Source organism: Pelodiscus sinensis, chromosome 16 (genome assembly GCF_049634645.1).
Source record: "Pelodiscus sinensis isolate JC-2024 chromosome 16, ASM4963464v1, whole genome shotgun sequence".
NCBI lineage: Eukaryota > Metazoa > Chordata > Testudines > Trionychidae > Pelodiscus > Pelodiscus sinensis.
In genome coordinates, this window is record NC_134726.1 from 40,261,603 (window position 1) to 40,331,112 (window position 69,510).

At 61.9% G+C, this 69,510-nt stretch overlaps 1 protein-coding gene across 1 annotated transcript; it reads right to left on the reverse strand.

Moving 5' to 3' along the window:
- Positions 1-7,184: 7,184 nt before the first annotated feature.
- Positions 7,185-20,977, reverse strand: HS3ST2 (heparan sulfate-glucosamine 3-sulfotransferase 2). Its single transcript, XM_075899949.1, has 2 exons — positions 20,328-20,977; positions 7,185-8,514 (listed from the first exon to the last, which is right to left on the reverse strand). The coding sequence occupies exons 1-2, from the start codon at positions 20,780-20,782 to the stop codon at positions 7,896-7,898; spliced, it is 1,074 nt and encodes a 357-aa protein (XP_075756064.1). The 5' UTR covers positions 20,783-20,977; the 3' UTR covers positions 7,185-7,895.
- Between the last annotated feature and the right edge of the window lie 48,533 nt (positions 20,978-69,510).

The following is a 69,510-nucleotide window of genomic DNA, read 5'->3' on the forward strand; positions in this document are numbered from 1 at the left end:
GCGGGGATTTAAAAATGGCGGCTCCCCGCTTATGCTAATGAAGCCCGGGAAATTCAAATCCCGGGCTTCATTAGCAAGTGCGGTATGCATACATTACCCTCCTAGTTCGAACTAGGAGGGTAGTGTAGACATACCCTGGGAGACTAATCAAAGTTTGACGCTCATGGTTCCATTTATTTTGGTTAGTCGCTCAGAAAGGTGCCATGGGACTGCTCCTCTTTAAAGTTCCTGTCTTTGTTCATGCCCAGGGGAACAGTATTAGATTTGTAGCTGAACGTCAGTTCTACTCTCACGCTGGCATTGGCTGGCAGGGTTCCTCTGTTGAAGGACGGCTACTTTTACGCCCGTGCTTGAGTGTCCAGGCAGGTTAACATGCTCCGCTCCAGGTCTCTGTGTGTTCCCATTGCTGCTGTCTGATTTGTGTCCATGTCTCCTTTGGAGCACAGACTGTCCACTCTGGCCAGTGTCCATGGCGGAGGGGCATTGCTGGCACTTGATGGCAAAGATCACATTAGTGGATGTGCAGTTGTATGAGCTTCTGATGTGTGTCTGATCTGTGCTCCTCCCCCGGCCCAGGGCGCCGTGTCTGATCTGCGCCCCCCCCCCCCCCCGGCCCAGGGCGCCGTGTCTGATCTGCGCCCCCCCCGGCCCAGGGCGCTGTGTCTGATCTGCCCCCGGCCCAGAGCCCTGCCCATTTGTGCCGTGTCCGATCCCAGCACAGTATCCAGTAACGACTGTCATGTTCCAGGACGCTGTTGTGAGCGCACAACCCAGTGCTGTGCCCAGTGCTGTGTTTGCACCGAGCCTTGAGCAAAGGGGGCCGAGTGAGGTGTCTGTGGAGAGCTGCTGCTTTGCGGAGTCTGGCTGCGCTGCGTCCACAGGTGCCCTGTCTGCACTGGACGCCCTGAGCAATGGCTGCGCTTCTGTTTCAGGGACACAGCAGCAGGCGGCCAGTGACCAGCAGCTTCTCTGCCAATGGGCCTCACGTGGGGCCAGGCCAGCCGAGGCAGGTGGCTGTGACATTCAGGCCAGCACAGCAGCCAGGGCTGCTAAGGACTGAGCCCTGCCTGGCCGGGTGCCTGGCTCCGTCTGGGGAGGTACCTTCCCCCGGCGAGAGCAAAGGGACACAAGGGCCCTCGCGCCTCCTCCGTCTGTCTCCTCCGGCTCAGCACTTCAGAAGCAGCGCTGCTCGGACCCGGGCCCAGCCTGACAAAGGGCGTGTCCCCGAGGCGTCCAGACGGCAGTTTGCTCCGTCTCTGCTCTGAGCCTGCCCCGGGCGGTGACGGGGCGAGTCCTCTCGGTCCTTCAACGTTTTACTCCCAACCTTTTCCTCCCTTCTGCTAGTGATGAACCGTTCCATGGCGGATGCGGAAGGGTCGGCTCTTGGCGTGAGATCTGAGGTGTACATTGACCTGGGACTGGAGCTGCTCCCTTGGGCCTGGGACAACCTGTTGGGAGGTGGGGGATGGGTTATAACCTCTCCCCTGTGTGAGGGGGCTGGGGGGGGCACAGGGAGCACTGGGGTGTCTGAGGGGAGGTGGGGGATGGGTTATAACCTCTCCCCTGTGTGAGGGATGGCTGGGGGGGGGGGCACAGGGAGCACTGGGGTGTCAGAGGGGAGGTGGGGGGATGGGTTATAACCTCTCCCGTGTGAGCGGGGGTTGGGGGGGCACAGGGAGCACTGGGGTGTCAGAGGGGAGGTAGGGGAGGGGTTATAACCTCTCCCCTGTGTAAGGGAGGGCTGGGGGGCACAGGGAGCACTGGGGTGTGTGAGGGGAGGTGGGGGATGAGTTATAACCTCTCCCCTGTGTAAGGGGGGGCTGGGGGGCACAGGGAGCACTGGGGTGTGTGAGGGGAGGTGGGGGATGAGTTATAACCTCGCCCCTGTGTGAGCAGGGGGCTGGTGGGGCACAGGGAGCACTGGGGGGTGTGTGAGGGGAGGTGGGGGGATGGGTTATAACCTCTCTTCTGTGTAAGAGGGGGCTGGGGGGCACAGGGCGCACTGGGGTGTCTGAGGGGAGGTGGGGGGATGGGTTATAACCTCTCTTCTGTGTAAGAGGGGGCTGGGGGGCACAGGGAGCATTGGGGTGTGTGAGGGGAGGTGGGGGATGGGTTATAACCTCTCCCCTGTGTAAGGGGGGGCTGGGGGGCACAGGGAGCACTGGGGTGTCTGAGGGGAGGTGGGGGGATGGGTTATAACCTCTCTTCTGTGTAAGAGGGGGCTGGGGGGCACAGGGAGCATTGGGGTGTCTGAGGGGAGGTGGGGGATGGGTTATAACCTCTCCCCTGTGTAAGGGGGCTGGGGGGGGCACAGGGAGCGCTGGGGTGTCTGAGGGGAGGTGGGGGATGGGTTATAGCCTCTCCCCTGTGTGAGGGAGACTGGGGGGGCACAGGGAGCACTGGGGTGTGTGAGGGGAGGTGGGGGATGGGTTATAACCTCTCCCCTGTGTAAGAGGGGCTGGGGGGCACAGGGAGTACTGAGGTGTGTGAGGGGAGGTGGGGGGATGGGTTATAACCTCTCTTCTGTGTAAGGGGGGGCTGGGGTGCACAGGGAGCACTGGGGTGTGTGAGGGGAGGTGGGGGATGGGTTATAACCTCGCCCCTGTGTAAGGGGGGTCTGGGGTGCACAGGGAGCACTGGGGTGTCTGAAGGGAGGTGGGGGATGGGTTATAACCTCTCTTCTGTGTAAGGGGGGGCTGGGGTGCACAGGGAGCACTGGGGTGTCTGAGGGGAGGTGGGGGGATGGGTTATAACCTCTCTTCTGTGTAAGGGGGGGCTGGGGTGCACAGGGAGCACTGGGGTGTCTGAAGGGAGGTGGGGGATGGGTTATAACCTCTCTTCTGTGTAAGGGGGGGCTGGGGTGCACAGGGAGCACTGGGGTGTCTGAAGGGAGGTGGGGGATGGGTTATAACCTCGCCCCTGTGTAAGGGGCGCTGGGGGGCACAGGGAGCACTGGGGTGTCTGAAGGGAGGTGAGGGATGGGTTATAACCTCGCCCCTGTGTAAGGGGGGGCTGGGGGGCACAGGGAGCACTGGGGTGTGTGAGGGGAGGTGGGGGATGGGTTATAACCTCTCTTCTGTGTAAGGGGGGGCTGGGGTGCACAGAGAGCACTGGGGTGTCTGAAGGGAGGTGGGGGATGGGTTATAACCTCGCCCCTGTGTAAGGGGGGCTGGGGGGCACAGGGAAGGTGGGGGTGTCTGAGGAGGTTGCTTGTGGGAGTTCTTGCTGGGCGGGGGAACAGCAGTGCTCGGTGTGGCTGGTTTGGCACCTTAGAGCGAGGGACCCCCAGCCTTGGGCTGTAGGTAGCCCTGGTTCTGAGCAGTTCTCCCCAACGTGACGCTCTCGGGGTACCCCGGAATCCCCCTCTGTTACATGGCCCTGCGCGATCCATGTCCTCCGAGCCTGGGGCCTGGACAGCGTGTCCCCCGCACCAGCAGCAGTCGGCCCAGCGTGTGCTAGCGCCTCCCCTCCCTTGCCTGCACCCCAGGCTCCTCCTGGAGGAGGGCGGGGCCGTGGGCAGGCCCCTCCCAGCTGCTCTCCACCCCGCTGGCTGGACGACCCCCCCTCAGCAGGTGGCGTCTCCAGCTGGAAGAGTTGGTACGGGGCGTGAGGGTGGGCTGCAAGCACCGGGGCCTGCGGGAGCCAGAAGAGCTGGTGCAGCCCAGGCCGGCTCAGAGCTGCTGGCAGCGTCTCCCTGCACCGCTGCGGAACGGTCGCGCCCCATCTGCACCCGACGTAACCGCCTCGACTCTGGCGGGCAAAGGGCCCCCGGGCGCCCGGCCTGGCGCCCTCCTGGCCTAGGACTGGCTGCCCTTGGACTCGCTCGGCCCTGCCAGGCCATGCCGGTTCCTGGAGGCCAGAGCACAGGTGCATGCAGTGCGTAGGAGGCGGAGGGGGGGTGTTCAGGAGTCAGGGCTGGGGGGCGTAGGGGTGATGAGGGGCAAGGGAGCCCTTTCTGGGGGGGGGGGGGCTGCAGCCGCAAGTACCAGCTCACTGCAGCTCTTCTTCCTCTGACGTTCGGGGCGCGAGGGGAAAGTTCACAACCTGCTGCACCCACCTCTGCCCTCCCCTCAGCAGCCTCAGCCGCAGCCGGACAATGGCCCCAGCTGGGCACTGGCCCCTCGCTCCCAGAGGAAGAAGACCCTGTACACGCGGCGCCAGGGGGGGCAGCTGGGCTCAGGGCTGGGACTGCCCCAAGTGGGGGAGGCGTCCACCCCCAGCCAGCCCCTTTCACCTGCCGGGCTGCCTGCTGCTTAGCAAAGTACCTGCAGGGCGTCCCGGGAGACCCGCCTGGCCGGGAGCAGCTGCAGCCGAGCGCCCCAGCCAGTCGGACACTTGCCAGGGCACCACCCTGTCACATTACCAAATCTGAGGGAAGCAGCCAGATCCCTGCTGCACCCTTAGGTGGGGGTGTTGGCCCCAAAAATGGTATAAAAGGGGCCATGTGGGGTGTTGAATAGAAGCTCACTGTCTGCTAATCCTATGTACGCTGGTCATGTGATTGTATAATGTCTGTGTGTGGAGTTAGGAATCTGTAATCTGTGTGGCTACTGACTATTTCTCTGAATGTGGCTGAGCATTGGGCAGAGCCCGGCCTATGGACATGCTAATTAGCAAGGCCCTGTGGGACAATGGCTCTCAATGGGCCAAGGACACACCTCGGGAACGGTGACCGACACCTAAGGGCTACCAGCAGGGAACAGGGATAGGCCGCTGGCCAGGTAACCTGCTGCAGCCAAGAAGAGACCAGGAAGGAGGGATAAAGAGGCCATGTGGCTGACTCCATCTTGGTACTCAGCTCAGCACTTCATCCCAGAGGCAGCACTGCAGGGATCGAAGAGCCTGGAAGACCTGTGGACCCATCCTGATCTAGGATGCGCAACAAGGACTTTTAAACCAGCAGCTGTAACATCTCTGCTAGAGCCTGCATCGAGGACTGGGAGATTCGATGCATGTAATGAATGATACTTTAGAAACCTCACTCTCATGCTTTTCTTTCTTGTAGCAATAAACCTTTAGATGTTAGATTCTAAAGGATTGGCCCAGCGTGATTTGTGGGTAAGGTCCAGAGGGTAAATTGACCAGGGATCTGTGGCTGGTTTCTTAGGACCGGACAGAACTTGTTTGGGGTAGGTGGGATTGGGTGCTAGGACCCCCCACCTGCGTATGAGGCCCGGGGCCATCTGGGGCACGGATATTGCTGGGATGTCGGAGGGGTTTTGCTCGGGAGGCTTCAGGCAGGCAGCTGAAGCACTCTGTGGGACTGGTTTGTGGCCTGTTTGGAGAGGTCACCAGTCTGGGGGCTGTAAGGAGCCCCGAAGTTGAGCAATTCGCCCTGAGCAGACGTCCTCAGCTGTGCCCAGACACGGCCCGGTCCGTCACACACCCCCAGGTGGAGCAGCTTCCTTTCCCCCCTGCTCTGTGGGGCTGGGAGGTGTCCTGTGTGGCACCCCGAGCCCAGGCAAGGGAGCGGCCATCGCAGGCCTGGCCCCTGTAAAAGGGGACGACCGGTCCTCATGCGGCGCCGGTCACTCACCATGTGGCCATGATCAGGAGCTGGTTGTGAGCAGACCCCACCAGTGCTCCCCTGCCGAGCAGGGCAGGGGCCGCGATCCCCTTGGCACACGCTGATGCTCTGGAGTCTGGTTCCATTCCATCTGGAGCAAGCCCCATGGAGCATGGCAAAGGGCCTGCAGCCCCCCTTCCAGGGCAGCCAGCTGCCGCGGACTCAGAGCCCCTGGAGCCTTGGGGGGCCTTGGGCCGCGGCAGGCCGGTTGGCGGGTGGCAGTGGAGCCAGGCGGGGAGCTGCCAGCCAGTCTGGGTGGGAACCCTGTGGAAATCGAACGGTCTCTGAACAAGATTTGGATGTGGACACATTGGCCAGTTCCCTGGGGGGCGGGGAGGGGCCTGCTGCCTGAAGTGGCGTCTCTCGGGATGACAGAGGGGGCGTCCGAATCAGCCTGACCTGTACAGACCCCAGGGCGTTCTCATTTGAATTCCTAAGCCCCTGAGAGAACAGCGGAGGTGCCAGGTGTAAATCCGTAGTAACTGGTAGAAATTGACCAGGAACAGCGGTGTCATTTCACGCTTCAGCACCGTCTAAACGAAGGGATGGGAGCACAAACCTGCGTTTCCATCCTGGGATTGGCGCTTTAGACCCGCCAGGGAGCCTTGTGGGACTGTTGAATGGTGGGGGTGAAAGTACAGCTGTCCACGTTGGAGCTGAACGGCTGGGAGCCAGCCTGCTGGCGCGTGGGCAGTTGCCTTCGAAGGCCCTTTGCCCGTGACACAAGGGTAAATTGACCAGGGACCGTGGCTGGTTTCTTGGAACCGGACAGAACTTGTTCGGGGTAGGTGGGATTGGGTGCTAGGACCCCCCACCTGTGTATAGGCCCGGGGCCATCTGGGGCACGGATATTGCTGGGGTGTCGGAGGGGTTTTGCTCGTGAGGCTTCAGGCAGGCAGCTGAAGCGCTCTGTGAGACTGGTTTGTGGCCTGTTTGGAGAGGTCACCAGTCTGGGGGCTGTAAGGAGCCCCGGATTTGAGCAATTCGCCCTGAGCAGACGCCCTCAGCTGTGCCCAGAGCGGCTTGGTCCGTCACAGTGGGCAAGCGAAACTGAGGTCTGGGCCAAGCCCCTGGGGCCTGGAGACATGGGCTGGGAGCCTGGAGTCACCTGCCAGCCCCTGGCCACTCAGCCGCTGCCTATTCCCCCTGCAAACGCCGGCCAACATGAAGGTGGTCACGGCTCCGCTCCGCTCCGGAAGCCCAGCGCTAGTCCCCAGGAGGGAGACAGGCGCCTCCCCCCAGCCTGTCTGCTGGTGGCAGCATTGACGGTACTGCCCCGCTTCAGTACGCTTTAAGGGCGCTGTGTGTCCGTCGGCAGGGGCTTGCGGGTGGGCCAGCCAGGGCGGGGAGCAGGCCTGCGCTAGCAGCCAGGGGGCTGGCTGGGGGCCCCTGCCCGGGACGAGTTCTACGTCAGCCAAGTCCCCACGACTCCCGCCGGAGGGGCCAGGCTCCCACGTGTGCTGGGGGCGCCTACGGATGAGCCCAGCCCTCCCACTCCGAGCAGGCCAGGCCCAGAGAGGCCCCCGCCTTACGCAAGTCAGCTTTGCAAAGACCACTCCTAGGAGAGGCGCCTTACTACGGACTGTTCCGTTCCCCGGAGTCACGGGCGGGGGCAGAATGACCCGTACCAGCAAATCTGTGCTTTATTCCCAGGACAAAGGACCATCACAATGTGGTTGGAACATTCTGTTTTTCAAGCATTCACCTCCCCAGCTTCCTGGCGACACGTCGCTCCGGGGACCCATGGTAAGACGGAGAGGCCACGCCAGCCTGGGATGTGTGGCTCCCCGTGGGGCGTAGAGCCCCGGGCGTCTCACCCCGCGGGCGTGGGGCCCCCGTCCTCGTCCCGCTAAGCTGCAGGAGGGGGCGAGAGACCGACCCTCCCCTCGCCCAGGGAATGCTCCAGCGGGTTCTGTTCGGAACATGCACAACGTACGTGCCAGGCAGAGGCGCGAGCAGTTTGCGCAGCAACAGATGTGAGCACCGACCACCTGTTATTACGAAGCAGATGGCCCCAGGCCTTCTCCCCCAGCCCCTGGGGCCCTCTCACAGCTGCCCAGCGGGTACCAATCACAGCGTCAAAACCAAGCGCCTGCTGGGACCGACTCTGCCGAGGGCCTGGCCGTGTCCGTGGGCTTGGAGGACATAACGCGGCCACTCTGTGGGCCTCGGCCTGCAAGAGCCGGACCTGCCGCAGGGGGCGCAAGCCACGCTCGCCAGCCCCGCGAGGAAGGGTACGACGGCCAGCAGAGGGGGCGGCTGTCACGGTGGCCTCCAGCTTGCCACCCTCACGGCAGGCTCCCCTCACCGCCGCACTGCGCCGGGACGTTCATTCCCACCTGAAGTCCTGCCCCACGGTTTCATAGAATTTAATATTATACGGTCTATAGAAGTCCCGGAGCTGCTCTATGACCTCAGGGTCTATCTGCACGTGAGTCCTCCCTTTGGATTTGCCCAGGCAGCGCGGGAAGGTGCTGCCCTCTGGCTTCTTCAGGCACGGGAAGCCTTTGGTCTTGTTGAAGTAGAAGTGCTTGTCCGTGAGGACACGCTTGATGCCCAGGAAGTCCTGCACCTTGCCCATCTCCCCCGCCGGGTCCGTGATCATCTTCTCGCCGCTGACAAAGAGGATCTGGGAGAGGGGGAAGTACTGGAGCCAGCTCTCCAGGTGCAGCACGTACATCCCGATGCGGATGGCGCTCCAGGAGGTGTCCACCAGCCCCAGGCTGCGGTTCTGGAAGGACAGCCCTTCGAAGGTGGGGATCTCGGGCTTCTTGGAGAGTGTCTGCGTGTAGTCCGAGATGGCCCGGGTGACGGGGTTCCGCACCACCACGATCAGCTTGGTGTCTCGGGACATGTTGAAGATCCGCCGGGGGGCCTCCTTGGTGACAAAGTAGCTGGGAGTCTTCTCCATTGTGATCTGGCTGCCCAGCGTCCGGGGCATGAGGCTTCTGCAAGCAAAGACACGCCCAGGTTAGGACAGGGGAGGCGCTTGCAAACACAGCCTGGGTCCCCCCTGCTCACAGCCCAGGCGGCTGGGGATGGCCAGGCAGGGCACCAGCAGGGTTTCAGCTCCCTGACAGCTGGACTAGCCTGCCCCAGGCAAGAGACTCGTTCCCATCCAGCCGGGACCCATCACGTACGGCTGGGAGACGCCAGGCGCCCCCGACAGTCAGAGGAAGCGTGCGACGCAGGCAGGGGAACGGGACGCCAGCCCTGCACCATCGCTACCAATGGGACAACGGGCACCGTGTGGCAGGTTCACACCCCCCTGACCTAGGGAAATCGCCATTGCTGGAGCCATCTCGCTGGCAGGGCAGCCCCAGCGGGCACACCACTGGGGTTGCTTTGCTCTGGCCCCAGGGAGATGGAGTGAGGGTCAGCCTCTTGGGCTCAATGGCATCCCACCCGGGGAGAACGCTCGCCCCACGTGCACCTCTGCGGGGCCGGGTTGGACTGTGCATGCTGGGAAAGGACGCTGCCCGACCGATGCTTCCAGAGGGCTGGAGAAGGCGCCGTGGGATTGGCCAGGACTCAGGTGATCAGCCCACTCCTGGGAAAATCCTGGGCGAGCAGGCCTTCCACCGCACAGTGCCCTGCTACCCACGGGGGGCGCCAGCACCCACAGGCACTCAGAGGAGAGCGCCCCCTACTGCCCTGCTGTGATGTAGTGTCCGTACGTTGCTGGTTGCTAGGCTTGGGCTGTGGGCGACTCCTACTGGCCTGTCTGTGAGCACGGCCCAGCGGGGGGCGCCTGGAGGGCCCCCGTGACAGTGACCGAACCGGTCCTACCGGCTAAGGGAAGGGAGGGTACAAAGGAAGTGAGTGTGGGGGGAGGGGCAGTCTTTGGCTGGAACCATGAAGGAGATGGACGCCGGAGGGAGGCTGGGGGTCTAGGGGCCCAGGGACCCATCTCAAGGGGGCTGAGGCATCCTGGCCCTGACTCCTGTAGCCACGTCACATCTGTGCTGGATCCCGGAGGAGCAATAACCCCCGTTCTACCGGCTGGCAGAGTCTGTTCTGGCTGCTTCGGGGCTGCAGGATCAGGGGACCCCGACGCGCCGTCACACCTGCCCACAGCATTTCCTGCTGCACCTGCCCTCAGGGCTCCCAGCCGTGCAGACGCAGCCCCCACTCCAGAACCCCCCAGCCCTTGTGTGCGCGAAGCCGTCCGAGCCCCAAGGCAGCCCAAGGGGCGTCCACCCCGGCAGGCAGGAGCCTTACGGGCAGCCCAGCTGAAGGCGCTGGGCTGCCCCGGGCTGCACTCGGCCCGGCCACTCGCCCAGGTGGGCAGGGCCATGTGGGCCCCTCCCGGGAGGTGGCCTGGCCCCGCGGGACACAGACCAGCACGCTTGCTCGGTAGCTGGATCCCGCGCCCTGCATGTAGCCCCAACAGCAGCACCCCCTGCAGGGCTGTCCGCCCTTCCCCAGCGGAGCGCCCCGAGCCCTGGGCCGGGCCGGCTCTGTGCGCGGATTGCACAGGCTGGACTCCTGGGGACTCAGGGCTTCACCCCTCTCTGCTCTCGCCCTTTACTAACGACATTGCACTGCCGGCGCCGGCAGAATTCCCACTAGCCCAAGCGTGGCCTCAGGGCTGCAAGCGGCCTGCCGGGGCGCAGGGTTTCTGGTGCTCTGTGCAGTCTCCAAAGGGAGTCACAAATTAATAGGCCTGTTCCCCCCAGGCCCAGAGCCTAGGTCTGGCTCACCCGGCCTATTCCCCCCGGAGCGTGGGCCTGGCTGACCCCGCCTTTCCCACTGCCCAGCTTTAGCCCCACACTTGCAGAATGGGAGCCCTGTCGCGGGATGCCGGTCAGGAAACGCTGCTTCAGTGCCAGCCCCACTGCTGCGCCGGCTGACCCCAGACGCGTGTTTGCCGTACACTGGAGCCGGGCAGCACTGACCCGGACTCGCTAGTACAACCCGCTGGCACAGACTCCGGAAACGGCTGTCGCATGAATGGCTCGGGGCGGCCAGCGCGTCATTCCGTGTGCTATTCGCGCCACGTGTTTAAGAATGAGATTACACGTGCAATCAATGATGCGAGATACAGGAGAACGGCGCCGCGCGTCCCCGAAAGGAGACACTTGGCGTCTCTAACGGCGGCCCAGCGCGGGCTGCACCCAGCACGGGGGATCGCTGAGCCCACAAAATGCAGCCGACTAGCGGCAAAGATCATCTCTGAGCCAGGCCGGGAGACCCGCGTCCCACTGTCAGCACGGCCCCTCGTTACCGGCCCCTGCAAAACCAGTGTGCCGGGGGCCTGCACTGGCCGTGAACAAAGACTTCGGCTGCTGTTACACTGGCCCGTGGGCTGCTCCTCGTGGCACACGCCGCGGGGCCTGGAGCAGAGACGGGCTGTCTTTGCTGTGCGGAGGCGGGTGCTCCGTGGGACAGGGCCTGGCCTCTGCAGCCCCACAGCTACTCCCCCCCCCCCGGGCAGGAAGAGACGAGGCGGTGCTGTGCTGTCCGAGCCAGCCCCAGGCCCCTCACTGCTCCGAGTTGGCTCAGAGGCCGGGGAGCTCGAGGGAGGGTCAGGCAGGGCGGGGCGGTGCCAAGAAGCCACGAGGCTGCCAGGTCCCTGCTGCCCAGCGCCGACGGAGCACAGCAGACTGCACACCAGAGGTGCAGGGAATAACGCTGCCCGAGCCGGCTGCAGCAGCGGCAGGCCTGGCCGTGCACAGGCCCTACGCCGGCACCCGCAGCTGCTCCCCAGGCCCCTTCGTGTTTAGTGCTCAGGAGTGAGAGACACCAGCATTAGCGACTGGAAGGCCGCGTCCCCCCCCCCCCCCCCGCCCATCTTCCAGCGCAGAGAGCCACCAGCCTCCGCCCCTGGCGTGTGCAGTGGGCACGGCTCTGCCCCCTTTCCCTCCGTCGATAGCACCTCCAGCGCGTCCCCTTTCTCCCCACAGGCGCCGACATGGCCCCTCGCCGGCTGGCCGAGCACCCCACCCCCTCCCACGGAGCCGGTCCTGCCTGGGAGCGGACACCGGCTGGAGAAGCCCGGCCAAACCCCCGCCTTCTTTCTCTCAGGTGGGAGCAGGGAGATTTTATTCCCCACGGTGCTTGGCCGAAAAGGCTGTAGCAGCCCCCCCCACCGTGCAGCTCACAAAGACGCTGCCGCCTTCACGTGGGTTCCTTCACTCGTCACCCAACACTCAGACCAACGTTCACAGACACTTCACCACCATCGGACGAGGTGGCTGAGTTGTGACGTAGTGGGGGGAACCTGCTGACTCTCTGGCTGCTGTCTGTAGCACCACCGAGCAGACAAGCGATGAGTCACTGTGCAAAGAGGGTATCCCAACTGGTTTGGCCAGCTGACCCCCATGGAGAGGAACAAAGGAAGGTGGATGCTGCCCTGGCTGGGGGCAGGGCTGGAGGAGAGGGAGTTAGTTCCTGGCTGGAAAGCAGGGGAGAAGGAACTGGGGAGGGGGGCTGGGACTCCCCCATCTCAAGGGGGCACTGAGGCCTCTTAGCCCCAGTTCCTGTAACCAGATTACATCTGTGCTGTATCCTGAAGGAGCAATAAACCACCCTCAATTCCACTGGCTGGTGGAGTCTGTTTGTGCCATTTTGGGCTGCAGGAGACGGGGGACCCCCAATGCGTAGTCACATGAGTGCCCAGCACAGACACCGGCAAACGCTCCCGGTTCCAGAACCCAGCCGCCGGGGCGCAGACCTGCCATCGGACGAGTCGGCCGAGTGCCCAGCGCAGACACCGGCAAACGCTCCCGGTTCCAGAACCCAGCCGCCGGGGCGCAGACCTGCCATCGGACAAGTCGGCCGAGTGCCCAGCGCAGACACCGGCAAACGCTCCCGGTTCCAGCACCCAGCTGCCGGGGCACAGACCTGCCATCGGACGAGGCGGCCAAGCGCCCGGCGCAGACACCGGCAAACACCAACAGCCCATTGGCTCACAGTGCTCCCGCACACTCGTTACGAAGGAGCAGACAAACGAGGGAGGCACACGACCTGCCCAGGCTTGTTTGGGGCCAGAAACCAGGGCGAACAGACCAGAGCAAACTTCACCACAGAGCATCTGACCTGCTGGTTCCCCCAGACACACCCCAGAGCCAGGGCAGGGCTGCTCTCCACAGCACACGCTCCCAGGCAGGAGAGCCCCAGGGCGTGATGGGAACCTCAGCCCTTCGTTCCGGGTGGAGAAAGGCCCACGGGAGCTCTGTCCTGCCAGCACCCCTGGGTGCAGCTCGTGGGATGCAGACACGGCCCCAGCACAGGGGTCCAGTCCCCGGGGTGGGGGGGAGGGAGAGCAGCAGCTGTTGGCTCGGCGACAGGGAGGAGAGCACCAGAGATTCCCTTTGTCCTCAGACCCACCCGGAGCCCTCAGATCTGGCACCAGCCCCGCGTTGCCTGCTCAGCCACCGGAAAGGAGGGGTTACGAGGCAGATTGTTGGGGCTCCCACTCCCCCGCCTGTCCCCACCCCGCCTCCGAGAACCCAGCCCCCCCATTTCTGAGCCATTTTTTGTAGGTGAAACAAACCAGGAAAATAATAGTAATTAAAAACCACCTAACAAGCCCCAGCTGCTGTAATTATTCCCTCATTAGCAGCTCGTTTGAGAGAGTCGTTATCCACTCAGTGTCAGGTGCAGCAGATACCAATGCACATGGGGTGGGGGCGGCGCATGTGCCCATCTGTGCCTGACAGGAGAACAGGCGGCCTTGGGACTCCACACGCAGGAGGAGGGCCCCGGCCTGGCCCACACAGCAACGGGCAGCTGCAGCCCCTCTCTTCCTGCCCCCCCTCGCTAAGGATAGAAGCCCCAGGCCCCAGGTGTGGGAGCAGCCTGCCCTTTGCCAAGGTCTGTCCGTGCGGGCAGCAGCCCAGGGTGCGTCTTAGCACAGACCTGGGTTACAGGTCGAATGCGCCATGTAACAGCGGCCCCGTCCGACTCGACAGCCCGGCTCCCTGGCTGGCTGGAGAGCCGGATCCGCTGGCACCAGCGGGAAACGCAGGCGCCTCGCCCGACGGTGCCACCGCAGTCACCCGGACTCCGCTCCGACTCCCTCGCCGCCCGCAGAACAGCGGCAGAGCCCGATTGTGCAGCCAGCACCGGCACGGCAGAGTGGGCCTTCCCCAAGCAGGCTGAGCGCGCGGCCCTGCCTGCCAGGAAAGCCAGCTCTGAACACGCAGCGGCCGGAGCCTTGGCCATGTGGCGCGGCCAAGCGCAGACTGAACCCCTCGTGCTGCAATCGGAGCCCCGGCTCCAGGAAGAACGGCAAATTCCAGGGCCTGTGTTCCAGGAAGGCCGGCAGGTTAGCGCCACGGCAGGGAAGCAAATCCTGCGAACGCTCACCGGGATTGGTAACGAATCGATAGCCCCCCGTCACCGACTATTTGGTTTCTGCTGCCTCAACACAGCCCTGTCTGACACCACCTGCCTGTATTGGATTTCCAGCTAATGAGGTGGCTTAAGGAGGCTGAGGGGAATTGGGAAGGCCAGGGGGCACTGGCTATGAAGTCGTTAAATAGACAGCAGTCAGCGTGCGTGTGAGCGCAGCCTGGAGATCTGGGGCTACGGGAAGGGCGGGGGCCGTTCCCCCGACACCCCCTCATTGCCAGAGCCCGAGAAAGCTGCTATGGGGGAACGGGCTGGTGGGGGAGGCACGCTTTCTGGTGCCATCTGGGGGGAAATGCCTTGAGTCTAACCCAGCCCTTGAGTCTCTCTTAGGCTGACCTGGGCAGGGGGCCGACGGCGGATGGAAGGAAAAACAACGGCCCCAGCCCCGTTATGGATCTCAAGGAAGAGTTGGTTTGTGTCTGGTTCTCGTTTCCATTCATCCAGCTGCTCCTCCTAAGAACATGAGAACGGCCAGACTGGGTCAGACCAACGGTCCATCTAGCCCAGTAGCCTGTCTGCCCACAGTGGCCAGCACCAGGTGCCCCAGAGAGAGTGGACCGAAGACAATGATCAAGCGATTTTTCTCCTTCTACTCTTCTCCAGCCTCTGACAAACAGAGGCCAGGGACACCATTTCTATCCCCTGGCTAAAAGCCTTTTATGGACCTAACCTCCCCCCCAAAACCTGACTGCTCATTCTCTTCCAGCTGGGCAATCAGCTGGGCCTTGGTTGCTTTCCGCACAGGCAAGCCCCTCTCTCTGCACAGCCCCACCAGCTCTGCCTTCAAAAGTCGGGCGTAGGCCATCTGCCCACTGGGCCCCTCGGTGCAGACTCACCAGTCTAGTGCTGCAGCGCCCCACGATTCCCAGGAACCGCTTCGCTCTGTCTCCAGCACGCCTGGCTCCAGGGCTCTTGCTTCTACTGCGCCTTGTCGCTCACCGCTGGAAGCTCCATCCACGGGGTGCAGTGCATCCCACCCCTGACACCAGTGTGATGGCACGTTGGGGGTCCCCCGTCTCCTGCACCCCGAAATGGCACAAACAGACTGCACCAGCCGGTGGAATAAAGGAAGTTTATTGCCTCTCCAGGATACAGCACAGCACAGATGTAATCTGGTCACAGAGCTGGGCTAGGATGCCTCAGGCCCCCTTGAGATGGGGGAGACTGGGCCCCTAAACTCCAGCCCCTTTCCCTAGGCTGTCTCTTCCATGCTCCTAGCCAGCAACTAACTAACCCTCTTCCAGCCCTGCCCCCCAGCCAGGGCAGCCTCCACCTTCCTTTGTTCCTCTCCATGGGGGGTGTCTGGCCATACTGGTTTGCATAGTGACTCATCCTGTTTTGCTGGGTCGTGGTACCCACGGCAGCCAGTGGGGGTTACCCCAGAGCCAGCAGCATAGAAACCAGCCAGGTACCCCCACTACGTCACCCCCCCCCAGCCCCACCTCACGCAGGGGAGAGGTTAGAACCCACCACCACCTCCCAACAGGTTCCCCCAGTCCCTAAGAACCAGCTGCACTTCCAGGGCAATTTACACCTTGGATCTCACCCTAAGGAGCTAGCTGGGCCCATCCTTTGGCATCTGATAAGGCCAGGCGGGGAGTAGGCGGGTTACAGAGAGCCCATCACACCTGTCCAAGGGCCCTGAGCAGAGCTGGAACACGTCTCTGGGGCACGTCCTGCATCAGGCTGGGCCGGCAAATCCTTCCCGGCCCCCGGCGTGGAGACAGGATGGAGGCACCCAGACTCACTGATTGCCGGCCCACAGGGAGGGGAATCCAGCGTTCTCCTGGGGCCGGGGCCGACACGAGCTGGTCACACGATGCACTGACCTGGCCAGGTCCCCTTCGGCAAGTAGCCCTGGCCGGCCCCCGGCCGCATCCCCCAGCTGTGTGCTGGCCCCCTCGCGAGCCAGGGTCCATAGCGCAGCCCAGTCGCCACCCCCCCGTGGGCGTCCCAGTCAGAGCCCAGGGCCGGTCTCCAGAGCTTCACACGCCGCTCAGCCCAGTGCACGCGGCACATGCTGCCCGCGCACCCCCCGCCGGCGCCCCGCTCCCACCCGTGGGCGCAGCACTGAGCCGCCGGCTCCACAACACCCCAGTAAGTGGCAGCTGACAGGAGGTGGAAGATTCAGCATGAGAAGGGGAATCCTGCAGAGCTGCCAGGAACAGCATTGGGGATTCCCCCCCCTTCCAGCAGCCTGGGGATCCCCCCAGCAGCCTGGGGACCCCCTGCACCTCCCCAGCAGCTTGGGGATCCCCTGCCCCCCCAGCAGCCTGGGGATCCGCCCAGCAGCCTGGGGACCCCCTGCCCCCCCCAGCAGCTTGGGGATCCCCTGCACCCCCCCAGCAGCCTGGGGACCCCCCCCAGCAGCCTGGGGATCCCCTGCCCCCCCAGCAGCACTCCTCGCCCCTACCCAGGAGGAGGGCACATGGACTCATGGAGATCGCTAGCTGCTCCTGGCAAAGCTGTCCCAGGCAGGCCAGAGCTCCGCCACAGGGCAAGGATCCAGCCCCGGCCCAGCACTGATTGCAACCCGGCTGCCGGCCTCTCCCCTCGCCCCCCCCCCCCCGCACTCCGAAAGGGTTCTCCCGCCGCTCGGACTGCGCGAGGGGGGCCCGGCCTCCTGGGGCGCCCAGGGCAGGGTGTGAATTTCCCAGGGCTCCAGTTCTGTGTTGGCTGGCGGGAGAGGGACCCCTACACGGCGAACCCGGCCCTGGCCCCGCTGGCAGAAGGGTCCGTTTCGGCCACCACGGATGGGGCGGGGAACCTGTATCGGGTCAGGGCCGCGGACCCACAGAAAAACCAGTCGGGGCCACACAAAGTGAGACGCTGACCCAAAGGAAAAGGGTTGTCGCCTCGCTGACGGCCCCCGCCTGGGAAGGAGAAAGACCCTGGGGGCCCGGCTAGAAGATTTTGGGCGCGCCAGCCGTGCAATAGGCATGGGCTCCCCAGTACTTGGGGGGAGGGAGCCCTGAGGCTTGGGGGCTGGATCCAGGCCAGCTGGGGGCTGCATCCGGCCCCCAGCCCTGCTCTAGGTGAGACCCAGAGAGCGGGAGCACACGGCCTGGGGGGGGGGGGGGGATGCCAGGAGCTAGGGAAGGGAGCTGGACACACTAGCAAGCACAAGCGATCCCCAGGGGGCAGAGCTCCGGCCTTGCGGCTGCCCCGTTCCCCGGCCAGGCCAGCAGCAGGGCAGGAGCGACGCGAGGAGGCGCCTGGCGGGGCGGGGGCTGGCGGCCCTGTGGGAAGCGGCAGGAGACTGCTCCTGCTCTATTTATAGCGCCGGGCGGATGCTCTACTTTCCCAGCCTCGCGCAGGCTCAGCAGGTGCAGCGGGGCCCTGGCAGCTCGGGCAGGTGCTGCTCGGGGAGCCTGCTGCTTCCCCCGGCCGTGCTCACGCTGGAGCCGCAGCGTCCGACACGCTGGCCACACGTGGCCACTGGGCCGGCTCGTTCGCGGCCGTGGCGACTGCGTCAGAACGGGCTGGACCCCGCGGCTCTAACGCTGCCAGCCAGGAAGGGAGCCCTGGTCCCTCGGCCCGCGGGGACACAGCCCTCCCCCAGGGCCATCGCCGGGGACTGGAGTCGCAGACACAGGCCAAGCCGGGCTCCCAGCCGGCCAGGAACACGGGCTGCGGGGGCCTCAGGCCCATGGAGCGCAGGCCCGGGAGGGACCTGCTGGGCCCGGTTCTGGCTGCTCCACAGCACCGAGCCCTTCGGCAGCGTCCAGATACGGCAGGCAGCTGCTCCCCTCCCCCTCCCCGCCGAGCCTCCCTCCTCCCAGCAGTGTCCCTGTCCAGTTCCCATCCATGTGTCCTTGTGCCCCCACTGTCCTCGAGCACCAGCAGCTCTTCTCCCTCCCGGCGGTGTCTCAGGGGCCAGCGCCCCCCCCAAAGCCTTTTGGTGACCAAGCCCCCCCCAAAGCCTTCTGGTGACCAAGCTTGCCCCTAAGACCGGCTCTTCCTTCCTCTGGTCTTAGCAACACCCCCGCACCGGCCCTCTCGCAGCTCCAGAGCCCCGTGCGGGGCAGCAGCACGCGCCTGTCACGCCCGGAGACACCTCGCCCGGGACACCCGGGGATCCCACACGTCTGACTTGGAACAGGCCTGTCTTCTTACCAGCCGACCCCTTCGCAGCCGGGCGGCTCCCCTTTCCGGCACGCGAGCGCTGGGCAGGAAACAGGCTTTCGCACTTTGTGAAAACGGTTCTTTTAAAACGGGCCCGTTCTGCACCAGGACACCAAGAGATCACAATCCCAGACTAGCCAATAGCCACGGGGTGTGTGTGTGTGTGTGTGTGTGTGTGTGTGTGTGTGTGTGTGTGACCAGAAATGCCAGTATGTCTGTGCCCCACAAAGGGTGTCGCTTTCAACACATCCGCAGTTTCTGATGAAAGTCGTGTTCCCAGACGTCTCCTGCCCAGCCCCGCGCAGCACGACCTGGAGCCGACCTTCCAGCCTCCAAGGGGCAGCCGTGGCAGCGCCCGTCCTGCGCGCCAGACCCTCCCCTTTCCTCCTGAAAGCGCCAGCGCTGCTGCAGCCCCGAGGGCCACGGAGAAACCCTCAAGCATGGCCCACGTATGACGGCTGCAGCAGCACGGCCTGAGTGCAGAGCCTGGGTCACCAGCGCTGGGGCCCGCCCAGTCTCAGGGGCCGCATCACTGCGCCCCTGCCCAGCACCTGGACGGAAGGAAGGAGCCTCCCAGAAAGTTCTAGCTCCAGAGGATGGGGGTGATGCTCGGTTTGCCCCATACGCAACCAGGGACATAGCACCGCTTGGCCTCCCCCCACCCCCACCCCGACCCCACAGAGCCCTGGTGATCCTACCGGTCCAGCACAGCCTCCCGAGGGCACCTCACATGGTGGGACGGGAAGGGTACCAATACCGCCCTGCCCCCACTCACACCGGAGTGCCCGACAGCCCTGGGCAGGGCAGGTCTGTGGTGGGGGGGGCTGCCACTCACAGGGCCGTTCCAAAGGCTGCTCCGGCAGGCACCCGCTAGTGCAGGAAGCGCTTCCCTGCGGCGTGGCTCCTTTGCAGCTGCCAAGGCCACAGTCGCCCTCCTACACAGTCCCGCGGAGCCCCTGGCTCACAGGCACCCCACTGGCAGGAGAGCAGAGCCCTGAGCAGGGCTCATGTAACAGCCCCACCCCAGCGACCCTGCAGCACCCGCCAGCCTGCAACTGGCAGAGAGCGTCCGGGTAGCAAGTAACGGCTCAGCAGCAGCCCCCAAGCTGGGAGCACAGAACGTAGCCCTGCGTGCCACCGCGGTTCCCAGACAGCCCGGGGCTTAGTCTGCCCCGTCGTCCCGGAGCTGCCCTCACTGGCTCAGCGCGGCCCGTCCACACGCGGCCGAGGTCGGGAAGCCGACGAGCGGCAGGGCACAGGAGAATCGGCACCAGCAGCAGCTGGGCCTGCAGGCCGGGGGAGCAGGAGGTGGGCAGCCGAGGGGGCCCCGCCCAGCTGGCAAATAGGGTCGCGCCACCAGCAATGCACACCCCAGCGGCCAAGGCCAAGGGTGAGCTGGGCCAGCCTTTAGCTGCCAGGCGTGGGGGGTCCCAGGCACTGGAGCAGGGGCAGTTGGGTGTTGCTGGTGTGGGGCACCGCTGGGAAGAGGCACAAGCACAGAGGGGTGTTGTGACCCTCTCACAGGCCGCAGGCCTCACACAACAGCCCAGGGAAGTCAAGCAACAGGCTGATGAATGATTGGCACAAAACCCAAGGGGTGCTGGCCCCAGGTCCTGAGATTCTGCCATCCCACCCATGGGCTAGTCTTACAACCCCCACCCCGCTGGGCAAAGTGCCCCTCTCCGGGGTAAACCAGCCCCCTGGACAGGCCCCCTCCCAGGAAGGGGGGGAGGATGCAGACTGGAGAGGGAGCAGGGCTGGGGGGAGCTGCCAGGACCAGGCAGGGGCGGGCAGATGGCCCAGGAGGAACCCAGGGTCCCAGCCCCCCTCCCCTCTGGCTCACTCGGGCCAGTCCCCTGAGCACTCAGCCCCCCGGAGAGCCCTGCCCGGCACTAGCAGCTGTTGCCCGGGACAAGTGAGCCGGGACTGGGCTCTCCGCGCTCCCTAGCCGGGTCACCCTGGGCGGTAAGGGGGCGCCCCGGGGAAGGGACTGGACCGGACGGAGCAGGGCGCTGAGGGATCCCAGCTCCGGGGGCTGCCCAGACTCCGCTTCCCACGATCGCTGCTGACGGGCCCGAGCTCGCCCCTCCATCCCGAGCCGGGGGGGGCGGGAGGCTCCCCTAAGTGCCGCGGGTCCGGGGAGCGGCAGGACCCCCGAGCCGGGGAGCGCGGACCCGGGACCGGGCTCACAGCTCCGCCCGCGGCTCCGGCTCCAGCAGCCCGAATTGGCGAGGAGAGGAGCCCACGCGCCCCCGGGCCCCCCCGCGGCCGCGCTCACCGGTACCACTCCAGCCCCTTGTCGTAGTGCCGGTCGAAGAAGTGCGGCTCGCTGCCCACGGCGCGCACGTCGGGGTGCACGCGGATGAACTCCAGCACGGCGCGGGTGCCCCCCTTCTTCACGCCCACGATCAGGGCCTGCGGGAGCCGCTTGCTGCCCAGCCGGGCGGGCGCGGAGCTGTTGGCGCCCGGCCGCGCCTCGGGGCGGCTCCAAGCCGGCTCGGCCCGCGGCTCGCCCGGCTCCCGGGCGCAGGAGCGCGGCGCCTGCAGGAGTTTCTTGGCGGCGGCGCTGCGGGCGGGCGGGCAGCGCGGGGGGCCGGGCAGGGGCGCGCCGCAGCGGAGCAGGCTGTAGCACAGGTAGGTGCCGGACAGGGACAGCGTGAGCAGGAAGAGGAGGCGGCGCGGGAGCCGCGGGCAGGGGGGCCCGGCCCGGCCGCTCAGCGCCCCGCACGCCATGGCTCCATGGGGCCGGGGGGCGCGGCGCGGCGCTGCCCGCGGCGCATGGGGCCGGGGCCGGGCTGCGCGGGGCGCTGCGGGGCGGAGGCGGGCTCCGTGCCCGGTTGCCCCGGCATGGCCCGCTCCTAGGCGGAGGGGTGGCCCCGCACGCTGCCCCCGCCTGCCCCTAGCGCCGGCTCCGGCAGCCCGCGGCGGGCGCGACTCCGGCTCGCTCGGTCCCCGGGAAATGCCGGGGCAGCGCCAGTGCTGCTGCTATTTAAGGGGCCGCCTGACGTCAGCGCCTCCCGGAGCCCCCACGAGCCGCCCGGAGCCCGCGCCCTGAACTCGCTCCCGCGGCCTCCCTGAGACCCGGGCCTCGGCCCAGCGCCCCGTCCCGACCCCGTCCTCCACCCCAGCGCCTCACCCCAGCCTCTCTGCCAGCCCCGCTCTAGAGCCCGCGCCTCCCCACACCCCAAATCTTCTCCCTCCTCCCTCAGCCCCCCCTTTTCCCCTGCTCCCCACAGCCCCCCCCCCCAGGTTGCCCCTGCTCCCCACAGCCTCCAGCCCCCCCCAGGTTGCCCCTGCTCCCCACAGCCTCCAGCCCCCCCCCCAGGTTGCCCCTGCTCCCCACAGCCTCCAGCCCCCCCCAGGTTGCCCCTGCTCCCCACAGCCCCCCCCCCAGGTTGCCCCTGCAAGCTGGCCCTGTTCCCCACAAGCTGCCCAAACAGCCCAGGTGGGGACAGGCGCAGCCGGGGGTTGGTTGCTGTGCAGACACCCCCCCTCCACCCCAGGCAAGTGGGACGCAGCAGCTGCTTTGTGCAGGCCAGGCCCTGGGCACCAGGTGGGTGTGAGCGTGTCTCTGCCAGGGGTGGGGCGTGGGGGTGCCATGGCCTGGCCAGCTGAGACCCCGAGCCTCAGGGTCTGGCCACACTGGCGCAAGGCCAGGGTCAGGGAAACTCCAGAGATCGGGCCTGGCTTGAGGCTTCGGCATCTCCCAGCACAGAGCAGCCACCCCCAGGCCAGGCCCCCCTCCCCAGACCCGGCCCTTTCAGCCTTTGTGCTGTGCGGCCTGGGGCTCTAGACCAGTGTTTTCAGCCTTTGTTTTTATGAAGTCCCCCTTTAAAAACATTGCAAGTTCCCCCAGTGCCTACAGTTTTCAGACACGACATTTTTCCTACCATTGCAACACATTTGTGTAAACAAGTGACTCGGAGCCGGCCAGTGGTGACATTTTTGGGTGTAAAAAGTACAAAGATAATAAAGTGCTGTAACACTTAACACAAATCCCATGTTCTCCAGACGTCAGGTGTGTTGATGTATCCCCCCCGACTGCTCTCGTACCCCCAAGGGCCTCGTACCGCTGGGTGAGGAACGCTGCTCTCTGTCCCTGGGCCAAAGCCGGCTGGCCCAGGCTGGGGGACCTCTTGGCAGAGCACCCGGGGGGCTGCATTGACACTGCAGAGCAGCAGGGTGTGACTCGGAGCCCAGCTTGACAGAGGCTGGGGCTTGACACCCCTCTGGGGTCCTGGGACCACGGGGCTGAGCCGCCATTTGAATGTAGACAGAACCGGAGTGGAACCCCTGGGCTTGCCCTGCAGTGTAGACACACCCTGGTCCCTGCCCTGGTTCTGCTTGGCTCGGGCGCCCTCTTGTGGCGGCTCCTGGCGAGGCTGAGCGAGCGAGCCTGGCGAGATGCCTGCGGAATGCAGGGACGTGCCCGGGTCCCCAGCGCCGGCACAGAGCCCCCCTCCAGGAGCTCAGCCCCACTGCAGGGTCAGGGCCGGGATTGCATAAGACCTGGCTGCCCTGCTGGCATCTCTGCGGGCCGCTGCGTCGGGGTCACTTCTCAGACAGCCCAGCGAGACCCCCGCCAGCCCTGCCCTGCTGCGGAGACCGGGCTGGCGCTGTCGGGGTGGACAAGGAAGCAGGCCCCTGGCCTCCCTGGAAATGAGCATTAGCCATGTCTGGCTCGTCCTTCGCCAGCTCCCAGAGCCCGGCCCAAGCGGCCCCCTCCAGAACGGGAGGCATGGGGCAGGGCTGGAGAGCTCGCCATGCGTGGTGATCCTGAGCCTCCCTCCATCTGGCTGTCCTTGCCTCCCAGCCACCCCCCTCCCTCCCTCCCTGCGCCCGAAGTTGAGCAATTCGCCCTGAGCGGACGCCCTCAGCTGTGCCCAGACCAGCCCGGTCCGTCACAGTGGCGTAGTCGGCAGGATACTGTGACGGACCGGGCAAACTGCTCAAATCCAGGGCTCCTTACAGCCCCCAGACTGGTGACCTCTCCAAACAGGCCACAAACCAGTCTCACAGAGCGCTTCAGCGCCTGCCTGAAGCCTCACGAGCAAAACCCCTCCAACACCCCAGCAATATCCATGCCCCAGATGGCCCCAGGCCTCATACACCGGTGGGAGGGTCTTAGAACCCAATCCCACCTACCCCGAACAAGTTCTGTCCGGTCCCAAGAAACCAGCCACAGATCCCTGGTCAATTTACCCTCTGGACCTTACCCACAAATCACGCTGGGCCAATCCTTTAGCATCTAACAACTAAAGGTTTATTATCACAAGAAAGAAAAGCATGAGAGTGAGGTTGTTAAAGAATAGTACGTTACATGCACCGAATCGCCCAGTTCTCGCTGCAGGCTCTAGCAGAGATGTTGCAGCTGCTGGCTTAAGAGTCCTTGTTGCACATCCTAGATCAGGATGGGTTCACAGGTCTTTCTGGCTCTTCGATCCCTGCAGTGCTGCCTCTGGGATGAAGTGCTGAGCTGAGAACCAAGATGGCGTCCACCACATGGCCTCTTTATCCCTCCTTCCTGGCCTCTTCTTGGCTGCAGCAGGTCACCTGGCCAGCGGCCTATCCCTGTTCCCTGCTGGTAGCCCTTAGGTGTCGGTCACCGTTCCCGAGGTGTGTCCTTGGCCCATTGAGTGCCATTGTCCCACAGGGCCTCACTGATTAGCATGTCCATAGGCCGGGCTCTGCCCAATGCTCAACCACATGCAGGGAAATATTCAGTCTCCACACAGATTACAGATTCCTACCTACACACACAGACATTCTACAATCACATGACCAGCGTACACAGGATTAGCTGACAGTGAGCTTCTATTCAACACCCCGCATGGCCCTTTCTATACCATTTCTGGGGCCAACACCCCCACCTATGGGTGCAGCAGGGATCTGGCTGCTTCCCTCAAATTCAGTAACGTGACAGCTGGTCACTGCAATGAGCTGTGGTGAGTTGGGGGGGCCTCAGTCCCCTTCGCAGGGGGCAGGTCAGTACATCCTGAAGTCCGTCCCCACCGGTCCCAAGGCTGGAGCCTCGGAAGGACTCAGTTTGAATGGGGAACACATTCCCCTGGATCTGGGTGGCAGCGATTAGAGGTAACGCACACAGCACGGGGCCTGCTTGGTGCACTCACAGGCTCTTAGTCTGCAGGGGGGCAGGGAGGAGAGGAGAGGGTGAGCCGGGGGGCGGGGGAGGAGAGGGGAGGGCAAGCCGGGGGGGTGGGGAGGAGAGGGGACGGTGGGGCAGGGAGGAGAGGGAAGGGCCAGCCGGGGGGTGGGGAGCAGAGAGGAGGGCCAGCTGGGGGCGTGGGGAGGAGAGGGGAGGGCCAGCCGGGGGCGGGGAGGAGAGGGGAGGGCCAGCCGGGGGGTGGGGAGCAGAGGGGAGGGCCAGCCGGGGACGGGGAGGAGAGGGGAGGGCCAGCCGGGGGGCGGGGAGCAGAGGGGACGGCCAGCCGGGGGCGGGGAGGAGAGGGGAGGGCCAGCTGGGGGCGGGGAGCAGAGGGAAGGGCCAGCCGGGGGGCTGGGAGCAGAGGGGAGGGCCAGCCGGGGGGGGAGGAGAGGGGAGGGCCAGCTGGGGGCGGGGAGGAGAGGGGAGGGCCAGCTGGGGGCTGGGAGGAGAGGGGAGGGCCAGCTGGGGGCGGGGAGCAGAGGGGAGGGCCAGCTGGGGGCGGGGAGGAGAGGGGAGGGCGAGCCGGGGGCGGGGAGGAGAGGGGAGGGCGAGCCAGGGGCGGGGAGGAGAGGGGAGGGCCAGCTGGGGGCTGGGAGCAGAGGGGAGGGCCAGCCGGGGGGGGAGGAGAGGGGAGGGCCAGCCGGGGGCGGGGAGGAGAGGGGAGGGCCAGCTGGGGGCGGGGAGGAGAGGGAAGGGCCAGCCGGGGGGGCTGGGAGCAGAGGGGAGGGCCAGCTGGGGGGGGAGGAGAGGGGAGGGCCAGCCGGGGGCGGGGAGGAGAGGGAAGGGCCAGCCGGGGGGGCTGGGAGCAGAGGGGAGGGCCAGCCGGGGGGGCTGGGAGCAGAGGGGAGGGCCAGCCGGGGGGGGAGGAGAGGGGAGGGCCAGCTGGGAGCGGGGAGGAGAGGGAAGGGCCAGCCGGGGGGGCTGGGAGCAGAGGGGAGGGCCAGCCGGGGGGGGAGGAGAGGGGAGGGCCAGCCGGGGGCGGGGAGGAGAGGGGAGGGCCAGCTGGGGGCTGGGAGGAGAGGGGAGGGCCAGCTGGGGGCGGGGAGGAGAGGGGAGGGCGAGCCGGGGGCGGGGAGGAGAGGGGAGGGCGAGCCAGGGGCGGGGAGGAGAGGGGAGGGCCAGCTGGGGGCTGGGAGGAGAGGGGAGGGCCAGCTGGGGGCGGGGAGGAGAGGGGAGGGCGAGCCGGGGGTGGGGAGGAGAGGGACGGGCCAGCCGGGGGGGGCTGGGAGCAGAGGGGAGGGCCAGCCGGGGGGGAAGGAGAGGGGAGGGCCAGCTGGGGGCGGATGAGCTCTCGCAGTGGTTCCAGGGTGCGTGCTCCCCGCCTGTTCTCCCAGCACTTGCCGGTGATTGTCACAATGAGAGATGAATTGAGTGGAAGAGGAGCCTGCTGACAGGGAGTTCCCAGCCAAGCGGCTCCCAGGCTGCTCCCGGCACATGCTCGTCTCTGGAACTCGCTCCGATTTCCCGGCTGCACAGAGCAGCCTCCACGTGTCAGGGGTGGCTGGGCCGGGGAGGGCCCTGTGCAGCGCCCTGCCCACAGCTCTGCTGGGCAGGCTCCGAGGTGGGGCCCGGGCCTGGCCTGCTGCGTCTGCAGCCTTCTCCAGCTGCCCGTGGGGGAATGCGGGGTGACCGGGGCCAGTGTGGAGTGGGGCTGGGTCAGGAAGATGGGGGCCTGGCCCTGGGCTAGGGGTGGTCCGGGAGGAGTCCCATGGGGTGGATCTATCTTAATACAAAGCTCTAGGAGAAATGATACAGAGATTCTATAAGACACTTAAAGACAGATCTAAAAGGACAAGATCTTAATACAAAATATAATATCACAGGGATTTATCCACATGTGGACGTGGCTAATATGGGACAACCGCCATGGACACCAGCCGGGGACCTGGCCCATTGGCTGTAGGGGAACAACCACCATCGACACCAGCCGGGGACCTGGCCCATTGGCTGTAGGGGAACAACCACCATCGACACCAGCCGGGGACCTGGCCCATTGGCTGTAGGGGAACAACCACCATGGACACCAGCCAGGGACCTGGCCCATTGGCTGTAGGGGAACAACCACCATCGACACCAGCCGGGGACCTGGCCCATTGGCTGTAGGGGAACAACCACCATCGACACCAGCCGGGGACCTGGCCCATTGGCTGTAGGGGAACAACCACCATGGACACCAGCCGGGGACCTGGCCCATTGGCTGTAGGGGAACAACCACCATGGACACCAGCCGGGGACCTGGCCCATTGGCTGTAGGGGAACAACCGCCATCGACACCAGCCGGGGACCTGGCCCATTGGCTGTAGTGGAACAACCACCATGGACACCAGCCGGGGACCTGGCCCATTGGCTGTAGGGGAACAACCACCATCGACACCAGCCGGGGACCTGGCCCATTGGCTGTAGGGGAACAACCACCATCGACACCAGCCGGGGACCTGGCCCATTGGCTGTAGGGGAACAACCACCATGGACACCAGCCAGGGACCTGGCCCATTGGCTGTAGGGGAACAACCACCATCGACACCAGCCGGGGACCTGGCCCATTGGCTGTAGGGGAACAACCACCATCGACACCAGCCGGGGACCTGGCCCATTGGCTGTAGGGGAACAACCACCATGGACACCAGCCGGGGACCTGGCCCATTGGCTGTAGGGGAACAACCACCATGGACACCAGCCGGGGACCTGGCCCATTGGCTGTAGGGGAACAACCGCCATCGACACCAGCCGGGGACCTGGCCCATTGGCTGTAGTGGAACAACCACCATGGACACCAGCCGGGGACCTGGCCCATTGGCTGTAGGGGAACAACCACCATCGACACCAGCCGGGGACCTGGCCCATTGGCTGTAGGGGAACAACCACCATCGACACCAGCCGGGGACCTGGCCCATTGGCTGTAGGGGAACAACCACCATCGACACCAGCCGGGGACCTGGCCCATTGGCTGTAGGGGAACAACCGCCCTCGACACCAGCCGGGGACCTGGCCCATTGGCTGTAGGGGAACAACCACCATCGACATCAGCCGGGGACCTGGCCCATTGGCTGTAGGGGAACAACCGCCCTCGACACCAGCCGGGGACCTGGCCCATTGGCTGTAGGGGAACAACCACCATCGACACCAGCCGGGGACCTGGCCCATTGGCTGTAGTGGAACAAGCACCATGGTCACCAGCCAGGGACCTGGCCCATTGGCTGTAGGGGAACAACCACCATCGACACCAGCCAGGGACCTGGCCCATTGGCTGTAGGGGAACAACCACCATGGACACCAGCCAGGGACCTGGCCCATTGGCTGTAGGGGAACAACCACCATGGACACCAGCCAGGGACCTGGCCCATTGGCTGTAGGGGAACAACCACCATCGACACCAGCCAGGGACCTGGCCCATTGGCTGTAGGGGAACAACCACCATGGTCACCAGCCAGGGACCTGGCCCATTGGCTGTAGTGGAACAACCACCATGGACACCAGCCGGGGACCTGGCCCATTGGCTGTAGGGGAACAACCACCATGGACACCAGCCGGGGACCTGGCCCATTGGCTGTAGGGGAACAACCACCATGGACACCAGCCGGGGACCTGGCCCATTGGCTGTAGGGGAACAACTGCCCCAAGCCCCGTGACTCTGAGCTCACCTCTGCTGCTGGTGTAAGTCCATGGAGGTCACAGGCGCGACCCCGCCCCGTGCCACGGAAGGGCGCAGAGCCATCGTCTCCCTGGTCCTGCGGCCTCAGGGACAGGAGCCGCTCTCCCCGGGGGAGGCCGGGTCTTCTGGAAAAGCACCAGCTCCTGCCCCGTCAGCTCCTTCACCACCTGGCGGCCCGGGGGCTCACGCTCCATCCCAGGCAAAGGCGCTAGACCCAGGGATCTGGGGGTTTCCAGTGTAAGAGCGGCCAGGCGGGGTCGGCCCAACGGTCCATCTAGCCCAGTGTCCTGTCTGCCCACAGCGGCCAACTCTCACGGGATGGGGGGGTCACCGGGCCCTGCCCCCACCCAGCCAGACGGGACCCTCAGCCGGCAGGGAGAGCAGGGGGGTCCTTGGTTCCCAGGGACACAGCGTGGAACAGACTTGGGTGGGATTTCTCTTGTCCTGCACTGCTCTGTTGTAACTCTGCGTGTGCGCGTGTGCGCTGCCCTGATGTAACTCTGTTACACACACTCTGTGTGTGTGTGTGTGTGTGTGTGCGCTGCCCTGTTGTAACTCTGTGTTTGTGTGTGTGTGCGCACACTGCCCTGTTGTAACTGTGTGTGTGCGCTTCCCTGTTGTAACTCTGTGTGTGTTTGTGTGTGTGTGCGCACACTGCCCTGTTGTAACTGTGTGTGTGTGTGCGCTGCCCTGTTGTAACTGTGTGTGTGCGCGCGCGCTGCCCTGTTGTAACTGTGTGTGTGTGCGCACACTGCCCTGTTGTAACTGTGTGTGTGTGCGTGCGCGCTGCCCTGTTGTAACTGTGTGTGTGTGCGCGCGCTGCCCTGTTGTAACTGTGTGTGTGTGTGCGCGCGCTGCCCTGTTGTAACTGTGTGTGTGTGTGCGCGCTGCCCTGTTGTAACTGTGTGTGTGTGTGTGCGCTGCCCTGTTGTAACTGTGTGTGTGTGTGCGCGCGCTGCCCTGTTGTAACTGTGTGTGTGTGTGCGCGCGCTGCCCTGTTGTAACTGTGTGTGTGTGTGCGCGCTGCCCTGTTGTAACTGTGTGTGTGTGTGCGCGCTGCCCTGTTGTAACTGTGTGTGTGTGTGCGCGCGCTGCCCTGTTGTAACTGTGTGTGTGTGTGCGCGCTGCCCTGTTGTAACTGTGTGTGTGTGTGCGCGCGCTGCCCTGTTGTAACTGTGTGTGTGTGTGCGCACGCTGCCCTGTTGTAACTGTGTGTGTTAATTACAGCAGCAAGCAAGACTCAGAAACAAGGGGCGTAAGACTGGCCAGGTGCTCCGAGGGAGCGGTGCGCGTGTGATCCGCTGCCCTGGGGCCCTGCGCCCGGCTCCCGGCAGCTGGCGTTACTGGGTAGGTGGCGATGGCCAACAGCCGGGTCCCTGCTGAACGAGCCCCTTCCGCCCCCCATTTGTGCCAGTCTCTGTCTGGAATGGAGCCCCCCCCCCCCGTGTACTCGCTCCGCGTGTCCAGCTGCTGCGTCTGCTGAAAGGGCCAGTCGGTTCTGTCGGCGCCGCGGTCCTGGAGGAGCCAGGCAGGCACCAGTGACGCCAGGAGAGCGGCTCCAGAGAGTAGTGAGGGCAGGGCCTGGCCCGGTCTCTTCACACTGGGCTCTGACGCCAGCCCTGGCCTCTGCCAGCCGGGCCTCGGCTCCAGCCAGAGCCGGAGATTCAATGGGCGGGGAGGCGAGATGCCACCAGCGAATGCAGGCCAGGGCGCACCCCTCCTGGCACAGCCTGGCTCGCCTGTTCCCACCTGGGCACGGGCAGGGGCGCCGCAGGCCCACGGCCCCAGTGGCTCCGGAAGGCGGGAGGGTCATTCGCCCGGCTCGCTGCCACGGTGTCTGCTCCTAGCGCTCGGCCACGGGCAAGTCCCTCGAGTGCTCAGCAGAGCCCCGGCCCGGGCAGCCGAGCGCCAGGCTCTGTCCCGGAAGGAAATCCCTAGCACTCCCGGCCACGGGACACACTGAAACTCCAGCCTGAGCCACCTTGGCCTCAACTCTGCGCCGCTGGCCGGGCCACGCTGCACAGACTCCAGGCGGTGGGAACCAGGCCGTTAAGCGGGATGGGATGGTGCTTAAGAGCTAAATGGCTTCCCCAGAGTTAATCACTGCCAGTGGAGCCCTGGATGAAAGGGATAAAAGCACGGGGGGGGGGGGGGGGGGGGGGGGGGGTAATCCTGCTGAGTAGATTACGGGGATTACGTCCTTGTAGCCCGAACCTCGCTGCCACTGACGCTGCAGAGACCGGAGCGGGCGGCCCGGCAGTGCCGGGGCTGTAACCCCGGCAAGGGACTCACCCCTCCGTGCCACGGGCTCCGACCCACGGCAGCTGTGTGCCCCTGGCCGGTGACCACGGACGCAGCCCTGCGCCAGGGCTGTGCTGTAGCCTGCTCCCAAGAGACCTGGGGGGAGACTGGCCCTCAGAGCAGCCCAGCCCGGACCAGTGCTGGGAAGTGGGTTTCCCCCTCACGTGAGCGTGTTGTGCTGCTCTTTCCTGTCTGCCGTGGGCGGGGCCAGGTGGCAAAACTCGCCAGTTGCCAGGTGGCCCCGCTTGGGGCCAGGCTGCAGCGGAACACGCCGGGCGCTGCTGCCGTCACCGAGAGCCCCGCGGAGCCTGGGTGCCCGGCGGGCCGCGGGGCAGGTCGCTCGGCCGGCTGGAGGTGCCGCCTGCCCCAAGGGCCCCCGCGGGGAGCAGGGTGGGTGCCCCAGTGTGCAGGTGCGGATGCAGCCCCCCGCTTTGCTGGGCCAGTGCCCACGTCTGCCCGAGGCTGCTCGCTGCGGTGATGAGCTTCCTCCGCATCCTGCTGGCACTTTGCGCCGGCCCCACGTGTCCAGAGCAGCGGAGGGGCCTTCAGCAGCATCGCACCCGCACGCACGTGGAGACGGCATGGCACCCGGCACCCGGCACCCGGCACCGGCACCCGGCACCCGGCACCCGGCACCGGCACCGGCACCCGGCACCCGGCACCCGGCACCCGGCACCCGGCACCCGGCACCGGCACCCGGCACCCGGCACCCGGCACCGGCACCCGGCACCCGGCACCCGGCACCCGGCACCCGGCACCCGGCACCGGCACCCGGCACCCGGCACCGGCACCCGGCACCGGCACCCGGCACCCGGCACCCGGCAGCTGCTGGAGCCCGGTTGGGGCTGGACTGCAGGTAACCGCCGTGATGAGAAGATGAGACCGTCCCAGGCCTTGCTCGCCCTCAGCGGCTCCGACTGGCGGCGTCACTGCTGGGGGCTGTTACTGCCGCGCCGGGGCAGATCTCTCTGTGCGTTTCCCTGTGGAGCAGCTGGGCTGCCCTGGGGTCAGGTGGGGCACTGAACCCCAGGAGCCCCCAGGAGCCGGGCCGGTGTCTGCCCAGAACCCAGCCTGGCTGGGAGGCAGGGCAGCGCCATTCCCGGAGAGGCGGGCGCCAGGGGCTCAAGGGGGCTGGAATGTGACTCCCCCCCCCCAAGTGAGGACCTGGGAAAAGGCCAACTGAAAAGTGGGGATGGGGGGGGGGCGGGACTGTGCTGGGGCAGGAGAAGGGGGGGGGTCAAGTCTTGCAGCAGCCGGCAGACCTGGGGCTGCTGGGAAAACGTGCTCCCCCAGCAGTAACCGCTGCCTGGCCCTGGCCCTGCACCGCTGCTCCTGAGGCCTCTGCCAGCCAGAGCCTGCAGCAGGGCCTGGCTGGGTGTCCGTGCCGGGATCCTGCCTGCAGTTTGCTCCCTCCAGCCTGCTGCTCCTGGGGGTGAGGCCTGCGCCCCCCCGGCCCTGAGGGCTTGGCAAGGGCCGTGTGGCGGGGCTGGCACTGCGCAAAGGTCCCCGAGCACTGGGTGGGAGTCGGCCAGCGATAATGGACTTACGGCCTGGGCCATGCTCTGGGCAGGGAGCCCAGCGCTCCCGGGAGCAGCCTCTGCTCTGCCCCTAGGAGGGGGCTGGGGCTGCCAGATGGTTTCAGCAAAAGTACCGGACACACTTGCCATGACATCACAACCGCCATCCCGCCGGAGTTCGAATCCCCAACAGTTCTATTCGCTCAGTTTGTTCCCCGAACAGAAAGCTCAAATACCGGAGTGTCCAGTTTAAAACCGGACCCCTGGCACCCCTAGAGGGGGCAGCCCTGCCCCCCGCTGCTAGCCAAGAGCTCCCCTCGGGCATGGGTGCTGCAGGCACTGGGGAAGGGAGCTGTGTGCGGGCTGGGACCCCCGGCTCCGGTGCCCTTCGGAAACATGCCAGGTCGGTGCCTCTGGGGGCACCAACGGGAGCAGGGACACTGAGAGGTGGAGCCCCACACGAAGGGCAGAGTGGACCACGCTCCTCAGCCGTGGGCACAGGCATTCCCAGCCGCGTGTGCTGATCCCTGAGGCGTGGGGGTGCGCTCCGGGAAAGTGTGAACATGGGAGCCGCAGTGACAGGCTCGGGGCGCACTCTGAGCTGGGCACAGGACACAGACCCTCAGGCTCCAGCCAGGGCTGAGTCATCTCAGTTCTGCCATTGCTCATTCCAATTGTGCAGGGCAGCGCCTGGCGTGCAGGGTCGGACCCGCCCTTCTGAGGTGCTGCCTGGTATGCTGGGGCCTGACCGAGCCAGCCAGTCCCTCCCGCCTGGCTTCCCCTTACTCTGGGACAGACCCCTTCGCGCGCACACACAGCCAGGGACACGCTCAGCTGTAGAGTCACAAGCATCTGCCATCAGCTCTGGGAGTGACCCAGCACTCATGTGCGCACCCCCCCGGAGTATTTCACTGTAGTGAGATCTATGCTGCATAAGCTCATGACATTCACCCTTCCTTCAGTGTGGAGGAAGATAGGCAACCTCTCACACAGTTATAAATTGCACAAACTGGGTTTTATAATAAACAAACCCAAGTTTATTAAGACCAAAGGTAAATTGCAAGTGAGTGTAAAGGATAGCAAACAGAACAAAGCAGATTACTGAGCAAATAAAACAAAACAAGAAAACTACACTGACTACATTAAAGAAGTTGGTTATTGTGATGGCGCATTGAGTTTTTCAGTCTCCGGCACCCCTGTAATGGCACGGACAGACTCCCCCAGCCAGTAGAACAGAGGGAGTTTATTGCTTCTCCAGGATACAGCACAGCACAGATGTAATATGGTTACAGGAACTGGGGCTAGGGGGCCTCAGTGCCCCCCTTGAGATGGGGGGTGGCTGGGCCCCTAAATCCCAGCCCCCTCCCTAGCTCCTTCTCCCCTGCTTCCCAGACAGAAACTCCCTCTCTTCCAGCCCTGCCCCCCAGCCAGGGGTGGCATTCCACCTTCCTTTGTTTCTCTCCCTGGGGGGTAGCTGGTCGGACAGTTGAGAGACCCTTTTTGCATAATGACTCACCCCCTGCCCTGCTGGGCCGTGCTGCAGCCAGCAGCCAGTGGAGGTCACTCACAATCCACTGCCCAGCATAGCAACCAGCAAGGTACCCCCCACTACGTCACAGTTACACAGTGTAATTTCTCGTCCTAAATGTTGTGTAATGCAGGTTGCAAAGTTCCTTGAAGGTAAAGTTCACTGGGCGCCGCTTAACTCTGCAGGCATATCCTTTACTGGCGAGATCTTTCTTGTCTGGGCTCTGCTCCTGCTCCCCCAGCTTAGTTCCTTTGTTTCATCAGCAGTTTCCAGCAGTCTTCTTCCTTCACTCCCCAGCTTCAAATAGGATTTGCATATGGCAGGAATCTTTGTTTTCCCATTTGATCCCCATTCCAGTGGAAAAATACCAGCTCAAGATGGTACTCTGGACCAGGTGACATGATCACGTGCCCTTGCAGTGTCAAAGCAGCGTCCCAGGAAGTTGGGAGATGAGTATTTTCAAATCATAAAACATGGGGACTGGAAGGGACATCGAGAGGCCAACAAGTCCAGTCCCCTGCCCTCACGGCAGGACCCAGCACCGTCTAGATCAGTGTTTCTCAACCAGTGGGATGAGAACCCTTAGGGGTACTCGAGAGAAGTCTGGGGGGTATGTCAACACAACTGAAATGTGTAGAAAACTCGTTTTAAGTTCAACAGCGTTTTATTATTTTTGTACTTTTACCCCAAAAATTCATCCTCCCTACCGCCGCTATGATTAAGTTGTTTAAACAAATGTGTTGCAGTGGTAGAAAAAAATGGTGTGTCTGAAAACTGTAGGTACTGGAGGTAGTTATAATTTTTTGTTTGAAAAAGGGGCCGTTTATAAAAAAAGGTTGAGAAACACTGAGCTAGCCCATCCCTGCCAGGTGTGTGTCCAACCTGCTCTTACATATCTCTAGTGATGGGGATTCCACAACCTCCCCAGGCAACTTATTCCAGTGTTTCACCCCCCCCCCCCCGACAGGAAGCGTTTCTTAATGTCCAAACTAAACCTCCCTGGCTGCAATCTCAGCCCCTTGCTTCTCGTCCTGTCCTCAGAGGCCAAGGAGAACAATTTTCTCCCTCCTCCTTGTGACACCCTTTTAGATAGTTGAAAGCTGCTGTCATGTCCCCCTCAGTCTGCTCTTTTCCAAACTAAACAAGCCCACAGTTCAATTGTCTTTTCTAATGGCCCATCCAGGCAGTTTGCCAGCTGGGGGCGGGCGGTCCCCAGGTGAGAACACAGCTGTCATTATGACCTCCTCAAGGTTTCCAGCTTCCCATCCGGAAAGGATCCAGCCATACACAGAGGACACTGCCATTCAGTGCGTCATCCCACCCGACCCATCTTCCACGTTATGTCGCCTAACACTATTTCTCTGAAGAATACTGGGGGGGAGGGAGGGGGGAGGAAGGCGGGCGTCACGCCGGGGTCCAGAATCCTGCATGGTCTCTCCGGTAGCCCCAGGCCGCATGGGCTGGCGCTGCTGCATGGAACCTCTGGGTGTGAGAAGGAGCGCGAGGAGCTGGGGCCAGCTCAGAAGAAGAGAGAGGCAGAGACGGGGACCTGCCCAGAGCCACAGAAACGCCTCAAGCAAAACTGGGTCAGCTTGGGAAAAAGCTGCCCCGGGGAAAAGCCTTTGTCTGCTGCCATCTGTGGTGCCTGCCTGCGAGCTCAGATTTCTCTGCTTCCGTCCTGGCCAGAAAGGTTAATTAATCAAGGAACCCAGAACAAATCACAGAGAACTGTGAGGCCTGTTAATTACCCCTGATTAATTAGGGCAAACTTTTAATTGTATCCCCGAGCTGAGCTGTGTGTTCGGGGGCACCGTCGCTCGTGACCCACGGATCAGTGTGAAACCAATTATCCTTGTGTAGCCAGTGAAACCAGACCCGAGTTGGCCAGCAGGGCTGGACCTGCATCTGGGCAGCCTTGGAACAAGCCAGCGATCGATCCTGCCGGGCTGAGTGGGCGGCTGGCTGTGGCAGGGCAGGCGCTGGGCTGCATGCAGCCCCCATCCTGTGGCCATCGCCCTGGGGCTCTGCAGACGGGCCCTCTCCGAATACCACGCCACGGCACCAAACGTGAAAGTGCCTCCTGGTGAGCAGGGCTCTGCCCGGGCTGGCCCTGCACAATGGGCACAAGAAAACCCACCGAGCAAACGTGCGGTGGAATGAGGCCCGGAGGGAGGGGAGGGGGCTGGGCTGCCCAGCTGGGAGCTGCAATGAACGCTCTGAACTCTGGCCAGGCTGTGTGCTCAGTAGGGAGCTTGCCTGGCCTGCGGCTGGCTGAGCGAGGGGCAGGCCCTGTGTGCCAGCCAGGGCGGAGATCAGCTGGCGTGACCTGGATGGAGCCCGGGGCTGAGAGCAGACCCGGATGCTGTTCCTGCCTCTGTGGCTGGCTGCTGCGAGCTTGGGCCAGTCCTGTCTGCTCCCCGTGCGGCAGTGGCTGGGACTGTCCATACCACGGGGCTGGGATGTGGCGAATGTTGTGAGCTGTCCCCAGGACAGTGACGTGAGGAAGCTGCGGTCAGTGATTGCATGGGCCATGGGGGTCGTGGCTGACCCCTTCTTCCCCACCCGTCTTCCCGCCTCCTTCGCCACAGGGCTGCTCCCCCAGGGCACAGCAGCTTGAGGGGCCGAAGGAAATTCCCCTCCCTGGGCAGGGTTGAGCGTTCGGCCGCTGGAATGGACTAGCCAGGCCAGGAAGCAGCTGAATCAAGCCCCGTTCTCCCAGCTAAGCAGAGGCAACCTCCCTTGTTTCTGAGTCTTGTTTGCTGCTGCAAGTAACTGTGCAAGCAGATGAACAGCTCCTCCGGCACCTGGGCGTCTTCCCTCAGCAGGGCTCTGTGCTGCAGACTCCCACAGGCCCCGCCCCGGCAGCAGGCCCATGGGCATCCCTGTCCTGCCGAAGGTGGGAGGGGCTGGATCATGGGAAGGTGTCATGTTATTGGATTGTGAGGGGAGCAGCTGGGTCACTGTTGCACCCATGGGGGGGGGGGGTGTTCACCCCAGAAGTGGTACAAAAGGGGCCATGGGGGGGGGGGTCAAACAAAAGCTACTTTCTACTGATTCTATATCTGCTCTTCATAGATCTGTATAATGTCTGTGTGTGGAGTTAGGAATCTGTAACCTGTATGGAGACTGGGAATCGCTCTGAATGTGGCTGAGCATTGGGCAGAGCCCGGCCTATGGACATGCTAATCAGCGAGGCCCTGTGGGACAATAGCACTCAATGGGCCAAGGACACACCTAAAGAATGAGAGCTGCCAGCAGGGAGCACAGGGATAGGCCGCTGGCCAGGTGACCTGCTGCAGCCAAGAAGAGACCAGGAAGGAGGTATAAAGAGTCCATGCGGTCGACTCCATCTTGGTCTTCAACTCAGCACTTAATCCCAGAGGCAGCATTGCAGGGATCGAAGAGCCGGAAAGAACTGTGGACCCATCCTAACCTAGGATGCACAACAAGGACTTCTAAGCCAGCAGCTGTAACATCTCTGCTAGAGCCTGCATCGAGGACTGGGAGATTCGGTGCATGTAACGTACTATCCTTTAACAACCTCACTCTCAGGCTTTTCTTTCTTGTAGCAATAAACCTTTAGATGTTAGATGCTAAAGGACTGGCTCAGCGTCATTTGTGGGTAAGGTCCAGAGGGTAAATTGACCAGGGATCTGTGGCTGGTTTCTTGGAACCGGACAGAACTTGTTCGGGGTAGGTGGGATTGGGTGCTAGGACCCCCCCACCTGTGTATGAGGCCCGGGGCCATCTGGGGCACGGATATTGCTGGGGTGTCGAAGGGGTTTTGCTCGTGAGGCTTCAGGCAGGCAGCTGAAGTGCTCTGTGGGACTGGTTGTGGCCCAGCTGGAAAGGCTTCCAGTCTTGGGGCTAGAGAGAGCCCCGAATTTGAGCAATTCGCCCTGAGTGGATGCCCTCAGCTGTGCCCAGACCCGGTCTGGTCTGTCACAGAAGGGACTGGGGGCCTGGAGAACCCGGCGCCCTGGCTGGCCTTCGTGCACCACTAACGGTGAGCACAAAGTCCTGGTGCCTACATTGGCTCCGGGCTGGTCCGTCCGTGTACAACATGTCCGCTACCTCCGGCATCCCAGGCGTGTGTCCCAACCACCAGAGTCATTGTTCATTAATTCGGTTTCTAATCCTCTAATCCAGCTGCTTCTTGATTTGATGAGCAAAAAATCTGCTCCGAACACATGGTCCTTGATCTGCTGACTAGTTCCACCGGGGCACTGACATGTCACAGCACCGGCCCCCCTTCCACCGTGGGGCCAGGCGTCCGGAGCAGCCCTCGGGTGCCTTTCCCCTGGGGCAGTGGTCACCAACCAGTAGACCGGGATCTACCAGTAGATCTTGGAGCCTATGACAGGGGATCCTGCCCCTCCCCCACTGCTGTGCATCTCCTGATCTTTGCCTTGGAGCTGCCTCTCTGGCCCCTCGGAGCCTCTGCTTGCTGGGCAGGGCAGGGGAGGGGGGTGCTGGTGTCAGGATGCCCCCTCCCCCACCCTGTGTCCCATCTCCACAGAGCAGAGAGGGGGCACAGCAGGACTTGGGAGGGAGTTTGCTGGCTGCTCTGGGGAGTGGTGCAGGGCCAGGGCAGGGGTCAGCCTCCTTAGCCCCACTGCACCCCACCCAGGAGCCACCGGAGGTAGGCAGGGCCCAATCGAGCCCACATCCTGAAACCCTGCCCCCATCATGAACCCCCTTGTGCACCCCAGGCTCCTGCCCCAGCCCCAAGCACCCTCCCAGAAGCTGTACCTAGAACCCCGTCCGGCACCCCGACGGCCTGCCCCACGCTCAGCCCAGAGCCCCTCTCGCACTCCAGATCCCTAAATCCAAGACCAGAGCCTGCACCCCAACCCATTGCCCCTGCCTGGTGAAAGGGGGGGGAGGATGGGGGAGGAAGGGAGGTTGGCGTGAGCAGGGGCGGGGTCTCGGAGAAGGGACACAAAGGGGGTGGGGCCAGGCGAGTTGAGTTTGAGGGAGATCTTGGATTGCATTGAAATTAAAAAAGTGATCTGATAGTGAAAAGGTTGGAGACCCCTGCCCTGGGGATGCACATGAGGCTGGGCCTGTACCTGCTGAGCTCAGTGGCATGGCATTTGCAGCCGGCTGTGGGCTCAGGCCGGGCTCCACTGCTCTCTGCAGAGGCAAGAGACCTGCCTGGGATGAGCTGAGGTGGATTTCACGTCCTGAGCATAGGAGGGACATGAGCCAAAAGGGAACCAGCTGCCTCGCCAGGGCCCCATTTCTGATTTGGTTGGGGGCAGGGACCTATGCAGGCTGTGATGGGGGCAGACTGGGAGCTTGCGGGCAGACCGAGGACAGTAGCTTCAGATTGTTGCTCAGTATAAGCCAAGCAGCAAATTGTGTGTGTGGGACCGATTCCATTCACCCCCCCCCCCCCACACACACGTCACCTCGTTCCAGGGGTCACCTGTCACGTTACTGGATTGTGAGGGGAGCAGCCAGGTCACTGCTGTGCCCATGGGGGGTGTTCGCCCCAAAAGTTGGTACAAAGGGGCCATGTGAGGCTTACTTTCTACTGAGTCTGTATCGGCTCTTCATAGACCTGTACAAGGTCTGTGTGTGGAGTTATGAGTATGGACTCTATGTTAATACTGGAAATTTCTCTGTCTGTGGCTGAGCAATGGGCGATGGGCTCAGCCTATGGACATGCTAATTAGCAAGGCTCCAGGGACAATAGGTCTCTTAAGTACCAGAGACCCACCTGGGAAGGAATCTAGATGCCTGGCCACAGACCATGTGATGCTCCCCAGCTTGGAGGAAACCAGGGAGAGAGATAAATATGCCATGTGGCCGACTCCATCTTGGTTCTCCAGTTTTGCTCCTGATTCCCAGATGCAGCCTCCAGGGAACAACGAGCCAGGAAAACCCGTGGACCCATCCTGACATAGGACGTGCACCAGAGACTTTTAAGCCAGCGGTTATAACATCTTTGCTAGAGCCTGCATCGAGAACTGGGAGATTCGGTGCATGTAACGTATTCTCCTTAACAACCTCACTCTCCTGCTTTTCTTTCTTTTAGTAATAACCCTTTAGATGGTAGATTCTAAAGGGCTGACTCAGCGTGATTTGTGGGTACGTTCCAGAGTATAAATTAACTGGGATCTGTGGCTGGTTTCTTGGGACCAGAAGAACCCGTTCGGGGTAGGTGAGAGTGGGCCCTATAACCTCTCACCTGTGTTAGGCCTGGGGCTGTTTGGGGCACAGGGAGAGCTGGGGTGTCAGGGGGGTTTTGCTCGTGAGGCTTCTGGCTGGCCAGGCAGGCAGCTGAAGTGAAGTTTGGGAAGGGCCGCCAGTCAGGGGCTGTGAGGAGCCCCTGGTTTGAGCAATTTGCCCTGAGCGGCCGCCCTCAGTGGTGCCCAGACCCAGCCCGGCCTGTCACAGCACCAAGGCACGGGTAACTGGCTTTTGGGCAGACAACTTAGCAGTCAGCTGGCAGGGGCACTGTGTCTGAGTCCCACAGAACAGAAAGAAATGAAATCAGTGTTAGAGCCACTCAGCTCTGACACTCACATGTTCTGACCCCTCGTGGCCCGTCACTGCAGGGCCCCTGGGTAGCCTGAAGGTTTTAATTATTCTTCCTTTCTTACTAACTTTGCAGGGAGGGAGGGAGACACTGCCAGGACTCCTGGGCGCTCTCTCAGCTCTGGAAGGGGAGTGTGGCCTAGTGGTTATGGCAGGGGGAGGGGCAGATACATTTCAGCTCTGTACAAGAACATCAGACAGGCCAGACCGGGTCAGACCAAAGGTCCTTCCAGCCCAGGGTCCTGTCTGCCCACAGCGCCCAAGGCCAGGTGCTTCAGAAGGGACAAGCAGAAGAGGCATCGTCACGATCCATCCCGGCGCCCATTCCCAGCTCCTGGCAAACAGAGGCCAGGGACACCCGCCCTGCCCAGCCAGGCTAGCAGCCAGTGATGGACCTGTCCTCCATGAACTTGTTTTGTTCTTACTGGAACCCTGGGCTGGGCTGGGCCTTTCCACCATCCCCTGGCAAAGAGTTCCACAGGTGACTGTCCAGAAGTAATTTCCTTTGTTGGTTTTCCATCTGCTGCCTGTGCACGTCATTGGCTCAGCTTCTTGTGTTAAGTTAGTGAAGGAACGAATAACATTTCCTGGTTCTATGTTTCCACCCTGTTCATGATTTTCTAGCACATACAGAATCAGGAGAAAGTAAGTTTTCGTTTGACACCTCACATGGCCTCCTTTGTACCAAGTTTTGGGGCAAACACCCCCCCATGGGTGCAGCAGTGATCTGGTTGCTCCCCTTAAAATCCAGTAACGTGACAGCCAGCTCCGGGGAGTCGGGACACACCCTGTGCTCCTGCGCAGCCGGGCCAATGTCGCGGCCTCTGTGGGGACGGGGCAACAGCAGAACCCGCACAGATGCTGCCGCCGGCTGGTGCCCACCAACTGCCATGCTGGGAAACGGGTCGCGGGGGTCCCGGGCGTTCCCTCTGCCCCGGCCCTTTCTGCATTTACTTTGTCGCGAAGGGAAAAAAGACACTATTGTCAGTTGCTGTCGGCCAAAGTTTTCTCCCTTCGGGAGGCACTGCCTGCCCCCAAGCAGTGAGGTGCTCGCCACAGCCCCGGATTATGACAAGTGAATTTCGCTCTTCACCGTGACCTTGGTGGTCAGACCTTGGTGGTCTAACACGCGTTTCTGGCGGGACCCCCACAGGGAGGGGGCAGGCAGGCTGCCGAGCCTGGCAATTGGAAAAGGAATACAGGTAACTTATCAATTAGCCTGGTTTCTTTCCAATCAATCACGCTCTGTGGCATCTGACCCTGGCCGCACTGACATTTCTATCACCCATTTGCCACGGTGCTTGTATTAAATGGCTCTGGTCCCCCTCCGCGGGGAGATGTTAATCCCGTCTATGGAGTCGCTAGTTCTCTGTCATTCAGTGGCTCTGCCTTTATTGGCTTTGTAAATCAGGGTTCTCCGTGTCAGTGGCCGTGGCTAGGGAGAGAGGCGTTTGTCTGTGAAATTGGGTTGACACAGCCCATTGCCTGCAATGATAACAAGTGATTTGCGGGCCTGGACGGACGAGCCATTTTCACTAAGCAAATTAGAATGTAACAATGAAAGGTTTCATTACAGGGACTCAGGAGAAGCGGCAGCTCCCCCGGATAATGGGAACAAAGGAGCCACGCCGGGGAAGATCAGAGCTGCCCGTGGCTGAGCGTGGCTCTCAGCTCCCACACGTGGCCTGGGGCCCTGCCGATGAGGGCTTGCGGGGACAAGCTGGGCAGAGGACACCGAACAAAACCGCCCCCCGCGGGTTTGTGCTGAAAGGTGCCGGGGCTGCCCGCCAGTGCGTCTGACGGCCACAGATCATCCCGCCCCTCTCGTAGGGAAGGGATGGCCACGCCCCTTCCGCAGGCTCCTCAGCACAGCAGGCAAAGCGCCTTTCTGTGCGAAGGGGAGTGCAGCGTGGGCGTGCCCGCCACGGCCCCAGGCGCCACGGCAGCTCAGGGCCAGCCCATGCGGCGGGGGGTGAGCACAGTGGCCACAGCCTGTATGTGTGTGTGCACATGTGGGCGTGTGAGTACGTGCGCGCGCAGTGGTGCACAGGCGCAGGAGGCTGAAGAAGCCGGGGGTGGTCGTGCGCGGGCCCTGCAGCAGGGTGCTGGAGTCACGCCGGTACGGACGTGGCGGGAGCGGCATGTGGGCTTTCGCGGTGAGGATGCAGCCAGTCACGGTTTGTTTCTCAGGGAACAGGCCTTTGTGTCCATAGCCCAGCCCAGCTTCGAAGTGTCGCTTCCTCCTCCTCCCCGGCCACCTCGCCAGGCCCTGAGCACCAGCACGCCGGCCAAACCTGCAGCTCCCGGCCCGGGGAGCAGACAGAGCCCTTCTCTGGGTCCTTGGGCCCAGTGTGGCTTCGGGCTCGGACTGGCCTGGCCAGAGGCTGTGGAAGATCCTTGGACAGACACATTGTGATGGACCGGGCCGGTCTGGGCACAGCTGAGGGCGAATTGCTCAAATCCGGGGCTCCTTACAGCCCCCGACTGGTGACCTCTCCAAACAGGCCACAAACCAGTCCCACAGAGCGCTTCAGCTGCCTGCCTGAAGCCTCCCAAGCAAAACCCCTCCGGCACCCCAGCAATATCCGTGCCCCAGATGGCCCCGGGCCTCATACACACTGGTGGGGGGTCCTAGCACCCAATCCCACCTACCCTGAACAAGTTCTGTCCGGTTCCAAGAAACCAGCCACAGATCCCTGGTCAATTTACCCTCCGGATCTTACCCACAAATCACGCTGGGCCAATCCTTTAGCATCTAACAACTAAAGGTTTATTATTACAATAAAGAAAAGCATGAGAGTGAGGTTGTTAAAGGATAGTATGTTACATGCACCGAATCTCCCAGTTCTCGATGCAGGCTCTAGCAGAGATGTTACAGCTGCTGGTTTAAAAGTTCTTGTTGCACATCCTAGGATCAGGATGGGTTCACAGGTCTTCCGGGCTCTTCGATCCCTGCACTGCTGCCTCTGGGATGAAGTGCTGAGCTGAGAACAAGATGGAGACCACCACATGGCCTCGTTATCCCTCTTCCTGGTCTCTTCTTGGCTATAGCAGGTCACCTGGTCCACGGCTTATTCCTGTGTTGCCTGCTGGTAGCCCTTAGGTATGAGTCACCCTCATGCTTTAGGTGTGTCCTTGGCCCATTGAGTGCCATTGTCCCACAGGGCCTTGCTGATTAGCATGTCCATAGGCCGGGCTCTGCCCAATGCTCAACCACATGCAGGGAAATATTCAGTCTCCACACAGATTACAGATTCCTAACTACACACACAGACATTCTACAATCACACAAATAGCGTACGCAGGATCAGCAGACAGCCAGCTTCTATTCAACACCCCACATGGCCCCCCTTTTATCCCATTTTCTGGGGCCAACACCCCCACCTATGGGTGCAGCAGTGATCTGGCTGCTCCCCTCAAATTTGGTAATGTGACACACATGCAGCAGGGGCCCTGACTAGGTGTCCTTGCTGCAGCCCTAGCTGCCGTGCCAAGCCCGGGGCAATAGGGAAGGTGCGGCTGCTGGCTCCTTTCCTCGGAGCTGCCCTGGCAGTGGTGCCGTCATGTCTCCCCTGAAACAGCCGCTCTGTCCTTGGGGGCAGCACTGCGGATTGACAGCGTCTGTGGTCTGCCACCCTGTGTTCCTATGGTTACGAGCCCTGGTTTGTGTAGCCGGGAACAAGTGCAGAAGACTCGTCAACTTTGGTTCAGTGCAATGGCGATTCAGGAGCAGAACACCTTGCCCAAATGGAGCTGTGTTAACACGAGGGCACGTGGAGTTGTGATAACACAAGGGCACGTGGAGCTGTGTTAACACGAGGGCACGTGGAGTTGTGATAACACAAGGGCACGTGGAGCTGTGTTAACACAAGGACACCTGGACTGTGTCTAGACTATATGCCTCTGTCGGCAGAGGCATGTAGATTAGACACATAGGCAAAGGAAAATGAAGCCGCGATTTAAATGATTCATTTACATTTACATGGCTGCTGCGCTGAGCCGACAAACAGCTGATCAGCTGTTTGTCGGCTCGCGCGCTAGTCTGGACGTTCCCCCTGTCGACATCAAAGCCCTTTGTCGGCAGCCCCGTTATTTCTCGTGGGATGAAGTTTACCGGGGCTGCCGACAAAGGGCTTTGATGAGGACAGGGGGAACGTCCAGACTAGTACGCGAGCCGACAAACAGCTGATCAGCTGTTTGTCGGCTCAGCGCGGCAGCCATGTAAATGTAAATGAAGCCGCGATCATTTAAATCGCGGCTTCATTTGCCTTTGCTGAACAAACAAATCTACATGCCTCTGCCGACAGAGGCATGTAGTTTAGACGTACACTTGGAGCTGTTAACACAAGGGCATGTGGAGCTGTGTTAACACGAGGGCACGTGGAGTTGTGATAACACAAGGGCAGGTGGAGTTGTGATAACACAAGGGCATGTGGAGCTGTGTTAACAGGAGGGCACGTGGAGTTGTGATCACACGAGGTCACATGGAGCTGTGTTAACATGAGGGCACGTGGAGTTGTGATAACACGAGGGCACGTGGAGCTGTGTTAACCCCTTGGTGCTGTAGTAAGGTCACTGGTATAGTAGGTCAGGGTTTACTGCCATGGTGTCCTGACAGGTCTTTGGCTCCGACGATGACGGTAGCCCGAAGACTGTGTGCGTGTGTGCTCAGTGGTGTGGGCTGTGTCAACGTGCACAGTTAGCCAGCTCAGCAGACCCCAAGAGTCCCCAAAGACAACAAGTCAGACGAGGATGGAAGGCGCCCGGCCAGCTTTATTGTTAAGTGCGGTGCAGTCGTAGCTGGGCTCTCCACCCATGGTCCTGCTAATCTTTTCCATCCACGCGCGAAATAATTTCTTATGCGCACCAAGGCGGGTGCGGGTGTGCACCTGGAGACACACAAGCCCACTGGTGGGTGCTCTGCTCATCAGCTGGGCGGTGCTGGGCTGTCCCGTGGGTGGCTGCCCGAGCACCCGGCTCACAGGGGATCCACGCCCCCTGCCTTTCTTCTGCCTCCCAAGCGACAGCAGCAAATGGCTCCCGTGCACGGCATGCAAACCCCAGCACGACTGGAGCACGAGTCCCATGGCAGGCAGCTCCCATCTCCCACAAACGCACCATTCAGATTCAGGCTTCTCTAACAACATGTATTTCTCCCGGCTGCTCCCTGGCCCAACCAACCGCTGCCCCATCCAGGTTGTGTTTCCCTAGTTTATTGAGAAGAAGGTCATGTGAGACCGTGTCAAATGCCTCACTAAGGTCTAGGTATCCCACGTCACCGCTTCTCCCTTCTCCACAAGACTCGTTAGCCTATCACAGAAAGCTATCAGAGTGGTTTGACATGACTTGTTCTTTACAAATCCACGCTGGCTGTTCCCCGTCACCTTGTCGAGATGTAGTGTCTGTACCTTGCTGGTTGCTGTGCTTGGGCTGTGGGTGACCCCTACTAGCGGCTGTCTGTAACACGGCCCAGCGGGGGGCCCATTGAGGGCCCCCATGACAGTAACCAAACTGGTTCCACCTGTTAAGGGAAGGGATGGGACAAAGGAAGTGCTGTATTCTAGGGTGCATTCCATCAGGCCCTGGTGACTTGCAGGGTCAGTTTCTGGCTAGAATCGTGAAGGAGACAGATTAAGGAGGGGTCTGGGAGTCTAAGGGCCCAGGGACCCATCTCAAGGGGTCTGAGGCATCCTGGCCCTGACTCCTGTAGCCATGTCACGTCTAGGCTGCGCTGTATCCTGGAAAAGCAATAAACCCTCCCTGTTCTACTGGCTGGCAGAGCCTGTTCTGGCTGCTACGGGGCTGCGTGATCAGGGGGAATCCCGACTCACTGTCACACTTGTTATCTTCCAGGTGTTTGCGGATGGATTCCTTAATTACTTGCTCCATTATCTTCCCTGGCACAGAAGTTAGACTGACTGCTCTGTAATTCCCTGGGTTGTTTTTATTTCCCTGTTTATACTGGGCACTAGATTTGCCCTTTTCCTGTCTTCTGAAATCTCTTTTGATTTCCATGACTTTTCAAAGACGGTAGCTAAAGGCTCAGATACCCCCTCTATCAGCTCCTTGAGTATTCTAGGGGCATTCCATCAGGCCCTGGTGACTTGCAGGCATCTCACTTTTTAAAGTACTTTTGAACTTGTTCTTTTTTATTTTACCTTCTAAACCTGCCCCATTTCCACCGGCATTCACTGTGTTGGGCATCCAGTCTCCATCCAGCTTCTTGACTAAAACCGAAACAAAGAAGTCATTGAGCATCTCTGCTATTTCCAAGCCTCTTGTTATTGTTTCTCCCTCCTCACTGAGCAACGGGCTTGCCCTGTCCTTGGTCTTCCTCTTGCTTCTAATATATTTATAGAATGTCTTCTTGTTACCCTTCATGTCTCTAGCTATTTTGAGCTCATTCTGTGCCTTTGCCTTTCTGATCTTGCCCCTGCTTTCCTGTGTTGTTTGCTTATATTCATCCTTTGTAATTTGACCTAGTTTCCGCTTTTTACACGACTCCTTTTTTATTTTTAGAATATGTAAGATCTCCTGGTGGTCTCCTGCCAGACTTTTTAATCTTTCCTACGCAGCGGGATAGTTTGCTTTTGGGCCCTTAATAATGTCCCTTTGAAAAACTGACATCTCTCTTCAGTTGTTTTTCCTCCTATTCTTGCTTCCCATGGGACCTTACCTACCAGCTCTCTGGTTTTACTAAAATTTACTTTCCTGAAATCCATTGTCTCTAATTTGCTGTTCTCCCTTCTACCCTTCCTTAGTCTCATGAACGCTATGATTTCATGATCACTTTCTCCCAAGCTGCCTTCCACTTTCAAATTTTCAGCCATTCCCTCTCTATTTGTTAAAATCAAATCTAGAACAGCTTCCCCCTTTGTCAGCCTTCTGATATAAAACACTGTCTCCAGCGCAGCCCAACAACTTACTGGATTGTCTGTGCCCTGCTGTGTTAGTTTCCCAACATATGTCTGGATAGTTGAAGTCCCCCATCGCCACCAGATCCTGCGCTTTGGATGATTTTGATCTGCTTCCAATGCAAGTCAATGGGTGTGTGGATCATTAACCCCGTTCAGCTACATAAGGCACAAACACTTGCAAGAAACACCAATTACAGGCACTTCGCCACCATGGGCCTGCCACGGAAGAAGCACGTTAACTGGACATCGCTCCCCGTGGAGAGTCTCCCTGGAAGAAAGCATCCAGCCATGAACATTCAGCCATGAGGAAGCTCAGCCGTGTGCGGGCCAGGGAAGGGCTACAACGGGTCATGCAGATCTTTATACTCCATAACCCCTCTGTTGGGGGTGGAGGAGGCAAAGAGGGGTGGTGCCCGCAGGTCTCCAGGCCCTGGCTGGCCGGGTTTGGTTCATGATGGGAGCGACGCTAACACTGGTGCCACTTAGAGCCCTCTTGTGATTTTTGAAATCAAGTTATCTTTTTGGAATTTTTCCTGCTTTCATTGACCAGGCCATCCCTGGCACAGCCCGGCATGGGAGAGGCCGTCCCTGGCATAGACCAGTGTGGGTGAGGCCATCCCTGGCACAGCCTGGCATGGGAGAGGCCGTCCCTGGCATAGACCAGTGTGGGTGAGGCCATCCCTGGCACAGCCTGGCATGGGAGAGGCCGTCCCTGGCATAGACCAGCGTGGGTGAGGCCATCCCTGGCACAGCCTGGCATGGGAGAGGCCGTCCCTGGCATGGCCCAATGTGGGAAAGGCTGTCCCTGGAGTGGCCCGGCATGAGAGAGGCTGTCCCTGGCACAGCCTGGTGTGGGAAAGGCCATCCCTGGCATGGCCCAGCGTGGGTGAGGCCGTCCCTGGCACAGCCCGGCGTGGGAGAGGCCATCCCTGGCACAGCCCAGCGTGGGACAGGCTGTCCCTGGCACAGCCCGGCGTGGGACTGGTCGTCCCTGGCACAGCCCGGCGTGGGAGAGGCTGTCCCTGGCACAGCCCGGCGTGGGAGAGGCTGTCCCTGGCACAGCCCGGCGTGGGAGAGGCCATCCCTGGCACAGCCCGGCGTGGGAGAGGCTGTCCCTGGCACAGCCCGGCGTGGGACTGGTCGTCCCTGGCACAGCCCGGCGTGGGAGAGGCTGTCCCTGGCACAGCCCGGTGTGGGAGAGGCTGTCCCTGGCACAGCCCGGTGTGGGAGAGGCCATCCCTGGCACAGCCTGGCGTGGGAGAGGCCGTCCCTGGCACAGCCCGGCGTGGGAGAGGCCATCCCTGGCACAGCCCAGTGTGGGAGAGGCTGTCCCTGGCACAGCCCGGCGTGGGACAGGCTGTCCCTGGCACAGCCCGGTGTGGGAGAGGCCGTCCCTGGCACAGCCCGGCGTGGGAGAGGCCGTCCCTGGCACAGCCTGGCGTGGGACAGGCTGTCCCTGGCACAGCCCGGCGTGGGAGAGGCTGTCCCTGGGCCAGCCTGGCGTGGGAGAGGCTGTCCCTGGTACAGCCCGGCGTGGGAGAGGCCGTCCCTGGCACAGCCCAGCGTGGGACAGGCTGTCCCTGGCACAGCGTGGCATGGGAGAGGCCGTCCCTGGCACAGCCCGGCGTGGGACAGACTGTCCCTGGCACAGCCCGGCGTGGGAGAGGCCGTCCCTGGCACAGCCTGGCGTGGGATAGGCTGTCTCTGGCACAGCCCGGCGTGGGAGAGGCCGTCCCTGGCACAGCCCGGCGTGGGAGAGGCCGTCCCTAGCACAGCCCGGCGTGGGAGAGGCTGTCTCTGGCACAGCCCGGCGTGGGACAGGCTGTCCCTGGCACAGCCCGGCGTGGGAGAGGCCGTCCCTGGCACAGCCCGGCGTGGGAGAGGCCGTCCCTGGCACAGCCCGGCGTGGGAGAGGCCGTCCCTGGCACAGCCCGGCGTGGGATAGGCTGTCTCTGGCACAGCCCGGCGTGGGAGAGGCCGTCCCTGGCACAGCCCGGCGTGGGAGAGGCTGTCCCTGGCACAGCCTGGCGTGGGAGAGGCCGTCCCTGGCACAGCCCGGCGTGGGACAGGCTGTCCCTGGCACAGCCCGGCGTGGGAGAGGCCGTCCCTGGCACAGCCCGGCGTGGGAGAGGCTGTCCCTGGCACAGCCCGGCGTGGGACAGGCTGTCCCTGGCACAGCCCGGCGTGGGACAGGCTGTCCCTGGCACAGCCCGGCGTGGGACAGGCCGTCCCTGGGCCAGCAGGCGCACGGCCGTGCTAACAGATGCCTGGAGGGTGTTTGATGGATGCTGAGGTCGCAAATCCCAGAGCCCCGTGTGGTGAAGGGCCTGGGCGGTGACCGGGGACACAGACTGCGTGCAAAGTGCGACAGGGGCCTGCTGCCCAGTGCCCAGCCTGCCCGCTGGACGGCGCCCGCCACTCCCGGGAGCGTGGGTCTCACTGCCTAGCCCAGCCGCTTTCAAACTTCCTTTCCCACGACCCTGCTGAGGACAATGGCTGTTGCTGTGACCCAGCAGCATGTGACTGAATGCGGGTTCCGGGGCGGGGCTGAGGATGGAGCTTTGGGCTGGGGGGGGGGGCCCTCCGGCTTGTGGGGGGCAGGGCTGGGGCAGGATGGGCTGGCCTCGAGCGGCTCCTGGGCAGTGGTGCAGCGGTGAGGGGGGGGGGGAAGGTTTAAGGCAGCTTCCTGCCTCTCCTGGCCCCGCAGACCGTGTTGGGCCCAGAAGCAGCCAGCGGCAGGTTTCCAGCCAATGGGAGTGCAGGGCTAGTCCTTGGGGCAGGGGCAGTGGGCGGAGCCCTGTGCACTCTTCCCCCCGCCCCAGGAGCTGGGCCTGCTGCTGGTCACTTCTGGGGCGCAGCTCAGCCTGCAGTGCCAGGACAGGCAGGGAGCTGCCCAGCCCCCCCACTCACCTGATCCTCCTGCAGCACCGAGCCCCAGGACCCGACACTCCACCGCCCAGCACTGGGGCGCAACCCCCTGTTTGAAACCCGCTGGGCTAGTGGGAAGAAGACCCCCACTGAGCACAGTGTGATAAACTCTCCAACAGGTGTGCGTGTGCACGTGTGGTGTCAGGCAGGCATGTGCATGTGTGTAAACATGGGGGATGTGGCACCAGACATATGTGCACGTGTGCGTAAACACAGGGGTGCGGTGCCAGGCGTGCGTGTGCACGTGTGCGTTAACACGAGGGTGCGGTGTTAGGCGTGCGTGTGCCCGTGTGCGTAAACACAGGGGTGCGGTGCCAGGCGTGCGTGTGCACGTGTGCGTTAACACGAGGGTGCGGTGTTAGGCGTGCGTGTGCCCGTGTGCGTTAACACGAGGGTGCAGTGTTAGGCGTGCGTGTGCACGTGTGCATTAACATGAGGGTGCGGTGTTAGGCGTGCGTGTGCCCGTGTGCGTTAACACGAGGGTGCGGTGTTAGGCGTGCGTGTGCCCGTGTGCGTTAACACGAGTGTGCGGTGTTAGGCGTGCGTGTGCCCGTGTGCGTTAACACGAGGGTGCGGTGTTAGGCGTGCGTGTGCCCGTGTGCGTTAACACGAGGATGCGGTGTTAGGCGTGCGTGTGCCCGTGTGCGTTAACACGAGGGTGCGGTGTTAGGCGTGCGTGTGCCCGTGTGCGTTAACACGAGGGTGCGGTGTTAGGTGTGCGTGTGCGTGTGCCCGTGTGCGTTAACACGAGGGTGCGGTGTTAGGCGTGCGTGTGCCCGTGTGCGTTAACACGAGGGTGCGGTGTTAGGCATGTGGGGACCAGCCAGCCAGGTGCCAGCGTGTGTGCAGTCAGGAGGCGCTGATGCGATTAGCACCGCAGACTGGCAGCGGAGCCGTTTATTTCCGGGCTGTTAAACGCTGTTTTACATATTTATGAAACTGAAGAGAATTTTCCCCTGCGAAGGCGTCTCAAGGCTTGTTCTGTCTGACAAGCTGCCGCCGCCCGGGGAAGCTGGTTTGATTTGCAGCCTGGCCTCGCGTCCCTTCTATTCCAGCGCTGTTACCAACGCGGCGCATGCCAGGAGCCGGGGGAGTGCCAGGCCCAGGCGATGGGCAGATTCAGCTATGTCTGAGCCGCTCCGGGTGAGGCCTTGTTTGGGCTGGCATCTCTCTGAGCCAGCACTGGACCCCTCTGGTACTGGGCAGAATCCGTCCCTGGAACTCAGTGCACGGCTGCATTTCAGGCCTCCTTGTGCGACCCCCTGCGAGGCCCTATTGCCCAAGGGGGAAATGTCACCAAGCCAAGGCATCGGGAGAGAAGCTGCTGGACTCGGGAGAGTGCGTCACCTGCCCACACCAGGAGCTTTCCCCTGCCATGCATCTGGAGAGCTTCAGCCTGTGCCCCAGGCAGGCCCCTGCTGCCCCACACCTGCAGCTGGAGGGCAGTGGGGGCCTTTTATACAGCGTCTGGAAGGAAGCGCCTAGTGGCTTATTCCTGAACGGAACGCCAGCAGGGCTGTTTCCTGTCCTTGCCCCACTGGGCATGGGGCAAACCCCATGCCAGGCCCAGCTGGAGATGTGCTGGGGACGTGTGCTTCCCCGGAGCCCCAGAGAGCAGTGCCGAGCTGGGACCAGCTGCCGGGGCCGTGACGTAACTATAACCCCAGGCAGCTGCAGATCCAGCCAATCTGTGGCTTGTGGCACATGGGAGTCCCGGGCAAGACTCAGCTGCAGAAAGTCCTGCCGTGCAGCTGGCGGGTGCAGGGCTCTGTAGCTGCACACCCCAGGATGGACCGTGGGGGCCCTTAGATGTGATATCCAACCCAGCATGTCCCACTGAGTCCAGCTGTGGCACGTCTGCCCGGCCACCGCACGGGAGACAAACCACGGCCCCAGCTGGGTCTGTGCTACACAAGAGGGAGGCCACTCGGATATCCTGGCAAGGGAAACCTCTGTGGTGAGCAGGCCTCAGCGGGAGTCTGGTGTCCAGTTCTGGGCCCCACATTTCAGGAAAGAGGCGGAGAAATTGGAGAAGGTCCGGAGAAGAGCAACAAGAATGATGGAAGGTCCAGAGAACATGAGCTGTGAGGCAAGGCTGAAGGGATTCAGCTTGTTTCGTTTCCTTTCGTTTAGAAGAGAGAAGACTGAGAGGGGACCTGATAACGGCTTCCTAGTACCGAAGGGAGAAGCAAGAAACATTCTTCTTTCCCTCTGAGGACAGGGCAAGAAGCAATAGGCTTAAACTGCAGCCAGGGAGTGTGAGGAAGTGGGGAGCTTTGGGGGCTCAAAGGGGCAGGGGTTGCAGACAAGGGGGCTCAGTGCCCGGAAGTTACTGGTTTAATGTGACAAAGGGGGGGAGTTTGTTGTTTCAGAGAACGGCCCAGAGTTGGAGCCGCGGTGTCGGTGCCCTGGTGATGTGGAGGGAGGTGGACAAGAGGGGCCCCGGCGACCCCGTTACCTGGGGAGAAGACAATGGCCGGGGGAGGGGCTGTTGCGGGGGTATTGGAGGCTCTGCTGGGAGACGGGGGCTGTTTTTTGGGGGACTGAGAGCAGAGCAGGCAGGACTCAGCTGGCTGCAGGGGAGACTCAGATGGGCGGGTCCAGGGGGGCCCAGGCCAACTGGCCTGAGAGACCCGTTGCTGTTCAAAGCTCAATAAACCCCCCTGTTTGGTGCTGGCTGATAGTAGCTCTGGTCTAGAGAACAGGGGGGTGCTATTCCCTCTGGGGGTGGGGGTCCAGAGAGAGGGGACCCCCCAAGGGGGCTCACAGCAGAGGCAGGCGGCTGGAGGCCCTGAGAGGCGCCGTCCCGGAGGCAGAGGGTGGAGGAACCCCCTGGGGAGAGTGGGCCCCCCAAGAGAGGGTCGCTGCACTGGGGTGGAAAAGGGGCTGTCTCACTGTTGTGGAGTGGGCCCCCCAAGAAGGGGCTGCCACACTAGAGGGGGGGGGTTCTGCCCAGGGACGGACGGGCTGAGTGTGGGCACCGCCTGTGAGCCGTGACAGGGAGCTGGAGGTTGGACGTTAGGAAAAACTTCCTGCCTGTCCGGGTGGTGAAACTCTGGAATAAAATACCCAGGGAGGTCGTGGAATCCCCGTCCCTGGAGATACCGAAGAGCAGGTTGGGCAGACACCTGCCAGGGATGGTCTAGGGCGCTGGGTCCTGCCGTGAGGGCCGGGACTGGCCTCGATGCCTCTCGAGGGCCCTGCCCGTCCCCGTGTTCTGTGATTCCGGGGGGGAGGGGGGAGCAGGTTTTCTATTGAGTTGTCACGGTGACAGCGTGTTGGCTCGGGAGATGACGGATTCCCTACTGGTTTGCTCCATGCCCCGTGCACACAAGCTACAGCCCCCTCGACAGCTTCCCCCGGGGCTGGGATCCTGGGACGGGTGTGAGCGGCCGTCGAGGGGGCTGGCACATGACTGTTCTCAGATAAGGGCCCAATCCTGCACTCAAGCTGTTCCAGCGTGTTCTTGGCTGGAGCAGGCAGCCTGCCTCCGCCCAGCTCTCAGCACCAGGGACAGCTCCTGAGGCAGCACCGGGAAGTGCAGGTGGGGAAAGGTCTAGTGCAGGGCGTCCAGCATGAGCTTGGGCCAAGCTGGGGTAGGCACCAGGGGGAAACCACAGGTCTCTATGTCTCTTGCCACAGCTCCGCAGCACTTCATTCGCAAGGAGAGAGCGGCTGGGCCCACACAATATTTTTAATTTCATATCTGACCCTGGAGGTGCCGGGCCCCGACCCGCCAGGTCCAGAGGTGCCGGGCTCCGAGCCGCCAGGCCCGGAGGTGCCGGGCCCTGACCCGCCAGGCGCGGAGGTGCCGGGCTCTGACCCGCCGGGCCTGGAGGTGCCGGGCTCCGACCCGCCGGGCCTGGAGGTGCTGGGCTCCTACCTGCCAGGCCTGGAGGTGCCGGGCCCTGACCCGCCAGGCGTGGAGGTGCCGGGCTCCCACCCGCCAGGCGCGGAGGTGCCGGGCCCTGACCCACCAGGCCTGGAGGTGCTGGGCTCCGACCCACCAGGCCCGGAGGTGCTGGGCTCCGACCCACCAGGCCCGGAGGTGCTGGGCTCCGACTCGCCAGGCGCGGAGGTGCTGGACTCTGACCCGCTAGGCCTGGAGATGCCGGGCTCCAACCTGCCAGTCCCGGAGGTGCCAGGCTCCGACCCGCCAGGCCTAGAGGTGCTGGGCTGTGACCCGCCAGGCCCGGAGGTGCTGGGCTGTGACCCGCCAGGCCCGGAGGTGCTGGGCTGTGACCCGCCAGGCCTGGAGGTGCCAGAGCTCAGCCCTAGCACACATTAAGCACGGAAGCTCCCCTGTGCCTTGCTGACTCTCTCGGGTTTGGCGCTCCAGCATGTGAACGGCCACCCGGGTGCACAGGAGGAGCCATGGTGGGTTTGTTGAGCAGAGAGTGGATGTGGGGTAAGGGCACCGCCTGGACCCTGGGACACGGTCCCAGCAGAGAGCTGGCAGCCAGCCGCACAGGGCCAGGGCCATCCTCACCAGCACAGGCCCTGACCCGCTCACAGCTCTCTGGGGGGATGGCTTCCGGGGGCATTTCTCACAGTGGGACCGGTGTCCGGGAGGGCTTTGCCCCCCAGGTATCGCAGGAATCCTCCGCGGGGATGGAGACAGCTCCGCGGTGTCTCTTAGCTTAGCCTCATGTGCCAGCCAGGGGCGAGCCCCCTCCCCCCCCCCACATCTCCCCTTGGAGCCCCGCCCTTCGCCAGACAGATCTGTCAGCCGCCGTCTCTGGCAGGGGACCCACCTCTCAGGTGACGGAACCGCCTCGCAGTGGGCCCCGCCCGGCAAGGGCCACAAGCAGACCCGCGGCCGTTACGCCCTCGGCGGAGCCAGGGACTGCAGCAGCAGCAGGGCTAAGCAGCCCCTCGGAGAAGCACGAGACGCGGAAAGGCTCAGACGTCAAGGCCTCAGCCTCGGCACAGCCCCGGCGCACGCCTGTGTGCTAAAACGAGTCTGCACGTTCATTAGGGCCGGGATTTATGGCAGCCAGGGGAAGTTCTTTAGTCTAGGACAACTGGAGCAGGAGCACAAGTAAATTGCAGCTTTTACTAGCACATAACCTGAGCCAAAGCTTTGCGATACGTCTGCATTACACTAAACTGCATCCATAATTCATCGCGACGGAGGAAGTTTTAGCACCCTCCCAGGCTTGCTGGGATCTATTATTGATGGGCCCATATTAGGCAACAATAGGCTACTTCTTATTCACAAGCCATTTACGGGGTTAGTCAATTCGGCAGGAGGCCGCAGCACCTGTATTCATCAGGATCAGCTCTCCATTAGCTCCCCGGCCGGCTTTGGAGGGGGCTGACTTCCGCCGCTGGCGTGAGCCAGGAGAGCGAGTCCGGCCCCTCGTGTCCCGTCGATATGCCAGCCCCGTGATGCACTGTAGCGGAAGCAGCTGCTCCCAGGGGCTGGGGGGTTGGGGACCTGCCTGGGGCAGCGACAGGCTGGTACAATCAGGGCATTTAATGGGTATGTGTGTGTGGGGGTTCCCACATCTCTGCAAGGGAAGTAATATCCAGCGTGACTGGATCCTCTGCTTGGAGCTGGGCAAACAGGCGGCAGGGACCAGCTGGGGAGAGGCTCTTCCACCCACGGGCCTCTCCGTCTTGGCTGCCCATGACTCATGCTGCAAGCAGGGGAGAAGGAAGGGGGGACACACAGCCCAGCCTGCAGGCCATGGCACCGTGGGGGGCAGTGCAACACTCCTGAGATCTGTGAACACAAGCCCGGCCACACGGGGTCAGACCCAAGGCCCATCCTGCCCACAGTGGCCAATGACAGACGCCCCAGAGGGAGTGAACAGAACAGTGATAGAAATGTAGCCGTGTTAGTCTGGGGTAGCTGAAGCAAAATGCAGGACAATGTAGCACTTTAAAGACTAACAAGATGATTTATTAGATGATGAGCTTTCGTGGGCCAGACCCACTTCCTCAGATCAAATAGTGGAAGAAAATAGTCACAACCATATATACCAAAGGATACAATTAAAAAAAAGTGAACATGTATGAAAAGGACAAATCACATTGCAGAACAGGAGGGGGATGGGCGGGGGAGGGCGGAGGTAAATGTCTGTGAGCTAATGGTATTAGAGGTGATAATTGGGGAAGCTATCTTTGTAATGGGTAAGGTAATTAGATTCCTTATTCAGACTCAGGCGTAAAGTGTCGAATTTAAGCATGAATAACAGTTCAGAGGATTCTCTTTCAAGTGAAGTCTTACAAGGCTTTTGAAGCAGGATGCAGGTAATTAAGTCGTTGAGACAATGTCCTTTCTGGTTGAAATGAATGCGGGGCTGGCCGGGAGGAAGGGGGGGGAAAGCAGAGCTGGGGGGATCAGAGGCCGGGGGAGCTGGATGGGAGGGGGGGCGGAGGAAGGGGGCCAGGAAGCAGAGCTGGCGGGGGGCGGGGGGGTGCAGCCACTAGCCAGAGTTCAACGGGCAGCATCCCCGGCAGGCACTCCCTCTAGTTGCTAGTAGAAGCCGGGTGGGGGCAGGGGTGGGAGCGGGGCTGGGAGCCACTCCCCCCGCCCGGCTTCTGCACCAACCAGAGGTTCCCAGCTGGGAGGTGGGGCCGCGATTGGCGCTGGGAGCCTCTGGTTGTTTGCAGAAGCCGGGTGGGGGGAGTGGCTGGGGTCCCGGCCACTGCCCCCCCGCTTCGCCCCCCCTGCTTTTGCACGCGACCACAGGGCTCCCAGAGCCAATCACGCCCCGCCTCCCATTTGCTCTCCCACCCCCGCCAGGCTTCCGTCCGGCACCCAGCCGGGAATTCAGAAAATACCGACATTGCACATTGCACGTTGCACGTGTCCAGTATTTTCTGAATTTTTCTACCGGCCAGAGGGCGCGAATACTGGCTGTCTGGTTGAAAACTGGACACCTGGCAACCCTAGTTGGCAAAATGCCAGGGCTAATCACAGAGATTTCAACAGACAATCTCGCTGAACAAACCGATCCGTGGAAACCTCACTCTGCTCTGCCTCCTCAGGCGCAGCCGGCGGGCGACCCCGGTGTCAGGCCTGGGGAGTAGCAGCTTTGTCCTCTCTGAGGCGACCAGGCCTGGAGGGGCCACTCACCCTCAGCCACTTGTGCCGAGCTCTGGCAACAAACACAGGCCCAGCCCAGCTCAGGGGGATGAACCCGACGCAGCGGCCGGCGGCCTGGGAGAGCCTGGAGGGCACCAGGCTGACACGTCTGCTTCCCTAGAGACCAGGGGACCAGTGAAGCTGGACCCCATGGAGACAAGACTGAACCCATGGTCAGGACAGGGCCTGTGGCATTGCCCTGACAACCAGGGCAGCACAGGAGAGCTTCTCTCGGGGTGTGCCCGGGTGCAGAGCTGTGCGGCAAATGCCCCTGCGCCGGGGCTGCTCACGGGGCCCAGGGAGCAGGGCAGCGCCAGCGTCCCTGCCGCGTGCGAAGGGAGAACGGGGCTGTGAGAGGAGCAGAGCTCCAAAGATAAATGTAAAACATGGGGCAAAATGTCCCACGAACTAGCTGGAGAGTCTAGTGAGGGGAAACCAGCTGGGCACGCGGCCCAAACTCCCAGAGTTCGGGGCTCGGCTTCCTCCCATTCCACAGGATGTTGGGAGTCATTCGAAAAGGGCTGGAGAATAAGACGGAGAATATCTCACTGCCTGTGTATAAATCCATGGTGCGCCCACGTCTTGAATCCTGCGGACAGATGTGGTCGCCTCAACTCAAAAAGGATCTCTTGGCATTGGAAAAGATTCAGAGAAGGGGAACAGAAATGCTGAGGGGTTTGGAACGGGTCCCATGTGAAGAGAGATTAAAAGGACGGGGACTTTTCACAGACTCGTAGAATCCCAGGGCTGGCAGAGTCCTCAGGAGTCATCGAGTCCAGCCCCCCGCCCAAGGCAGGACCAACCCAAACTCAGTCATCCCAGCCAGGGCTGCGTCAAGCTGGGACCTAAAAACCTCTAGGGATGGAGATTCCACCCCTCCCTAGGGAACCCAGCCCAGCGCTTCCCCACCTGCCTAGGGAAAGAGTTTTTCCTAATATCCAACCTAGACCTCCCCCACCACAACTTGAGACCATTGCGCCTCGTTCTGCCATCTGTCACCACTGAGAACAGCCTCTCGCCAGCCTCTTTGGAACCCCCCTTCAGGAAGGTGCAGGCTGCCCTCAAATCCCCCCTCACTCTTCGCTTCTGCAGACTAAACAGACCCAAGTCCCTCAGCCTCTCCTCATAGGTCATGTGCTCCAGACCCCGAATCATTTTTGTTGCCCTCTGCTGGACCCTCTCCAATGTGTCCACATCCTTTCTGTAGTGGGGGTCCAGAACGGGACACAATACTCCAGATGTGGCTTCATCAGAGCTGAATAAAGGGGAATAATGACATCTCTGGATCTGCTGGCAATGCTCCTCCTAATGCCCCCTAATATGCCATTAGTCTTCCTGGCTACTGTGGCAGCACGTCGGGGTTCCCCGCCTTCTGCACCCCCGTAGTGGCACAACCAGGCTCCCCCAGCCAGTAGAACAGAGGTGGTTTATTGCTTCTCCAGGACACAGCACAGCACAGATGGAATCTGGTTCCAGGGCAGGCTTAGGATGCCTCAGCCCCCCTTGAGATGGGGGAGACTGCGCCCCTAAATCCCAGCCCCCTTGCTTAGGCTGCTTCCTCCATGATGCCAGACAGAAACTGCCCAACTTCAGCCCTGCCCCCCAGCCAGGGGCGGCATCCACCTTCCTTTGTTCCTCTCCCTGGGGGGTAACCGGTAGAACAGGTCACCGCCCAGCATAGCAACCAGCAAGGTACCAATACTACATCACAGCTACAAGGCACCCTGTTGACTCATCTCCAGATTCTCATCCACTGGAATCCCCAGGCCCTTTTCTGCTGAACTGCTACTTAGGCATTCGGTCCCCAGCCTTATTTAACCTCATCAGATTTCTTTTGGCCCAATCCTCCAATTTGTCCAGGTCACTCTGGACCTGATCTCTGCCCTCCAGCGTATCTACCTCCCCCTACCTTAGTGTCATCTGCAAACTTGCTGAGGGTGCAATCCATCCCCTCGGCCAGGTCATTAATAAAGATGTTGAACAAAACCGGTCCTAGAACGGATCCTTGGGGCACTCCTCTAGAAACCCCACACCAACCCGACATCGAGCCATTGATCACTACCCGTTGGGCCCGACAGTCTAGCCAGCTTTCTATCCACCTTACAGTCCATTTATCCAATACACATTCCCTTAACTTGCTGGCAAGAATATTATGGGAGACTGTATCAAAAGCCTTGCTAAAGTCCAGGTATGTCACATCCACTGACTTTCCCATGTCCACAGAGCCAGTTACCTCGTCATAGAAGCTAATCAGATTGGTCAGGCACGACTTGCCCTTCGTGAATCCATGCTGACTATTCTTGATCACCTTCCCCTCTTCCAAGTGCTTCAAAATGGATTCCTTGAGGATCCCCTCCATGATTTTTCCGGGAACTGAGGTAAGGCTGACTGATCTATAGTTCCCTAGATTCTCCTTCCCTTTTTTAAAGATGGGCACGACATTTCCTTTTTCCAATCATCCAAGATCTCTCTCAATCTCCATGAGTTTTCAAAGATAAAGGCCAAAGGCTCCATAATGACATTTGCCAACTCCCTCAGTGCCCTCGGATGCATTAAATCCAGACCCATGGATTTGTGTATGTTTAACTTTTCTAAATAGTTCTTAACCTGTTCTTTCCCCACCAAGGGCTGTCCACCTCCTTCCCATACTGGGTTGCCCAGTGCATTTGTCTGGGAGCTGACCTTGTTCGTGAAGATAGAGACAAAGAAAGCATTGAGTACTTCAGCTTTCCCCACATCATCTATAACTAGGTTACCTCCCACATCCCGTAAGGGCCCCACACCCTCTCTGATCACCATCTTATTGTTAACATGCCTGTAGAAACCTCTTGTTACCCCTCATATCCCTTGCCAGCTGCAATTTCAATTGTGCTTTCGCCTTCCTGATAACTCCCCTGCATTCTCGAGCAGTATATTGATACTCCTCCCTCGTCATCTGTCCAAGTTTCTACTTCTTGTAAGCTTCCTTTTTGTGTTTAAGCTCACCAAGGATGTCCCTGGTAAGCCAATCTGGTCACCTGCCAGATCTGCTTTTCTTACTGCACATCGGGGTGGTTTCTTCTTGTGCCTTCAATAAGACTTTAAAACACTGCCAGCTCTCCTGGACTCCTTTCCCCTTCATGTTACATCCCAGGGGATCCTGCCCATCAGTTCTCTGATGGAGTCACAGTCTGCTTTTCTGAAGTCTAGGGTCTGTATTTAGCTACTCTCCTTTCTTCCTTTGGTCAGGATCGTGAATTTGTCCATCTCATGATCCCTGTGTGATGTAGTGCGGGTACCTTGCTGGTTGCTAGGCTTGGGCTGTGGGTGACCCCCTGTGACGGCGCGTTGGGGGTTCCCCGTCTCCTGCACCCCGAAATGGCACAAACAGACTGCACCAGCCAGTGGAATTGAGGGTGGTTTATTGCTCCTCCAGCACAGCGCAGCACAGATGTAATCTGGTTACAGGAACTGGGGCTAAGAGGCCTCAGTGCCCCCCCTTGAGATAGGGGAGTCCCAGCCCCCTCCCCAGCTCCTTATTCCCTGCCTTCCAGATAGGAACTAACTAACCCTCTTCCAGCCCTGCCCCCCAGCCAGGGCAGCATCCACCTTCCTTTGTTCCTCTCCATGGGGGGTGTCTGGCCACTGGTTCAACCAGTTTGGCCTTACCTCTGCCTAGCGAGGTTTTCCCTGCTGGGTCTTGCTCCAGACAGCAGGGGTCACCACAGCCCAGCAAGTACCCCCACTATGTCACACCCCCACTGGCTGCTGCCTGTACCACGGCCCAGCCGAGTAGCTGATGGGACAGGGAGGTGACCTGTCTGACCAGTCACCCCCAGGGAGAGGAACAAAGGGAGGTGGAATGCCCCCCTGGCTGGGGACAGGGCTGGAAGGGTCAGTCTGGAGGTTGCTGTCTGGGAAGCAGGGGAGAAGGAGCTAGGGAGGGGGCTGGGATTGTAGGGCCCAGCCACCCCCCATCTCAAGGGGGGCACTGAGGCCCCCTAGCCCCAGTTCCTGTAACCAGATTCCATCTGTGCTGAGCTGTATCCTGGAGAAGCAATAAACTCTCTCTGGGTCTGTCTACACTAGTTCGAACTAGCGGGGTAATGTAGTCATCCTCAATTGCAAATGAAGCCCAGGATTTGAATTTCCCAGGCTTCATTTGCATAAAGCCGGCCGGCGCCATTTTTAAATGCCAGCTAGTTCAAACCCCTCATTCCACGAGGAGTACAGCTAGTTCGGATTAGAAGCCTAATCTGAACTAGCTAGTCCGTGCCGCGTGTAGCCGCGCGGCACGGGGTTCGAACTAGCCGGCATTTAAAAATGGCGCCGGCCGGCTTTATGCAAATGAAGCCCGGGAAATTCAAATCCTGGGCTTCATTTGCAATTGAGGATGACTACATTACCCTCCTAGTTCGAACTAGTGTAGACAGACCCTCTATTCTACTGGCTGGTAGAGTCTGTTCGTGCCACTACGGGGGTGCAGGAGGCGGGGGACCACGACGCACCATCACACCCTGCTTCCCAGGTTGCCACCCAACTCTACTTCCCCTGCTAGTTCCTCCCTGTTTGTGACCTGTTTGGCAGGACCAAGCACCGTCTAGACTATCACTGGCAGGTGTGTGTCCAACCTGCTCTGAAATCTCTCCAGAGATGGAGATTCCACAACCTCCCCAGGCAATTCATTCCAGTGTTTCACCACCGTGACAGGTAGGAAGTTTTTCCTAATGTCCATCCTAAACTTCCCTTGCTGAAGTTTAAGCCCCTTGCTTCTTGTTCTATCCTCAGAGGCCAAGGAGAACAATTTTTCTCTCTCCTCCTTGTAACACCCCTTTAGGTACTTCAAAACCGCTCTCATGTCCCTTCTCAGCCTTCTCATTTCTAAAGAAGCCCAGTTCTTTCAGCTTTCCCTCATAGCTCATGTTTTCTAGAACTTTAATCATTGTTATTGCTCTTTTCTGGACCTTCTCCAATTTTTCCACATCTTTTTTGAAATGTGGGGCCCAGAACTGGACACAGTACTCCAGGTGAGGCCTAATCAGCTCAGAGTAGAGCGGAAGAATGACTTCTCATGTCTTGCTCACAACACTCCTGTTAATGCAGCCCAGAATCATGTTAATACATCCCAGAAACATGTGTCTCACTGTTGACTCATATTTAGGTTGTGGTCCACTATGACCCCTAGATCCCTTTCTGCAGGACTCTCTCCTAGACAGTCACTTCCCATCCTGTGTGTGTGAAACTGATTGTTCCTCCCTAAATGGAGCACTTTGCATTTGTCCTTATTAAACTTCATCCTATAGACCTCAGACCATTTCTCCAGATCATTTTGAATTATGACCCTGTCCTCCAAAGCACTTGCAACCCCTCCCAGCTTGGCATCATCTTCAGACTTAAAAAGCTCACTCTCTATGCCATCATCCAAATCGTTGATGAAGATATTGAATAGAACCGGTCCCAAAACAGACCCCTGCGGAACCCCACTTTTTCTGTCCTTCCAGCAGGATTGTGAACCATTAATAACTACTCTCTGAGAACGGTTCTCCAGCCAGTTATAGTAGTCCCATCTAACCACCTTATAGTAGTCCCATCTAAGTTATATTTGCCTAGGTTATTGGTAAGATCATGCAAGACCGTATCAAATGCCTTACTAAAGTCTAGGTATCCCACGTCCACCGCTTCTCCCTTCTCCACAAGACTGGTTAGCCTATCAAAGAAAGCTCTCCGATTGGATTGACGTGACTTGTTCTTTACAAATCCATGCTGGCTGTTCCCTATCACCTGTAGGGGCCACCTACAGCCCACAGCCCAAGCACAGCAACCAGCAAGGTACTGACCCTACATCACAGCTACTCATCGGATTTTGCAGTATCTTAGATGCGGGTGCAGATCTAGTCTTTCTATCTGGTGTTCTCGCCCTGGCTAGACTGGCACCTCTGCAGGGCGACTCTGCCTCATGCCGTGCTCATTACAGTCAGAGCCCCGCTGAACAGCCTCCAGACCCCCAGTGCAAACCTCGGGGCAACGCAGCTTGTTCCGAGCCATGTACAGAAGCAGCCAGCCATGCTGATCGACCTACTTCCCAGTGACTGGCCTTGAATTGCTCATTGAGAAGGGGGAAAGCCTAAACACCTCAGGGCACATGAGCAGTGGGCCCCTTCATTCCAGGACCCCTGGCTCCTCCAGGGACACCCCCCCTCTGCGTAAGCGCAGTGAACTTGCTGCCCCCCAAGGGGCGGGAGTGCCCGTCCGACTCATGGCCTGAACCTTGGCCTCCATGTTTTCACTTTGGCCTTGGTTGGGGCTACGTAGCCCCGGTGCAAAAGCGGTTTGGGAAGGAGCCGAAAAGCAATATACGGAATGTCTGGCGCACCGCGTCAATCACGGCTCTCAGCCAAGTCTGTTATTGCAGAATTTCTCCAGCATTACCCACTGCCAGCCGATTATTATGTGCTTTCGCCTGTTGCCGCGGATACAGTAGGCGGTTCAGGGCAAGGCAGAACAAGCAGTTGTCAGCAATTATGGGGGGGGGAGGGCTGTGGGATTTGCAAGGTCCTTGCTAATCCCAGCTGGTCTGTATCTGGGCATATTGCCTGCCCACTGGGTGAGGTGGGAGAGTCACTTTGAACTTTGCCGGGTGTCTGTAACATGCGAAGCCAATTGGTTCCTTTCACAAATTGGAGCCAGAAGGGTATTAAGTGTGAGTGTTAGAGCCCCCGGCCCCCACGCCATATACAGACCAGTGGGAGAGGGGTTCCCTTAGCACCTGGCCCCTCGCCATATACAGACCGGTGGGAGGGGGGCTTCCTTAGCACCCGGCCCCTCACCATATACAGACCGGTGGGAGAGGGGCTCCCTTAGCACCCGGCCCCTCACCCCATATACAGACCGGTGGGAGGGGGGCTTCCTTAGCACCCGGCCCCTCACCATATACAGACCAATGGGAGAGGGGCTCCCTTAGCACCCGGCCCCTCACCCCATATACAGACCGGTGGGAGAGGGGCTCCCTTGGCACCCGGCCCCTCACCCCATATACAGACCGGTGGGAGAGGGGCTCCCTTGGCACCCGGCCCCTCACCCCATATACAGACCGGTGGGAGAGGGGCTCCCTTAGCGCCCGGCCCCTCACCCCATATACAGACCGGTGGGAGGGGGCTTCCTTAGCACCCGGCCCCTCACCATATACAGACCAATGGGAGAGGGGCTCCCTTAGCGCCCGGCCCCTCACCCCATATACAGACCGGTGGGAGAGGGGCTCCCTTGGCACCAGGCCCCTCACCCCATATACAGACCGGTGGGAGGGGGGCTTCCTTAGCACCCGGCCCCTCACCATATACAGACCAATGGGAGAGGGGCTCCCTTAGCGCCCGGCCCCTCACCCCATATACAGACCGGTGGGAGAGGGGCTTCCTTAGCACCCGGCCCCTCACCTCATATACAGACCGGTGGGAGAGGGGCTCCCTTAGCACCTGGCCCCTCACCCCATATACAGACTGGTGGGAGAGGTGCTCCCTTAGCACCCGGCCCCTCACCCCATATACAGACCGGTGGGAGAGGTGCTCCCTTAGCACCCGGCCCCTCACCCCATATACAGACTGGTGGGAGAGGTGCTCCCTTAGCACCCGGCCCCTCACCCCATATACAGACCGGTGGGAGAGGGGCTCCCTTAGCACCCGGCCCCTCACCCCATATACAGACCGGTGGGAGAGGGGCTCCCTTGGCACCCGGCTCCTCACCCCATATACAGACCGGTGGGAGAGGGGCTCCCTTAGCACCCGGCCCCTCACCCCATATACAGACCGGTGGGAGAGGGGCTCCCTTAGCACCCGGCCCCTCACCCCATATACAGACTGGTGGGAGAGGGGCTCCCTTAGCACCTGGCCCCTCACCCCATATACAGACCGGTGGGAGAGGGGCTTCCTTAGCATCCGGCCCCTCACCCCATATACAGACCGGTGGGAGAGGGGCTCCCTTGGCACCTGGCCCCTCACCCCATATACAGACCGGTGGGAGAGGGGCTCCCTTAGCACCCGGCCCCTCACCCCATATACAGACTGGTGGGAGAGGGGCTCCCTTGGCACCCGGCCCCTCACCCCATATACAGACCGGTGGGAGAGGGGCTCCCTTGGCACCCGGCCCCTCACCCCATATACAGACCGGTGGGAGAGGGGCTCCCTTGGCACCCGGCCCCTCACCCCATATACAGACCGGTGGGAGAGGGGCTCCCTTGGCACCCGGCCCCTCACCCCATATACAGACCGGTGGGAGAGGGGCTCCCTTGGCACCCGGCCCCTCACCCCATATACAGACCGGTGGGAGAGGGGCTCCCTTGGCACCCGGCCCCTCACCTCATATACAGACCGGTGGGAGAGGGGCTCCCTTGGCACCCGGCCCCTCACCCCATATACAGACCGGTGGGAGAGGGGCTCCCTTGGCACCCGGCTCTTCACCCCATATACAGACCGGTGGGAGAGGGGCTCCCTTGGCACCCGGCCCCTCACCCCATATACAGACCGGTGGGAGAGGGGCTCCCTTGGCACCCGGCTCTTCACCCCATATACAGACCGGTGGGAGAGGGGCTCCCTTAGCGCCCGGCCCCTCACCCCATATACAGACCGGTGGGAGAGGGGCTTCCTTAGCACCCGGCCCCTCACCCCATATACAGACCGGTGGGAGAGGGGCTCCCTTAGCGCCCGGCCCCTCACCCCATATACAGACCGGTGGGAGAGGGGCTTCCTTAGCACCCGGCCCCTCACCCCATATACAGACCGGTGGGAGAGGGGCTCCCTTGGCACCCGGCCCCTCACCCCATATACAGACTGGTGGGAGAGGGGCTCCCTTGGCACCCGGCTCTTCACCCCATATACAGACTGGTGGGAGAGGGGCTCCCTTGGCACCCGGCTCCTCACCCCATATACAGACTGGTGGGAGAGGGGCTCCCTTGGCACCCGGCCCCTCACCCCATATACAGACCGGTGGGAGAGGGGCTCCCTTGGCACCCGGCTCTTCACCCCATATACAGACCGGTGGGAGAGGGGATCCAGGAAATTTGCAGCAGAGCAGGAACTGGAGCCTGCATCTCTCAGGTGAGTGCTGTAACCTCTGACCCAGCCAGCCCCACAAGCCGGGTCGTGTGTGTCATGGCTCACAGGTTGTGCCCACTTGACACCTCGGCCCCCGGCTGGGACCCCTCCCCCAGTGCCCCTCTCCTGTGCCCCTTTTCCGGGATCCTTCTCCGGTCCAGGGGCAGTGAGACAGCCCTTCCATCTCCAGGATGGCACCTCTCAGGGCCTTCAGCCGCCTGCCTCTGCAATGTGTCCCCTCGGGGGGGTCCTCTCCCTCAGAGGGGACAGCACAGCCCTGTTCTCCAGCCCAGAGTGTGACGGCGTGTTGGGGTTTCCCCGCCTCCTGCACCCCCATAAAGGCACGGTCAGACTCCACCAGCCCGACTCCACCTTGAGATGGGGGAGCCTGGGCCCCTAAATCCCAGCCTGTTGCTTAGGAACTAAAGACCGTCCCTTCCATCCCTGCCCCGCAGCCAGGGGCGGCATCCACCTTCCTTTGTTCCTCTCCCTGGGGGGTGACTGGTAGAACAGGTCACCTCCCTGTCCCTCAGCCCCCGGGCGTGTCCGCACTGCAGCCGGGACCTGCCCCGTACGATCCAGCCCCCCCGGGAGGTGCTCGGGCAGCATGTCCAAGCCCACCCTGAGCAGCCCAGCCACCTGGCCAGCTGCAGTGCACCTCTGGGCACAAAGGAGCTAATTGCCCTGGCGAAGGAGCCTCTGGCAGGATTCTCAGCCCCTGGCAACGTCTGGGCAGTGAATTCTCCCCGCTGCCCGTAACTCAGCAGGCTCGTTTGTCATGGCAACAAAGCGCCCTGTTCCCGTGGCCGGGTGCCGCCCGCCCCTCGCTCTCCCTGTGCTCTGGGCTCTTTATTACCTCGCAACGACTTCAGCCCCTGCACTGAATAACTTCATCACCGTGTCAACCTGAACCGGCTCGTCCCCCCGCAGCCCGGCTCGCCCCGGCTCTTAATGAAAAATATCGACTCCAGAGGATTAGGTGCAGATTTATGGGTGGGATGCTGATCCCGCTGTCACCTGCTACCGTGCCAGTGGATGAAGGAGCTGATCTCCCCGCCTGGGCTTAAGAAAGCAATCAGCGGCCGTGTCAGGCCGAGGCTTATTCTCTGAGCGGTTCCCGGCCGCCGTGCCTGGACCCGCCTGGGTGCTCACCAGAGAGCTAGCAGCTCGGGCGCGGGATCACCTGACCACTCAGCCTGATCTGCACCCGGGCTCCGTGAGCCAAAGCTGCAGCACAGACGTGTAGTGTCGCGCGACGCCCATTGGTAACCTTGCCCCCTGGCGCGGAGCTGCAGGGCTTCCTCCTGGCTCCACTACCCCGGTGCGCTGGGGACCGCTGGGCTCTGGGCATGGCAGAGGACTCATCTGGCCTGGAGGCGGGGCATGCATCATGCCAGGACTGAGGCTTGGCTCCTCCAGCCTGGGTCTGGGTGAATGGCTGGATTGGGGAGGCTAGCACCCAGCCCCAACCCTTCAGCTGCCCCGGCCCCAGAGCACCTTGCGGAGGGTGGGTGGTGCGTAACCCAGGAGCACCATGTGGAGGGTGGGTGGTGCATGACCCCGGAGCACCTTGCGGAGGGTGGGTGGTGCGTGACCCCAGAGCACCATGCGGAAGGTGGGTGGTGCGTAACCCCAGAGCACCATGCGGAGGGTGGGTGGTGCGTCACCCCAGAGCACCATGCGGAGGGTGGGTGGTGCGTAACCCAGGAGCACCATACGGAGGGTGGGTGGTGCGTAACCCCAGAGCACCATGCGGAGGGTGGGTGGTGCGTGACCCCGGAGCACCATGCGGAGGGTGGGTGGTGCGTCACCCCAGAGCACCATGCGGAGGGTGGGTGGTGCGTGACCCCGGAGCACCATGCGGAGGGTGGGTGGTGCGTCACCCCAGAGCACCATGCGGAGGGTGGGTGGTGCGTGACCCCAGAGCACCATGCGGAGGGTGGGTGGTGCGTCACCCCAGAGCACCATGTGGAGGGTGGGTGGTGCGTCACCCCAGAGCACCTTGCGGAGGGTGGGTGGTGCGTCACCCCAGAGCACCATGTGGAGGGTGGGTGGTGCGTCACCCCAGAGCACCATGCGGAGGGTGGGTGGTGCGTGACCCCAGCTGTACTGCCGGGGCGGGGGAGCAGGCTGGAGCTAGACCCTCCCCCCAGGGGGCTCCCCGCACATGGGGCATGGTCCTGCTGCTCCTTTTTCTGATTCCACATGCGGGGTGCTTGGGGCTGAAAAGTCACAGCTCTGCCCCACGGTGCTGGGGGCAGGGCAGCCACCTAGGTCATGGCAGCCCTGCCCCACAGCCCCGATGGGCTCACTAGTATCCCCAGCAACTCCGCCTAGTGCAGGGGCCCTGCCTCCAGGCGCCCCTCAGGGAAAGGTGCAAACAATCCTGCTGGGAATGGGGAGACGGGCTGCAGGCAGAGCTCCTGCCAGTTCCCCCTAGACATGCCTATTGCAGCCTCCAGGCCTGGCCAGCCCGGTGCCCCCTATTCTATCTGCCCCACCCGCCGTTCTACTCTCGCCTCCTCCCCCACGGGCTGCTCCCTCCTCTGCCACGCCACAAGCTTTGCTCCGTGCTCTCGGCCGGGGCTCTCGCGCTCACCGAGCGCCTGGCTGTGCCAGAGGGTGTCTGAGCCCGGCCAGCTCCGAAAGGGGTGGATCACTTTTTTTTGGGCTGCCACGGTCTCTATTCACCGAGCGGGTCAGCTGGATTTCAGTGCCAAGTGTCCATTCAGTTCTGACCTCAGAAGGCTGCCGCTCCAATCTCACGGTGATGGGTCCCACGCCTCCCAGGGAGGAGGGGCTGGGTCAGGCACAGAAACGCCCCCTTTGTTTTCAAGAACAGAGGAAAACAGATGTGAATTATTTTTAACCGAGTCTCTAGAACCCAGACAACTTCCGCTTTAAGCCTCACCAACACCACGTGCTTGATACCACGCAAGGCGGAATTAAAGCTGGAAGGACGAAGCCCGTAGAGTTGCTCTCCGCTGATCACAGAGATGGCCCACCTAGAGCCGCACGTGGCAGCTGCTCTGAATCAAACCTCCACTCCACGTAGGAGGCAGTGCCAGACCAGACCGTGGTGCAGCCCCGGGCATGCTCAGTGCAGACCGGAGCCGTCCTTCAGCGGCAGCTTCTGCTCAGTCACATTCATTCAGCCAAGCGAGCAGCCATGGCTGAAACCAACAGAGTCTTTGTGGCGGGCTCTTTTACCCCTCCCCCTTCTCAGCAGAGCTCGGTCGCCAACTTCCTAACTGCACAAAACCGAACACTCCTGCCATCTTGACAAAGCCCCGGCTGGGATGGTGTAGTCGGGGTTGGCCCTGCTTTGGGCAGGGGGCTGGACTCGGTGCTCCTGAGTCTCTGCTGGCCCGTGGAGTCTAGGATTCTCGGATTCTGTGCCCCAGCCCTGCCCTGAGGTCCCACCTCCTGGGAGGGAGTTTAGGTGCAGTGGAGGGGACTCCTAGTGAGAGCTAGTACCATCCAGCTGCCGGAGCCAGTTGGAGAGGGCCCGGAGGTGGCAGACCCGAAGCTGCTCCAGAGCAGGGCAGGAGCACAGTGGGACCAGCTGTACTGGGGAGGGTGGCTATGGAGCCTGTGCTCCCATCTGCTCCGGTCCCCAGGCTGCGCCGGCCGACCCCTCTGGCCTGCGCTGTCTCCCAGCCTCCCTCCGGCAAGGAGAGGGGATGGGGCGCCTTGTGGGTCGTGAGAAGAAAGGAGCCCAGCCCACCGGCGTCTCGCCCCCGGAGCA

Coding starts and splice junctions, on each gene's coding strand:
- HS3ST2 (XM_075899949.1), bottom strand. CDS start 20,782: ATGGCGTGCGGGGCGCTGAGCGGCCGGGCCGGGCCCCCCTGCCCGCGG. Junction 8,515..20,327: donor AAGGGGCTGGAGTGGTACCG/GTGAGCGCGGCC, acceptor CTTTGCTTGCAG/AAGCCTCATGCCCCGGACGC.